Below are 72,089 nucleotides of genomic sequence, written 5' to 3' on the forward strand. Positions count from 1 at the left end.
TGTCTTTATTCACTCATAATTTGTTTTCATTATTTACTGATGGATTTTATAACAACATTTTAAAGATACTCAAAAGAGGAGATATCTAACACATTTCTACACTCATCTATGGAAGCTTTAGTCCAAAGAAACCAGACATTGTGCTGGATGATTTTATAAACAAGTAATGTGGCACATCATTTCAGTTCCTCAAGGATCAAGCCATTAGACACTAGTTGCTTACCAGCAGTGCACCTTGAAGGAAATTCAGCATGGAGGAAAACAAAGTATTCTGTGTTTTGGATGCTGGCTCTAATCATTTAAGATGTGTATCTAAGATATAATTTCAATGAATTTAGTCTCCTTCATCATCCTATAGAAAGAAAAGCACTAAAATCATTATGATATCTGTTCTTAATCCCCAGCTAATGTTCATTTACATCCTCTCTCCTCCCTTACTTTCTCAGAGTTTTTCAGAGCTATTTTAGAGGCTATTTACTGGGCTATAGTTCTCAGCTTACTAAAATCTCACCCCCTAAAAACAAGTTAATCTCATAACTTGTACATTCCATATTTTTCTGTCAGTTGACAACTCCTAGCTATAGAGTATTCCAGGAATGGAAGAAAAAGAACTTGAAAGAGTTCATGACAAAAAGAAATTCCAAAGACATATCAACAGTTAAAAATCTTCAACAACCCTGATTATTAGAGAAATGCAAATCAAAACTACTATGAGGTACCACCTCACACCCATCAGAATGGCCATTATTAAGAAGTCAACAAATAACAAAAGCTGGAGAGGGTGTGGAGAAAAGGCAACCCTCTTACACAGTTGGTGGGAATCCAAATTGGTACAACAGCTATGGAAAACATTATGGAGGTACCTTAGAAAACTATACATAGAACTACCATATAATCCAGCTATCCTACTCTCGGGCATATATCTGGACAAAACTTTCCTTGAAAAAGACACATGCAACTGCATCTTCATTGCAGTACTATTCACAATAGTCAAGACATGGAAACAACATAAATGTCCCTCAACAGATGAATGTATTAAGAAGATGTGGGAGGGAGGAGACAAGATGGCAGAAGAGTAGGCACACTCGCCCTCTCCCACAAACACAACAAAAAAAAAACACATCTACAGGATAAATGACTCACACAGAACAGCAACCAATCGCTGGCAGAAGAACCTAAACTCCAATAACGGCAAGAAGTTCGTGACATTACTAGGTAAAACAAGAGAAAAGAGGAGAGTGAGAGAAGGTGAATCTGAGCTGGACGGGTGCTCCCAAAAGGGAACTGTGGAGGAGAAAGGGATCCCGCACCCTGGAAAGTCACCTACTCGGGGGAAAGATCAACAGAACCAGAGGAATCTCCAGATGCAGAGAAGAGTGTAGCAGTAATTTGGAGTACTGAAAAGCAGATCGAGAACTGAACAGACCGACTGAACTACGGGCACAGTCACCAAAAATTGAGATGCCTGGGTGGGGGCTGGGCACCGAGTCCTCGGCTCCGGAGGTTAGTCCCTGGGAAAGGCCTGGGGGGGGGCGGGGCGGAGCGGAGACTGCTTGGGAGGTCTAGAAACTGGTCTGTCAAGTTTGATGGGGCAGAGACTGCCTGGGAGACTAGAAAACAAAGCTGTCGTAGAGGAAGGGAGCAATACTCTAGGGGTGGGGAAGTGGAAAGCCACATCAGAGGGAACCTGGGAGAAAAGCCAGGCCTGCACCCATGCTGGGAAGGGGAGAGAAGAAGGGGTGGGTCCCCATAGAATACTCCCCACGCCACAGCAAGTTTACAGGCCTGCTAACTAGCAGAAAGCTGTGCTTCCCAGTGCATTCCCTCCCCCCACCCCCGCCACCCCCTATGCACTCGCCAGACCTAGGGCTGCCTGCCATCTGGGAGGGCTGGCCTCAACATTTGCCTGAAGCCTACCACCACAGGGGCTGTCCCTGCACAGGCCTGCTTGCCCTTTGGAGGGGCTACACTTCCGCAGAGTAGCACCAAACGCCACCAGCCCCCGAGAAAAGGCCTGCAGCCTAGAAAAGCTAGAACAAGCCTAGCCAGGCCGTGAAAAGATCTGCCTAATTCCCGGACGGTTTTTCTGAGTTGGGCTGCCCTGGGGAGGAGCCTCTTGGGTTGGCAGCGGCTCAGCTAGCCTCCAAAGCCCTCAAGGACTCTTGCAGAACAGCTGCAAAGGACTGCCAGTTCTCTGCAGGACCCCCTACAGCCCAGAAAAGCTACAACAAGCTTGGCTAGACTGTGAAAAGATCTGCCTACATTCTCAGGCCGTCCTTCTGAGTTGGGCTGCCCTAGGGAAGAGCCTCTTAGGTTCTCAGTGACCCAGATAGCTGCTCCAGCCCCCAGGGGGGGCTGCACTCCTGAGGAACAGCTGCCCAACACCGCCAACCCCCTGCAAGAACCCCACAGCCTAAAAACACCAGAGCAAACTCTGCCCAGCTGAGTGAAATCTGCTACCATTGTGGAATGGACCTACCAGTCCTGTCTGCCCTCAGGAAGTCCTCCTTTGCTTCAAAGAGACCCTGTTAGCCCCATCAACACTCCAGAAAAGCCACACTGCCTCAAAAAAAGACTGACCAACAACGCCAGCCCTCAGGAAATATGCCACGGCAGTGACAAGGCAAACACTGCCTAGCCATGGAGAGTACAACTCCCTCAGGAAAAAGAAAACAACAAGCAAGATGAAGAAGCTGAGAAACCACCCCCAGTCAAACCAACAGGAGAACTCACCTAAAACAGTCAACAATGAAACAGATCTCTGCAGTCTGACAGACCTGGAGTGCAGAAGAAAAATAGTGAAAATACTGAAGGAATTAAGAGAAGATATGAACAGTAATGCATATTACTAGTTTCCCTCAGAAAGGAACTAGAAAATATAAGGAGGAGCCAAGAGAAACTAGAACATTCATTTGCAGAGATGCAAACTGAACTAAGGGCAGTAAAAACCAGAATGAATAATGCAGAAGAACAAATTGGTGATATGGAAGATAGAATAATGGAAATCACCCAATCAGGGCAGCAGAAAGAAAACCAAACCAAAAAACAGGAAAGCAATATAAGAGGCCTATGGGATAATATAAAGTGGGCCAATCTACGCATAATAGGTATTCCAGAAGGAGTAGAAAAAGATAAGGGAATGAAAAATATATTTGAAGAAATTATCGCTGGAAACTTCCCAAATCTAAAGGATACTGGGTTCAAGATACAGGAAGCACAGAGGGCCCCAAACAAATTGAACCCAAATAGACCCACACCAAGACACATCATAATAAAAATGGCAAAAGTTAGTGATAAAGAGAGGATCCTAAAGGCAGCAAGAGAAAAACAGAATGTTACCTACAAGGGAACCCCCATAAGATTATCAGCTGATTTCTCTACAGAAACACTACAGGCCAGGAGGGAATGGCAAGAGATATTTAAAGTGCTAAAAGGAAAAAAAATATGCAACCTAGAATACTCTATCCTGCAAGAATATCATTTAAAGTAGAAGGGGAAATAAAAATTTTTTCCAACAAACAAAAACTAAAAGAATACAGCAACACAAAACCCAGACTAAAAGAAATACTGAAAGGGCTTCTCTAAACCAAAAAAGAAAGGAAGGAAAGGGAAGAAAAAAGAAAAAAAAATAAAGAAGGAGAGGAAGATCTAGGACTGAGGAAACTGCAATAAGAGAGCAGTTACTCAAATAAGCCAGCATACAGATTTAATCAAGAACATGCTTCAAACAAAATAAAATTAAAAAGAAAAAAATAAAAAAGAGTCTTCAAAACCATAAAATGTGGGCAAGGGATGTTAGAAAGTAAATAACCCTTTTTGTTTGTTTGTATGTTTCTCTTCTTAATTTTAGTATAGTAATGAAGTGTTTGAACTTACAGGACCATCAGGCTAAAACACACAATTATAGGAAGGGGTTAGCATACTTAAAAAACGGGGCAACCACAAACCAAAACCAAATATTGCATTCGCAAAAAATGAAAAAAAAAATACACTCAAGCAGATAATAACTGGAGACCATCCAACCAAAAAAAAAAAAAAAAAAGAAAAGGAAGAATCAAGAACCACAGAATCAACTGGAACATGAGGTTCAAAATGGCAATAAAAAATCATCTATCAATTATCACCTTAAATGTCAATGGACTGAATGCCCCAATCAAAAGACACAGAGTGGCTGAGTGGATAAAAAGGCAAAAACCTGCAATATGCTGCCTACAAGAAACTCACCTTAGGACAAAAGATACATATAGATTGAAAGTGAAAGGGTGGGGAAAAATATTTCACGCCAATAGACATGACAGAAAAGCAGGAGTTGCAACACTCATATCAGACAAAATAGACTTTAAAACAAAAGACATAAAGAAAGACAAAGAAGGGCATTATTTAATGAATAAGCGATCTATCCAAGGAGAGGATATTACTATAGTCAACCTATATGCCCCAAATACAGGAGCACCCAGATACATACAACAAATATTAACGGACATAAAGGGAGATATTGATGAGAATACAATCAGAGTAGGAGATTTTAATACCACACTCACACCAATGGACAGATCCTCTAGACAGAAAACCAATAAAGCAACAGAGATCCCAAAGGAAACAATAGAAAAATTAGACTTAATTGATATCTTCAGGACACTACATCCAAAGAAATCAGAATACACATTCTTCTCAAATGCTCATGGAACATTCTCAAGAATCGACCACATATTGGGACACAAAGCTAATCTCAATAAATTTAGGAGCATAGAAATTATCTCAAGTATCTTCTCTGACCACAATGCCATGAAACTAGAAATCAACCATGGGAAAAGAAATGAGAAAAAAACCTGCTACATGGATACTAAACAACATGCTACTAAAAAACCAATGGGTCAATGAGGAAATCAAGAAGGAAATTAAAAACTACCTTGAAACAAATGATAATGAAGACACAACCTCTCAAAATCTATGGGATGCTGTGAAAGCAGTGCTCAGAGGGAAATTTATAGCAATACAGGCGTTTCTCAAAAAAGAAGAAAGATCTCAAATTGACAACTTAACCCTCCACCTAAACGAATTAGAAAAAGAAGAACAAAAAAGTCCTAAAGTCAGCAGAAGGAAGGAAATCATAAAGATCAAAGAAGAAATCGATAAAATAGAGACTCAAAAAAAATAGAGAAAATTAATAAAACCAAGAGCTGGTTCTTTGAAAAGGTAAACAAAATTGACAAACCCCTGGCCAGACTCACTAAAAAGAGGAGAGAAAGAACCCAAAGAACCAAAATTAGAAATGAAAAAGGAGAAATCACAATGGATACAGCAGAAATACAAAAAAACCATAAGAGAATACTATGAACAACTATACGGCAACAAGTTGGACATTCTGGAAGAAATGGACAATTTTCTAGAATCTTACAGCCTGCCAAATCTGAATCAAAAAGAAACAGACCAATTGAACAAACCAATCCCTGGAAATGAAATTGAAGAGGTCATAAAATCACGCCCTACAAATAAAAGTCCAGGACCAGATGGCTTCACAGGTGAATTCTATCAAACATATAAAGAGGAATTGGTGCCCAACCTCCTTAAACTCTTTCAAAAATTGAAGAAGAAGGAATACTCCCAAAGACATTCTATGATGCCACCATCACCCTCATTCCAAAACCAGACAGAGATACCACAAAAAAAGAAAACTATCGCCCAATATCATTGATGAATATAGATGCAAAAATTCTCAACAAAATCTTAACCAACCGAATCCAACAACATATCACCTCACAAAATCAAATACCTCAGAATACACCTGACCAAGGAGGTAAAGGACCTATATGCCGAGAACTATAAAACTTTAACCAAAGAAATCAAAGAAGATGTAAAGAAATGGAAAGATATTCCATGTTCCTGGATTGGGAAAATCAATATTGTAAAAATGGCCATACTACCCAAAGCAATCTACAGATTCAATGCAATCCCTATCAAATTGCCCATGACGTTTTTCACAGAACTAGAACAAACAATCCAAACATTTATATGGAACCACAAAAGACCCAGAATCACCAAAGCAATCCTGAGAAACAAAAACCACGCAGGAGGCATAACTTTCCCAGACTTCAAGAAATACTACAAAGCCACAGTCATCAAAACAGTGTGGTACTGGTATCAAAACAGACAGACAGACCAATGGAACAGAATAGAGAACCCGGAAATAAACCCTGACACCTATGGTCAATTAATCTTTGACAAGGGAGGCAAGAACATAAAATGGGAAAAAGAAAGTCTATTCAGCAAGCATTGCTAGGAAACCTGGACAGCTGCATGCAAAGCAATGAAACTAAGACATACCCTCACACCATGCACAAAAATAAACTCAAAATGGCGGAAAGACTTAAATATATGACAGGACACCATCAAACTCCTAGAAGAGAACATAGGCAAAACACTCTCTGACATCAACCTCATGAATATTTTCTCAGGTCAGTCTCCCAAAGCAATAGAAATTAGAGCAAAAATAAACCCATGGGACCTCATCAAACTGAAAAGCTTTTGCACAGCAAAGGAAATCCAAAAGAAAGCAAAAACACAACTTTCAGAATGGGAGAAAATAGTTTCAAATGATGCAACCGACAAGGGCTTAATCTCTAGAATATATAAACAACTTATACAACCCAACAGCAAAAAAGCCAATCAGTCAATGGAAAAATGGGCAAAAGACCTGAATAGACATTTCTCCAAAGAAGATAAACAGATGGCCAGCAAACACATGAGAAAATACTGAACATCGCTGATTATAAGAGAAATGCAAATAAAAACTACCATGAGATACCACCTCACACCAGTCAGAATGGCCATCATTAGTAAATCCATAAATAAGTGCTGGAGGGGCTGTGGAGAAAAGGGAACCCTCCTACACTGCTGGTGGGAATGTAAACTGGTACAGCCACTATGGAGAACAGTTTGGAGATACCTTAGAAATCTATACATAGAACTTCCATATGACCCCGCAATCCCACTCTTGGGCATCTATCCAGACAAAACTCTCCTTAAAAGAGACACATGCACCCGCATGTTCATTGCAGCACTATTCACAATAGCCAGGACATGGAAACAACCCAAATGTCCATCGACAGAGGATTGGATTCGGAAGAGGTGGTATATATACACAATGGAATACTACTCAGCCATAAAAAATTACAAAATCATTCCATTTGCAGCAACATGGATGGGACTAGAGACTCTCATCCTGAGTGAAATGAGCCAGAAAGACAAAGACAAATACCATATGATATGACTTATAACTGGAATCTAATATCCAGCACAAATGAACATCTCCTCAGAAAAGAAAATCATGGACTTGGAGAAAAGACTTGTGGCTGCCTGATGGGAGGGGGAGGGAGTGGGAGGGATCGGGAGCTTGGGCTTATCAGACACAACTTAGAATAGATTTACAAGGAAATCCTGCTGAGTAGCATTGAGAACTTTGTTTAGATACTCATGTTGCAACAGAACAAACGGTGGGAAAAAAAAAATGTAATTGTAATGTATACATGTAAGGATAACTTGATCCCCTTGCTGTACAGTGGAAAAAAAAAAGATGTGGAAAAAAAATAAAAGAAGATGTGGTATATATATATATATACAATTAAATACTACTCAGCCATAAAAAAAGAACAAAATAATGCCATTTGCAGCAACATGGATGGAACTAGAGGCTCTCATACTAACTAAGTTAAGTAAGTCAGAAAGAGAAAGACAAATACCGTATAATATCACATATCTGGAAACTAATATATGGCACAAATGATGCTTTCCATAGAAAAGAAACTTATGAACTTGGAGAACTGACTTTTGGCTGCCAAGGGGTGGAGGAGAGTGGGATGGACTGGAAATCTGGGGTTAATAGATGCAAACTACTGCATTTGGAGTGAATAAACAATGAGACCCTGCAGTATAGCACAGGGAAGTATATCCAGTCACTTGTGATTGAATATGATGGAGGATAATCTGAGAAAAATTTGTAACTAGGTCACTATGACTGGGTAAATTTGCTGTACAGTGCTAATTTATAGAATACTGTAAATCAACTATAACAGAAAAATAAAAATCATAAAACAAACAAAAGAACGGTTAAGGAGGAATAAGTTTGACTTCTAAATTATCTGGATAAATATCTAAATTACCTGATATCTAAATTGTTTGGACTTCTAAATTATCTTAGGTTAATAAAGCTTAAGATCAGGCCTCCTCTCTTTAAAAGGTAATTTTTAAGGCTCCTGAAATAGGCCTTAGAAATGTCTTCACGTGGTTGTATATTTTTTGAAATGTTTCAAATTCTCACTTAGTTTTGCACTTTCAAACAGGACTCTAAGCAACGTTTTAAACAAGATTTACCCAGAAGTTGAGTACTTCTTTTGCGGTTTAATTTTTATAAACAGCATTGTATTATTCCAATTTCAGTATATCTGCTGCTGGAGAAACACAACAGTGTATCAGAAGTAAGAGAAAGTGATTGTCCAAAAGTAACTAAGAAATTCAAGGATTTGTGGGCAAATGTTGAGACTGAAACATAGGCGGAAACAAGAGTTTGGGGTAAGCCGAAGCAGCAGTGCTAGACAAAATTATGACATTCTTCTGAGAATGCTGCCAGTTGTACTGACAAAGGACCATAGAGACTGTGCCTCTACCAGCTCCCATCTCCCACACTGATGTTGCTACCACTGCTCCTCCGGCCTACCGCAGAAATGCATTCTCCACAGAACTTCTCTTTGCTACATCAATCTCTAGTTCCTGAGTCAAATTCAGAGATGAGTTGATCAAACTGTCAGAGAGCAGGAAGTGTATGAAAACTACTCAGGTTAAAGAAGTGAAAACCAGCTTACATGAAAAACAAAAACAAAAACCAAACAAACAAAAAACCCACAGCAACAGCACTGTTAATAAGAATAAGTTTAGATGAAGGTAAAAACAGCTGCAAAAGGAACAGAAAGCATTGTTTTCCTAAGGTCATAGAGTGGCTGTAAAATGCTTGTAAAGACAGGTAAGAATTTTAGGTGGATTTGAACTCCCAGGACAGGTACTCCCATTCTGTGATAATAATAAAACGACCAAGATGATAGTCTTGATGTTCCCTGCAGCTTGATTTAATTTAGACTGGCTTCTTCCTGACCCTAGCCTCCTGACTTTCCTTTCCTTAAAGCTTTATATGAAACAAATAATCTTGTAATTGTAAATCCTTTTTCTGCCTCTTTGAGATGTATATGAATTCTTTAAAAAAATCTTGCCAGTCTGAAAATCCAGTAATCCCTTTCTCAAGGACGTGGAGACCATCTACTTGAAGTGTAATACATCATAAAAAGTAACATCCCTATCTCTCAGTCTCAGTGGGAGGGTAGGCGTCCAACACTGGCAGGTGCCAATTAGCAAACATAGGTGGCCTAATTAATGGCAGAGGTGTTACAAATGACATTTATAAACTCATGAATAATTCAATACTTCCAATACATTTCTTGAACACCCTCCCACTAACATTCTTCAGTAGTTTCCACTAGATCACTCCAAATTTAAAAAACAAAACAAAACAAACAAACAAAAAAACAAGCAAAAAATTCTCCCACCCTTTGTTTCAACAGAACTGACTTCAGACTGAGTTCTGGTCTCTCTCTTTCCTATTACTCAATTACAATAGTCCCATTTTAAAATTTTAATTTTAATTTAAAAATTTTTTAGTTTTATTGAAATACACTTAATTTATAAGGTTGTGATAATTTCTGCTATACAAGAAAATGACCAAGTCATACGTATACATATATTCATTCTCTCTAATTCTTTTTCCACATAGATTATCACAAACTACTGGGTAGAGTTTGCTTGCTATATAGCAGATCCCCATTGGCCAATGTTCCATATACCTCAGTGTGCATATGCCAATCCCAAACCCCCAGTCCATTTCTCCCATACTCACCCACCCCATGTCTTCCTTGCCTGTGTAAGATGGTCCAGTGCAATTTTTGCTTTGACAAAGAATCTTGGAAAAGATTACTATGCTTTGTGGAAAATGTCTTGGTGGCTGAGGGAGAAGGAAATTGTCCATTTTATATGTCAAATACCCAATGCAAATCAAACAGCATTACTGGTGCTAGAGAAGGCCTCTAGTGAAGATATGAGGGAGCAAGGAGGGACCAGTACAGAGTAGGAGCATTCTCAGTCACATGGACCAGAGGGAAATGGCAATTCTTTAAACACTGCAGGAATCACATTGTCCTCTTATTTTTGAATAAAGAAGTAATTAGGATCAAAACTACATTTTGAGCATAGTAGTCCCTGGAGCTAAGCTATAATGAAATAAACTTATAATTATCTTGTGCCCTGACTTCCCCTCCAGGCTGCTATGGCTAATTATCTTTAACATGACACTGATGACTGGTGCCTATAAATAGTGCAGATAGTCATTTGTATTTTTAATTTATTTTCAAAACAAATCTCTTTGCTGTTTGCAAGTTTAAAATGTATATGATTTTGAAGTCATTATTTGAGTTCCAAATATCTGTGATATGGAATTCGGTAGTTTAAAAATTGAGATAGAATAGATATATGCTTATCCATATGAATTTACTATTTTACAAGAATTAAATTCACTATGGCAATGTTTTCAATTTAATGATTTAAATGTTAATATTATGCATTTGGAGAAAAATGCCCATTTATTGATAATTTGCAGTTACATTTCTCACAATTGATCTATTCCAGAAAGCTACTGAGCAGTTTTTTTTAATTTGCAGAATTTATTTATTCAACAAATATGTATTTCTATCTTCTCTAAGTAAGTCTCAAGAGCTATACTCGACATTAAAGAAATGGTCAAAATATACAAGTTATAAGTATGCATTTGTACTCAGGCAAAATCAGAATGGTCTTAAATAATCTCACATTTTTGAGAAATACTCAAAAAAATACTAAAATATAAATCAAGGAAAATATGAGATAAATCACATAAAATCACATAAGGGAGATTAACATGTCAATTACTATGTGTGAATTTCTTAAACTTCCCTTTAGAAAGTTAATTCAAATATTTTCAAAAACAAAAATTAAATTTAAATTATATATTTAAATAAATTTCAGCTTGTACAGTTTTCCCCTCGTTTCTTTTGTTTCTGACATCATAACTTGGAGAAATTCTTTGTCAGCATGTTGCTTAGCTATCAACCTCCTCAAAATGTTGGCTTCCTCATATTTTCAAGCTCAGATGCCTTTTTTCAATACTCTCTCCCTAAGTGAGTTCTCAATTTTATTCTATTTAAATACTATAATTATTCTGATTTAAAAGTGTATATTTTCAGATCACACCTATCCTCTGAAATGAATATCCAATTTTCTACATAATATCTCCATTTAGTTATCCAGAGATATTTTGAACTTGTTGTTAAATTAAAACCTTTTATTTTTGTTGGTCACAAAATCTGCCCCCTCCAAACTCTAAAATTTCCTATCTCTCTAAAGAAGTTTAATATCCTTCCTCTTGCTCAAACAATAAATTTAGAAAAGACATGACCCTCCCCTCTTATTTACTAACCATCTTCCAATCCATTACCACAGATTATCAATTCTTCCACCATACACAAAAATAATCTCAAAGTGGATTAAAGACCTAAATATAAGACCAGATAATATAAAACACTTAGAGGAAAACATGGGCAGAACACTCTCTGATATAAACCACAATATCTTTTCAGATTAATCTCCTAAAGTAATGAAAATAAAAACAAAAATAAACAAATGAGGCCTAATTAAACTTAAAAGTTTTTGCACAGCAAAGGAAACCATTAACAAAATGAAAAGACAACCCACAGAATGGGAAAAATATTTATAAATTAAGCAGCTGACAAGGGATTTAATCTCCAAAATATGAAAACAACTTACACAGCTCAACATATGAAAAAAAAAAAAAAAGGAGTTCCCTTTGTGGCTCAGTGGTAATGAACCTGATTTGTATCCATGAAGACACAGGATTGATTCTTGGCCTCATTCAGTGGGTTAAGGATCCAGCATTGCCATGAACTTCAGTGTAGGTCAGAGACACAGCTTGGGTATGGCATTGCTATGGTATAGGCCAGGAGTTTCAGCTCTATTCAACCCCTAGTCTGGGAACTGCCTATGCAGAGGGCATGGCCTGAAAATATTAAAAAACAAACAAACAACAAAACAATCAAGTGGGCAGAAGATTTAAGTAGACATTTCTCCAAAGAAGGCATAGAAATATTCAAAAAACATGAAAAATGCTTAATATTGCTAATTATTAGAGAAATGCAAATTAAAACTACTATGAGGTACAACCTTACACCAGTCAGAATAGGCATCATCAGGAGTTCCTGCTGTGGCACAATAGGGTGAGAAGCAGCTGGGGAGCACTGGGATGCAGGTTTGATCCCCAGCCCAGAACAGTGGGTTAAGGATTTGGCTTTGCTGCACCTGCAGCCTAGGTGGCAACTGCAGCTCAGATCTTATCCTCGGCCTGGGAACTCCAAATGCCACAAGGTGGGGAAAAAAGAGAAAAAATAGAGAATATCAAAGGCTATCATCAAAAAGTCTACAAACAATAATTGCCAGAGAGGGTGTGGAAAAAAGGGAACCCTCCTTTGCGGTTGGTGGGAATGTAAATTGGTACAACTGCTATGGAAAATACTACAGAGTTTCCTTTAAAAAATAAAAATAGATCTACCATAAGATACAGTAATACCACTCCTAGGCATCTACCCAGAGTAAACCATAATTTGAAAAGATAATGCACCCCAATAGTCACTGCAGCACTCTTTACAATCTCCAAGACATGGAAGTAACATAAATGACAATCAACAGAAAAATGGATAAAGAACATGGGCTACATATATAATGGAATATTATTCAGCCATTAAAAAGAATGAAATAATGCCATTTGCAGCAACATGGATGGAACTATCATAATAAGTAAAGTTAGTCAAATATGAAAGATATCACTTATATATACCACATATAACTTATACATTCCAGATATCAAAGGATACAAATGAACTTACTTTCAGAGCAGAAATAGACTCGCAGATTTTGAAAACAAACTAACAGCCACCAAAGGGGACAGGTTGTGGGGAAGTCTGGACTGGGAATTTGGGACTGGCATGTGCACACAGTATATAGAATGATTGGCCAACAGGGATCTGCTGTATAGCACGGGGAGCTCTACCCAATATTCTGGGATAATCTATATGGGGAAAGAATCTGAAAAAAATGGATGTGTGTATACATATAACTCAATCACTTTGTTGTACAGCAGAAAGTATTACAGCATTGTAAATCAACTAAACTTTAATAAAATTTGAAAAAAGAAAACAAAACTTATTCCTTCTAAATCAAATCTATTTCTGTTGTAGTCCTACTGGAGCCTAACTTTATGAGCCTAGTCAATATTGTCTCCATAAGCCTGTATAGGTTTTCTCTTTCATTTAGGTAAAAATCCTAACTTTGCCACAACTTAGAATTCATTTCATTACCTCTGTTGCGTACTTTTCTTACTCTCATTTCCAGTTGGTACTTGACTTTTAGATTTACTTTCTCAAACATGTCAAAATCTTTCATACAGCAAGATATTTGCAGCTTGCTATGTTCCACCTCTCTTCCTTCTGTTTGTTTGGCTGTTTTTTTCTTCCTCATGTATTAATAAGCTTAAACATCACCTTTCCTGCCCTGATCATCATCTGTTTAAATGCAACCCCACCATTTTAATTTTATTATTTTTGAATATATTTTATTAAAAATCACAATTAATTTGTCTTTTTTAAATTTCTCTTCTCTACAATATTGTAAGATCCATGAAGCTAGATAATATATATATGTGAATTATTTTAAAAATGACCATCTCTAGGGAAAGATTGTAAATATTATTTTTGTTTGGTAGAATTCTAAATTTTCTAAGTGAATAAGTGCTATTTTGAAATAAAATTATATTAACATTTTGAAGATAGATTGAAAATATTTGGTGATTATAAATGCTATTACTATAAAATTTATCAGTCACATACACTGAGTTGGGTAATGTACTAATCATAGGAGTTTCAATAGGTATATTAGAATTATACAGATATAACAATATAGTTCAGGGTACCTTGGGCTATTTTCTTTCCTGACCATTAAATTGTTTTGTACTAAGGAAAAAACAACATAGTTCTGAAAACAAATAGATATTTTCGAGTAACTAGGCGCATATATCACTGAATAGGTGATTTTACATTTCTTAAAATTGAAACCAAATGAACTCTTCTTTTATTGTGATCATTTGACTATAATTCACAGCATAAATATAACCAGAAACCAATTTGAATATTTTTTACAAACACAAAAAATACTGACCATTTTATACATTAGCATTTAACCTTACATTTCATATTGCAGATTTCTTTTTGTACAAAATCTATAAATAATCATAATTTTCATTCTTACTCCTAATGACAGAAGCCACCTGTTCTAAGTGCCCTGACATGCATCCACACAACTGGTTTCACAGCATAGTCTGAAATAGCATACAGCATTATCATCATCTGACTAAAAAAATAACTCTAGCATAAATGAAACAAGAATAAAAAAAAAAACACATCTGTGAAGTTAAGAACTGAGTGTCATTTGGGGAAAAAACGTAAAAGAGAGCCTTCTTACTGTATGAAGCTGTTATCACTAATTTTATCTGCAAATCACACTTGAAAATGTTACATATGTTCTACTATTATTTTGCACAGTATGTGTACATTGGATATTCATTGTCAAGGAGATTTATTGATTTTTTTCTGAATTTACTGAAATGAATAATTAAACCAAAAAAGTCCTTATCCTTTCCTCAGAACATGAATTGGCAATGGCAGCAAACATACAGTATTAATGTATAAATAAATCAAAGCAATGATTTTCTAATGTTTCATCTAAGGTCATATAATATTTAATGTCATTAATTATTCTAAATATTCTTTGTTTAAGTCATACATTTTACAATAAAACTACTGAAATATTAAAATGACTTTAAATGCTTTCTAGCAATGTCTTATGAAACTGTCATTTTCCTAACTTTTACTGCTTTAAATACACAGGGGAGTATGTGTTATTCTGCCCCAAATTCTCCACTTGAAAGTTATACTGGAAAGTTCAATCAACCAGAATAGCAAGCAGGGGTGGTGTTTAAGATGTGTTTGTCTAATATTTTGGAAAGAAGACAAGATGCATGGCACTTAAGAAGTCGTCCAAACACTATCTATGAGACTTTTTAAAAGTCTACATCATATTAACAATTTAAATTATGTATTCATAATCATTTTTTCAGTATCTTTCCAGACATCTGGGATTTTAGTCTTGGCTGTGACTATAAATGCCAAAGGGCTTTTCAAAATTCATAATTAATTTAATATTTATTCAAATAGCCACTAATTACAATATACTCTGTGGAACTGCTGAAATAAAAATGCCTGTGACATAGTCACTTTCATCAAGGAACACACAGATGAGTTTGGAATGTTCTTATAAATATTGACCTCTCCACACATCATCCATCACTTTGGTCTTAAGCCCTGCAGAAATTGATGGATTTGATAATTTCATAATAGAATTTAGAGAACTAAAAATAATCTTTGTGCCAAATGTGTAGCCATCTAAAATATTCATATTTTTGATGCTCTTAAAGTATGTGCAATAGCCATATGCCTATCCAAGGGAAGGGCTGAATGACTTTGAGTAGAGAGCAGGAAAACTGAGCTAAAACCTGGGTATTTGGTTTTAGAATATTCTTCCACTTTTTTTTTTTTTTTTGGTCTTTTTGCCATTTTCTTGGCCCACTCCCGCAGCATATGGATGTTCCCAGGCCAGGGGTCCAATCGGAGCTGTAGCCACCAGCCTATGCCAGAGCCACAGCAATGTGGGATCCGAGCCGCATCTGCAGCCTACACACAGCTCACAGCAATGCAGGATCCTTAACCCACTGAGCAAGGTCAGGGATCGAACCCACAACCTCATGGTTCCTAGTCGGATTTGTTAACTACTGCGCCACAAGGGGAACTCCGAGAATGTTCTTCCACTTTTTTAAACAAACTGATTTTCAGGAATGCCTGTCATCTTGCTTTTTTTTTTTCTTTTTTTTGAAGGAGTTCCTAAGAAGTAAAAATTAATAATTTATATTTAATAGAGTATCTTAATATTAACATGTATATGTATTTCTATTCTAAATTAATGTTTAGTCTTCTGGAGTTTCTTTTTTTAAATTTCAGTATCAAATCAATTTCTTTAATCATATTTTAGCCATTTAAATCATCTCTTGATTTTGCTTTGTTTCAATTTCAACAATTTTTATTTCTACTTCACTCTTTAAAGTTCAACTTATTTAAATATTTTAATATTTTAGTGAAGTTGTTTCTTTATACATTGTTTTATTTTTACATTTCTTTTTTTTTAATCACATCTGTAGTTGTATAATGATCATAAAAATCTGATTTCACAAGATGTCCATCCCACAGCCCAAGCACATCCCCCCACCCCCCAAACTGTCTCCTCTGGAGACCATAGAAATTTCAATGTCTGTGAGTCAACATCTGTTCTGCAAAGAAGTTCAGTCTAAACTTTTTTCAGATTCCACATGTCAGTGAAAGTATTTGATGTTGGTGTCTCATTTTATGGCTGACTTCACTTAGCATGATAGTTTCTAGTCCATCCATGTTGCTAAAAATGCCAGTATTTCGTTATTTTTAATGGCTGAATAATATTCCATTGTGTATATGTACCACTTCTTCTGGATCCACTCCTCTGTCGATGGACATTTAGGTTGTTTCCATGTCTTGGCTATTGTAAATAGTGCTTCAATGAACACTGGAGTACATGTGTCTTTGCGAGTTGGTGGTTTTCTCTGGATAGATGCCCAGGAGTGGAATTGCTGGATCCAATGGTAGTTCTATTTTTAGTTTTCTGAGGAATCTCCATACTGCTTTCCACAATGGTCACAGCAATTTACAATCCCACCAACAGTGTACCAGTGTTCCTTTTTCTCCACACCTTCTCTAGCACTTATTATTTGTAGACTTTTTAATGACAGCCATTCTGGCTGGTGTAAGGTGATACCTCAGAGTGGTTTTGTTTTACATTTCTCTAATTATGTTGATGTTGAACATCTTTTCATGTGTTTCTTGGCCATCTGTATGTCTTCTTTGGAGAACTGTCTTTTTAGATCTTCTGCCTATTTTTTTGATGGGTTTGTTTGTTTTTTTGGTATGGAGCTGCAGAAGGTGTTTATAAATTTTGAAGATTAATTCCTTGTCAGTTGATTCACTTGCAAAGATTTTCTCCCATTCTATGGGTTGTCTTTTCCTTTTGTCTAGGGTTTCCTTTCTAGTGAAGCATTTCCCAAATGTATTTAAGAGAAATAATTCAAACTGTGTTTGAGGAAAGGGTGTTTCAATGATCAAATTGTTAGTTTATTGTAGGACTTAGAGTTTTGCATAAAAACAGTGCAAATAGCAAAGGAGGAAATATAGTATATAGTATTGTTGATACTTATTTGATCATCAGGCTTACCAGATTCACTAGAATATCCATTAAGTTTGTAATACGCTCTGGGAAATGCATATGATGAGATCTGAATTGTCATGTTGAAGATAATTTGGCCATATATGTAAAAGTTTATTTTCTGTATTCTGTATTCTGTTCCATTTGTCTATGTCTGCCTTTATGCAAGTACCATATTGTTTTCATTATTTTAGATTTGTAATATGTTTAGAAATAAGAAAGTATTAAGACTCCAGCTATGTCTTTCTTTCTCAAAATGAATATGGCTACTGTAATTTCATAAGAATTACAGGATGAATTTTATCTATTTCTCCAAAAAAAATGCTATTGGAATTTTGATAGGTATTGTATTGAATCTGTAGTTTGCTTTGGGTGGTACAGACATCTTAACAATATTATATCATTCGATCCTTGAAAACAAAATATCTTTCTATGTGTTTGTGGCTTTCTTAATTTCTTTTTTCAGTGTTTTATATTTTCCAGTGTAAAAAACTTTCACCTCCTTGGATAATTTTAATTCTAAATATATTTTTAAATGCTTTTGTAAATGACATTTTTTTCGTAGTTTTCCTTTTGGATTGGTCATTGCTAGTGTGTAGAAAAACAACTGATTTTTTTTTCATGTTAATCTGTTTTCTGCAACTTTGCTGAATTTCTTCATCATTTGTTGAATTTGTTCTAATATTTTTTTCTGTAGAATTGGTCAGGTTTTATACATACGAGATCATGTCATCTAAGAACAGAGGTAATTTTTCTACTTCATTCCCTATTTGAACGCCTTTTATTTATCTTTTTTGCCTGTTTGATCTGGCTAGGCTTCCCATTACTGTCTTGGGTAGAAGTGGTGCGACAGAGCATTCTTGCTTGCTTTCGAGGGAAAGCTTTCAGATTTTCACCATTGAGTAGTATATTGGCTGTGGGTTTGCCACATACAGCCTTTGTGATGTTGCATTAATTTTCTTCTCTTCCTACTTTGTCCAGTATTTCAATCATGAAAAAGTGTTAAAGTATCTAAATTTTGAATCAAAGGAAATTATTGTGTCATTTCAATCCTTCATTCTGTTAATGTGGCCTACTATGATTAATATGGCATTAGTCAATTTTGTTGATCTTTTCACAAAACCAAATCCTGGCTTTAAAGATTATTTCCTATTTTTTCCCTCTATTTAATTATCTTCTATTCTAATTATTATTATTTTCTTCCTTCTGCAAAATTTGGTTCTAGTTTGTTGTTTGTCTAATTCCTTGAGTTGTAAAGTTAGGTTGTTGATTTGAGATTTTTCTTCTTTTTTGATGTAAAATTTCCACTGTATATATAAGTACCACTTTTGTTGCATCCCAGGATTTTGGTAAGTTGTGATTCCATTTTTATCTGTCTCAGTGGGGGGACAAATAAAGTGGGAGTGCAGCTTAGATGTCCTCTATGGCTATTGTTTCAATTATTTTTAATACTTATTGGCTAATAAATAGAAGTTTATTATGTCTTGGGTAGCAAAATTGCATGTTATTTTTCTGTGATTTAAGCCAATTCACTTAGGTTTTTAAATGTGTTCACATAGTTACTTATAATTCTCTTTTATGATATTTTACCCATTTTTATTATTTATTTATTTATTTTTGTCTTTTGCCATTTCTTGGGCTGCTCCCATGGCATATGGAGGTTTCCAGGCTAGGGGTCTAATTGGAGCTGTAGCTGCCGGCCTACGCCAGAGCCACAGCAATGCCAGATCTGAGCCACATCTGCAACCTTACATCACAGCTCGCAGCAACGCTGGATCCTTAACCCACTGAGCAAGGCCAGGGATCGAACCCACAACCTCATGGTTCTTAGTCGGATTGGTTAACCACTGCGCCATGACGTGAACTCCCTTTTAGCCATTTTTAAACTGTGGTTTCAAAGTGGCTGAAGATTATTTGGGTCTCACTCCTTTAAAATTGGCTGGATTTAGTGAATCAATTCAAACAAGAGATTACAGTGGAACTGAGGGTGTTACTTTGGAGACTAGGTAACGAAAGGCACAGTGGATTCCACCTTCTTTGCTCTATCTTGAATTTCTCATCTTTGGAGTGTTAAGTGCCATTTTCTGTGAATTCAAGTCACCTATGGTAAGCCTCACATGGGGGAGAGAAGAATTGAGGTCTTCTGCAAAAACCATGTGAGTCATCCTGAAAGTGGATCCTCTTGCTCCTGTAAAGCTATCAAATGAATTTAGACCCTTGACAGCTGTAATCTTTGTTGGATCCTGATCCAGAACAGACACTATGCTAATACTTCTGACCCATAGAAATTGTGAGACATCAATGCTTGTTGTTTAAAGCCCCTAATATTGGAGTGACATTGTGCAGGGATACATAACTGATGCTAATATAGTCACTTGTATGAGTTCTGAAATCTACTTTATTCTCTCTTACTCTCTCATTTTAGAAAATCTTCTCTATTTTCACTTCAAATGTTTATGATGTTGTAACTCCTTTTATCTATATATTGCACTTATAGTTCCATTATGCATATCACTTAGTTTCCTTCAGTACTTACATCTTCACTGCAGTGGCTTGGATTGCTGCTGTGGCACAGGATTGATCTCTGACCTGGGAACTTCCACATACCTTGGCCATGGCCAAGAAAATAAAATAAGATAAAATGTTGTGCTACTGTTTTCTGGCCCCATCGTTTGTTTTATTTTTCTTGAAAAAGTGGCTGACAAACTTATTGTTTCTCTTTGAGGTTAATCTCTTAAAAAGAAATCCCAATTCTAGGAGTTCCCTAGGGGCTCAGTAGGTTGAGGATTGGGCCTTGTCATTGTGTTGGCTCTGGTTATTGCTGTGATGCAGGTTCATTCCCTGTCCCAGGAACTTCCACATGATGCAGGTGTAGCAAAAAAAACAAACAAAAAACAAACAAATTAACAGCAATTCTAAATGCTTTTAATAGGGTTTCTTTCTTTAATTTTAGTAATTGTACACCTCAAGGTCTAGAAGTTTTATATATACACACATATACAGTCCATGCTTAAACAAGTCTATCTAACATAATTTTTCTCCAAATGGCACATTGCAGCCTTCTTGCACTTATGAAATATATTTTGGGACCACTTTAAATATTGAAATTAGTAATAGAAAAACAACAGTGTAAGAGATATGTTACTAAATATACCACAAAGGACACATATTGGCAATATTAGAGCTGATACAAGAAAGAGTGTTGTCTTATTTAATATTTGTTGGGAACCTGTGCACGTATTACCTAAAATCTCCACTGTCCTGCACATAAGCATGTCAATGAATAATCAGAAGATAACCACAAATATTGATTTTTGGTTTACAAATAGAGTTTATCAAGTAGATGAATTCACAACTATGGAATCTGCAAATAATGAGGATTGATGATATAAATCAGTGTAATAATACATATTCAACAGTGTCTCATCCATTGATAGATCCATATATTAGGCACTTTATTTTAGTTTATGTATGTTTCTGCCAAATTTGTCAATATTGCTTTTGAAATTTGTAGCTATATGAAGCCTAATTGTAGACTAATTTTTTAGTAACGTTAACATCACCTGACTTCTCTCTGTATCTTTCCCTTCTATCTTTTATTTCTCTTGCTTTTGATCATATAAACTTATCCTAAGATATGTTCAATAATTTTTTACATCTGCACCAGATGTTGTGAAAATGTTAGTGATAATTTGAGGCTCTGTGTGATGTTACCTTTCTCTAAAAGGGATTTCATTGAATTCTGAGAGACTACTAGGCTATGGATACCAGCAATACCAGATCATTTTAATCCATTGAGAGCTTGAACAGAGTCAAAATTACTTCTCATTCCCCATGAAGGTTGATTTATTTAAGTTCACAGTATCCCTTTATTCCCAAACCAAGACTATTTAGTTATGTTGTTTCTCATCTTTTCAGCTATGCTTTTATGAATAGACACATATCTTAAATGTTTTGCCTATGTAGCACTCTCTTTTTACAGATTTCAATCTGCAATTTCTTCCTAAGACCTATCTCCTTGATTTCTTTCAACATACTTTAAGACATTTTGTGTAGTTTTATAGTTACTTCCAGTAGGAATCTGAGGCTAAAGCGTATTGACTGCCATTGCTGGAAGAGTGCTTGGCTATTTCCCTCCTTTTTTGGTAGTAGTTAGTTTGTGAGGCCAAATTTTTATTTTTCCATTTTCATTCAAGATGAGTACTAAGAAATGTTATTAAGAGAATATTTCCATCTTTGTTGTTTTAGAGCAAAGTCAGCAGGTATATTCAGCTCACAAATAAGGAGTATTTGCATATTATGTTGTCACATAATCTCAGTAAGAGAGTAAAGAAAGTTTAAGACCTTACTGTCTTTAAAATGTATCCCTTTCTGAGAGAAAAAAAAATCAAAGGGGAAAAGAAATAGATTGATATCAATTGGTAATTGTGACCTGGAGTAAAACCTGTAGATTGTACTCTATGGATCATGTCCATCCCAAATTCGAAATGAGAGGCAGCCAATATGATCATTTCAGAAGCAAAATTCCTCAGAGCTTTGACATAAGCAGGAAAATAAACAAAAAAAAATCACTTTCCTGTTGGTTTCAGTAGTTGGGAATTGCTCAATTTTTACAAAAATGTTATTTCCAGAAAATATTTTTTGCCTCTTTACTTACAGATGAGTTGCATAAAGTATTAATTGCAAGATAAGTTAATAATAAACCATATAGCATTTGAAAATGAGAAGAAGCAAGATTTTGATGTATCACATGAACACCTTTTGTAATATTTGCAAAATATCTAGTTGGTTCACTAAGGTTTTAATTTTAGTTGACAAGGACAAAAGTACAATTTATATATGTCAGTGAGAAGGAAAAGGAAGAACACGTACTATATGCCATTAAGATTCACTTGATTCATTTGAAACATATCATAATATAACATCATTTTTTTTTTTTTACTGTATGCTTGAAACAAACAAAAACAATAAAAAGCTGAGCTAAGCTAAGGTAATATTTTGCATTTTCTAGAATCCCAAACAAAATCAGAACAATGAAGTTGATTGAAGACTAAAGCTTGACTATACAAACTGCTGAATTTACAATCATCAAATATTTCACATTTTTATGATTTACAGCTGTGTTTAAATCAATCTATCTAATTATACTGAAGCCTGCCATGTAATCATGGACTAATCCCATTTGCATGCTCAGAAAATGATAACAATGAGCTCCACTGGGCAATAAAGATTTACATAAACAAATTGGGAAGTTTCTACAGTAATCCTAGGTATTTTTTATGATTTTTATTTGGCTCCCTGCTTCCAACAGATCATGTTTTTGACCTTAAACCAAAAGTAAGAAAGACAGATAAGTCAATGCTTGACACCTCCCCACAAAGACTGGACCATCTGGACGTTTTATATTTGTAACAGGTGCTTCTGGGATTTAGAGCCTAAATCTGGCCCAGATTCTGTTCTGTATGGGTGACTCTGTTGCTATGTGCAATTGTGCATTGCATTAATTGAAGAGAATAGAAAAGGCCAAGTACAGCAATTAGTCAGTTGGTCATGCAGAAAAGAATCTAGTGGCTTTGAGCCATGGAATGTTGAATGCACAGATGCACAATACCATCAGTTTTGCTCTCTGTGGTATGCTTCTAGTCTATGACAGGTAAAATGCCTTTGTGACTTGATCCCAGTTTTCTGTCCCTTTTAAAACTAACTATATTTTATAACCATAAGAGGTAGAAAATGCTATATTTACACAATATGTTCTGAATAGCTAATAAAATGATACACAATAGGCAGAAAACTAAAAAAAAAAATTAGTTTAATATATACTTTAGACATAAAACATTTAGATGTGATGTTCATTAGATAAAGTTACTATTTTTAATGTTACTTTTCAGACTTAAAGAAGATTTTACACTCATGAGTACACATTTAATTTTGGTTAGACCTTTTAAAGTACCTAAAGCTCCAGTTTCCTCATTAGCATATATTGTCAATACACCAGTGATACAACAAGTAACAAGAATGGCATTCATTTAATTATTCTATTTAGGATCCAAAAAATATCCAAACAATAAAACAACACATAATCCTAAAGCATTGAGACTATTTTATTTTATTTTACTTATTTATTTATTTATTTTTTGTCTTTTTGCCATTTATTGGGCCGCTCCCGGGACATATGGAGGTTCCCGGGCTAGGGGTCAAATCGCAGCTGTAGCCGCTGGTCTATGCCAGAACCACAGCAATGCAGGATCCAAGCCAGGTCTGCAACCAACACCACAGCTCACGGCAACGCCGGATCCTTAACCGACTAAGAAAGGCCAGGGATCGAACCCGCAACCTCATGGTTCCTAGTCAGATTCGTTAACCACTGAGTCACAACGGGAACTCCAAGCCTATTTTAATATCTATGGCTTCTTTACTCACTTTTAGAAATTGAGTTATGATTTTTTTTTTACACTTTATAGCATTACTCTTGTGACAGTTAAGTTTATTCAGCAATTTGACTGGGTTAAGTGATGCCCAAATAGCTGGTGAAACACTATTTCTTGGTGTGTCTGTGAGAGTGTCTCCAGAAGAGATTCACATTTGAATTAGTAGAGCTAATCAAGGTTGGGCCTTGAGAATGGGCTATCATGTATATCTCAGGTTATAGGCAACTTTCTTTTACATAGGTGCAGAGCCAGCATAACTAAAAACATTCCACAGAGCACAAAGATTAGAGCTAAGGGAATAGATCCAAAATGGAATCAGATTTGTTCATTACAATATTTACATAGAAACTTAAATGAGAAAAAATTTTGAAAACCAACAGATAAAATGCATTACAGACCAAGGAATGAGCATAGGGACCAGCAGGAACTCGGGACGTGATATGGAATAGGCCTGTTGTGGGTATGGAGCATCTTCTGTGACCCAGACACTTCACTGGATGCTTGACCTATTTTTTTTTTCTGATATGCAGATAGGCTTCATGGAAGACTGATTAAACACTAATCCCTGGAGCCCGAGAAAATGATATTCAACTCCAGATTCTAGCATTTATTAGATGTTTTCCCACTTGTAAAACAGAGATAATGAGTAGTTGTAACATGGCACTATTGAAGAAAATCCTTAGAATACCTGACATAGAGCATGCATTGTATAAATGCCATAATGATCACCATCATTATCCTCACCTTCTATAAAGTATCAATTATTAGTCCTATTCTTTAAATGAGAAAATGAAAACAGATTTTTTTTTTTAATCTTGGCTGTTTCATTTGTTCTAAAAACCTTCAAATGGCTTTTGTTTTTTTAACCAGTTTTATCCAAACTTTCCAGTACCTCTTAGTGGGTTAGTATCCTACAAATTATTCCTTTACAATCAGAAGTCTCCTGTAGAAAAGATCCTAAATATTTAAAAAGGACATATTTTCCATCCATGTAAATTTTAAAATAACATTTTAACTAAAATAATCTCTATGTTTACTCTTCCTGTATATAATGCATGGAAACATTAAATAACTTATATCAATGCTTCAGAGTTTGGAATATCTTGTTTCTTGAACAGTGTGGTCCATGAAGAACTCAATCTTCAAGGTCTCTGACTCACTTTTTTAATTTTAATTTTTTTCTTTTCAGGGCCACATCTGTGGCATATGGAAGTTCCCAGACTAGGGGCAGATTCAGAGCTGCAGCTGCAGACCTACATCAGAGCCACAGTAACAGATCCAAGACCCATCTGTGACATACACCACAGCTTGCAGCAACTCCAGATCCTCAGCCCAGTGAGCGAGGCCAGGGATCAAACCCACATCCTTATAGATACAATGTTGGGTTCTTAACCTGCTAAGCCACAACAGCAACTCCAGTTTTTTTTTACCTTTCACTGCATAGTTTTTATCATCTGTGTGTAGAATAAAACAAAATATTAATGATAACAACAATTTTAAATAATAGTAATGAAAAACTTGAGGGCTATAGGAATTAAAAGAAAACCATGCGGGCCATCTTGTTCAGAAATTATTCTGTCCCTACTGGGAGAGGTGCAGAGCTTTCTGAGCAATAAAATCTCCTTATTCATACCATGAAATTTCTGATCCTAGGAGAGTCCTTATGGGCAGGACTTTTCCCCTATATGGCTCTTAATAATGACTCCTGATGTTGGCTGAGTGAAGTATCACTAAACTTTTATTCCCCACATATCATCTCCTGGTACTCAGCTCAAAGTGGCTACTCCTTGTAGCTCTCAGATTTTCTTAGTGGAAGCATATTCCAAAAGCTATTCTTACTTGCTGAATCAATTTCAAATAACAATGGCTTTTGGTGTCCATGTTAGTTAGGTCCCTACTAAGCCTTGTGTTGGCAGCTACTGTATCTTAAGAAATGTATAAAGTCATAAATGAAACATCTGAGAAATAAAATCTATTGTTTTGCATTCCTATGAAATTTCTTAAACTTCGTGTGTGTGTGTGTGTGTGTGTGTGTGTGTGTGTGTGTGTGTGTGTGTTCAGATGAAGGGGGACACAGACAATACAATTTGTTTGGATCAGAACAGGGCACTTAGTCTTAACCTACTTTCTCTCACTGAGGTTGCTACTCACCTTGTTCCATTCTTGCACGGTTCAAATTCAAAAATTAATAAAGGACCAAGTCACAAATACATTTAAATATCTAACTAATAGGATGGAAGGGCACTTAGAAAAATCAGATTCCAGAAAAATAAGACATCTTCAGAGTTGTTCAAAAAAATATTCAGATAATGAAACTGAGTTACCTGGAATTGTTTCTACATATGTCTATACACATATGTTCACACATATGTTCGCATGCTAAAGATACTCTCTTGCCACAGTTGGGTTATTTCATGTATATACTCAAGCATTTTTAATTTAAAGCAAAAAGTTTCTTCACTCAATATTATCCTCCAGTAACGTTTTCCCTCCAATCTTAAGCTCTTCAAAACAATTTTATACAATTGCTTCAACTTCTTTAAATTTCATTCACTTTTCAACCAAAGGTAATTATTACTTTCTTTTTTTTTTGTCTTTTTGCCTTTTCTAGGGCCACTCCTGTGGCATATGGAGGTTCCCAGACTAGGGGTCAAATCGGAGCTGTAGCCACTGGCCTACGCCAGAGCCACAGCAACGCCAGATCCGAGCCGCATCTGTGTCCTACACCACAGCTCACGGCAACGCCAGATCCTTAACCCACTAAGCAAGGCCAGGGATGGAATCCACACCCTCATGGTACTTATTGTTTTCAACACCATTTCATTAACATTGCACTAACAAACACACCAAAAAAAATCACAGTTTCTGTATTCTCACTGTTGAATTCTTACTTTATCTGACCGTAATTTTTCCTTTTTTTTTTTTCTTTTCTTTTTTGACTGCCTCACAGCATATGGAGTTCCCAGGCCAGGGGTCAGATCCAAACCAGACTTGTGACCTAAGCCACTGCTGCGGCAACACCAGGTCCCCAATCCACTGTGCTAGGTGGGGTATTGAACCTGCGACCCACTACTTCCAAGACACCACCATTCCCATTGGGCCACATCAGTAATTCCCATAATATTCCCTTGACCCTCTCATTCTTTCTTCTTCAGATTTCCCCTTATTTCTCCAGACTTACTTTTCAGTCCTGCTTTGAAGAATGGCCTTTCTGTATTTACCCTTGATATGGCCCTTTGAACAAAATTATTCTCTATGGCCTTGGTCTAAACTCATCCTGGACTCTTATTTACTCCAGTTCATCCAAATCTGAGTTTAATAGATACATCTTTTTTTCTCCAGAGCTCATCTTTCTCCTCAGTGTCAGCCCCATAGAGCCAAATAACTATAACAAAATTTATTCCTAGATGAGCTGTAATTACTTCAAACACAACATTTTGAACTGAATTCATGGCCTTGAGTTTTCACTGAAATCTGTAATTTTCCAGTAATTCTTCTGATCAAGAATTATTTTAATTGCTTTTTAATATCTATATTCTTCATTAGACTTTAAGTGCCATAAGAGCAAAGACTTTGGATTTATTCTCAATTTACCTCCAAATACTGGAATATAGTAAGTCCTCAAAAACATTGGTTATGGGAATATTACCTAAATTAAATAGCTGAATTTATCTTGTTCCAAGTTAAAATATGAACAATTTGATGTAAAAATTATTCAAGTAGTTCCTGCTGTGGTGCCTTGGGTTAAGACTCCACCTGCAGCTGCTTGGGTTGCTGTGGAGGTACATCTTGATTCCCAATCTGGTGCAGTGGGTTAAAGGATCCAGCATTGCTGCAGCAGTGGCATAGGTTGCAGCTGAGGCTTGGATTCAATCCCTGGCCTGGGAACCCCCATATGCCACAGGTACATCCATTAAAATAACAACAACAAAAAAGTGTTAAACTATTTCACTAAGGCATGGTTTGATCCCTTTTCCCTGTGCAGTTTATTCATCACTTGCCCCTTATTCCAAACCAGTTTTTTATATCCAAGCTATACAGTGCAATTCTTCAAATATAGGAGAGTTTGCTAATGCTGATTCTCAACATGAACTTACTTATGACTCCTTTAATCTTCTTAGTATCCAGTTCCACATTTTTTAGACTCACTGAAAACATGGATTTTTTAATTGTAAAAAAATTAATAAACTGAAAACTCAATTAAAATAAAACCAGAGGCCAGAAGGGGAACTCACATGCATTATGATAATAGAGCCCAAAAGAAAGAGAAAAGACTCTCTTGCTGGCCAAGAGCTCAACCAATGAGAGACTCTCACAACTCTGCCAACTAAAAGCCATTGATGCTTTGTTTACGTTATCCCTCTCAATTTCCTTTTCCACTCTATAAAAAAAAAGTTCTCTTCATTTCCGGGATGCTGCATATGACTCACCATTGTTGCAGACCCTTAACTGCAATTCTCTCCTGATCTGGAGTAAACATGATTTTTTTACTGGAGAAATAACTATTTGTTTTAGGACAGTGTTTTGGTAGCACATGCAGGGATCCAAGAAGGCCCCAAACAGCTGCAGTACCCACAATGAGCTCATCATTTCTCACTGAGGTGTTCCTGGAGCTGGAAGATATAATTTTCTCATGGATCCAAAATTTTGAACTCTTTGCATTTTGAAGAATTCTAGGTTTTGTTCAAGATCTGTTTTAAGGTTTTGTACTTTTTGGTGAAAATTTTGTTCTGTGCGTGAGGACTTGTTTGCCAGTTCTGCCTGATTTTGAAATCAGACTGTTCCATCTGTCTGGCTGGGTTTTAGTGCATCATTTTTGGAATAGGGGCTGTTTCTCCAGTACCCTTCAGCCTATTCATTTGGGGACAGGGGCTGTCTATTGAAACTTTGCTAAGCAGAGCTTTCAACCTGGCTTCTTCAACCAGACTGTCTCTGTAGAAGTGGCTGGTATTTGTCCTGATAGGTGTTTAAACCATTTGAGCTGGTCAACTTCTTAAGCCGTTTGAGCTATTTAGGCTGTTTAAAAATTATGCTCTTACTCTACAGAAAAATCTCTGAGAAATGGAATCCCAGTTATCTAAATATTGTGACTGCAGGCCCTACAGGATCTTGGCTGATTTTATGTTTTTTAAAAAAAGTCTTTTCTAATACACATTTCTAACTAAAAGGACCAATCTGACCAAAGGCAATTTAGAATACCAATTGCTATTATGGGGAATTTTTGAAATCTTCAAACATACAATTGGACAATCACTGTTCCAAAACTCCTCAGACTGAATGGAATATCTATTTCAATTGGTATTTTGAGGCTTCCAAGCATTATCAGGAGCATAAAATAGCTACTCCGCAAAATTAAGTTTTTTCAAATTTTCTGAGGCAAACAATCAAAGAAAGATAAAATGGCTTCTAAAGCCTCATACTTTTCTTCCCTGGCTTCTTTGTCTCAGGCTCCACTTCCAGTGCCATCTTATGTCTCTCCCTTGGTTCCTTTTGCTCAGGCCCCACCTTTGCTTTTGCCTCTGACACCATCTTCCTCCTTCCCTTTCTTTTTTTTCTTTCTTTTTTTTTTTTTTTTTTTTGATTGCAAGAGATGCATATGGTGGTTCCTGGGCCAGGGTTCAAATTCAAGCCTGAGGCATGACTTACACCACAGATGCAGCAATGCTAGACAAGGCCAGGGGTTGAACTGGTACCTCCAGAGAAACAAGCTGAATCATTAACCCACTGTAATACAGCAGGAATTTCTTCCTCCTTTCCCCTTTTTTCTTTTACTTTCTTTTTCTTCGTTTTTGGCCTCCCTGCAGTATATGGAGTTCCTAGACCAGCGATCAGGTCCCAGCCACAGTTGTGACCTAAACCACAGCTGTGGCAATGCCAGGACCTTAACCCACTGTGCCAGGCCAGGGATTGAACCAGCATCCCAGTGCTCCCAAGACACTGCAGATTCTATTGCACCACATTGGGAACTCCTTATGCTACCTACAACAATTTCCCCAGTTTCCCCATCCTAATTCTCTCTCCCCAAACTTCTATTTTTCTCTGATACATTCTACCATCCCTTTCCTTTTGAACTTATCAAAACCTGTCACTCTAATATTAGGCCTTCTGAGGATCCAGATACTAAACACTTAATTGCTTATATTTTGTGAACTAAAGCTGAACTGTTTTAATCAAAAATTTTCCCAAAGTAACCAAATATCCTTATTGCAGAAGAATGCAATGTACACATTCAGACTTATTAACCTGGTTTCTTCTAATGATATCAGCTAGTTCCTATGCTTATTGATAAAGGCCATGCTGAGGGTTGGATAAAAACAGCAAATTTGGAAAATCCCAAAAGGTCTCTACAATTACCACTGAGAGATGAGCCCCCTAAACTTATGATCACACTCAGGTATTCACCAGGCAACTCCATTGAACAATTCCTAGAGATTTTCCTTTTGATTGGATGAAAATTCAAGGTTGTACACAAAAATATGATGAACCTGTTCATGAATTTTACAATTGCCCTCAGATTATTTTTTTTTTCCATTTCTGTCTTTCTTTTAGATGTTGATTCTACAAGGGTAGTTTTTACCTCTATGTTTATCAATAACTAAACTGGAATCTTTCTGTTCTGTTAAAAAAAAAAAAAAAATCTTGATGGCATGGGAAACTGCCCACTTCTGCTATGATTAATCTGGTGTACTAGATCTTTCTCATTCTAGATGAGTCTCCTGAAAGGAAAATGGCCGAAAGTATTAATCGTTGCTCCAGTGAGTGAAGGCCCTTAAACAAAAGCAAACCTCTCCAAATTTCTGCTGCTGTTGCAGGGAGCCAGGACATTAGAAAAGAGGCTGTTACAAATGCAAGTACTTCAGATGTCTTTAGCCTTCTAGCCAGCCTTTCCAACATCCTTCCAATTATCAATGATGAGCTCTCAGGAAGTACAGGGGCTCTTCCCAGTTCTCTCTTTTAATCAGCTTGGAGAAACATTTCTCCACAGTGGGGATGGGTCCCTTTCAGTCCTAACTGGAACCAGAGCCATAAACTTGGTGCTCAATTCCACTAATATAAAAGACTCCCCTGTCTCAAAATACTAAAATAGTTCAAACAGTCATGCTCTTTAACGAACACCAAGGGGTTTCTGTCCCTGAACCTATTCATTTTTGTTTAGGTTCTTTCATATATACAGACAATGTTCTCCTTATTTCCTCTATCCCTGTTCATTTATTTGGCTGAAACTTCTTAGGGAAGTATCATGCCAAAATCTCTTTCTCCCCAAAGGTGGAAATAATTCTAGAATTTGACAGTCCTCATCAGTGTAACCAACCAGGTGAAATAAATGACCCTTGCTGTCTTTTATTTGTTCCATGTCTTATGATATTAGAGCTAATTCTGGAAACACTGATCATTTGTCCCTATTGAATCAGCTACAATATTCCTCATGGGCAAAATCTCCAGCTGATGGCAAAATTCACAGTGAAGATTCATTTATGAAGATTCAAATAGACCTCTCAAATCCTCTTCCCAGAATTATTCATAACCTATAAGTATAAAAGCCCTTCAGGATATAAAGCCCATTATAGAAGATTATAGGGCTCAAGGATGCACTAGCCTTTATATTAGCCCCTATAATACTGTCATTTTAATGTGAGAAACCTAAAGGCTGAGTGTAGATATTTGTCCAGGGCCTCAGAGAAACAGACAGCATTGTTACCTCTTGACAACCTGTTGTTCTTTTATTTATTTATTTATTTATTTTTGCCTTTTAGGGCCATACTTGTGGCGAATGGAGGTTTCCAGGCTAGGCGTTGAATGGGAGCTGTAGCTGCTGGCCTATTCCACAGCGATAGCAATGCAGGATCAGAACCACATCTGCAACCTATAGCAGCTATAGCTGCTGGCCTATGCCACAGCTCAGGGCAACGCTGGATCCTTAACCCACTGAGCAAGGCCAGGGATTGAACCTGCATCCTCACGGATGCTAGTCAGATTTGTTAACCTCTGAGACTTGATGGAACTCCCCAACGACCTGTTGTTCTTAACCCTCAAAAGTTACCAACATCCATTCCCATCCGAAGTAAATTTTTTACTACAATTGACTTATGACAAGCATTCTTTTATTTATTGTTTATTTATTTGTCTTTTTATTTATTTTTCTTTTTTAGGGCCACACCTGCAGAATATGGAAATTGCCAGCCTAGGGGTCAAATCAGAGCTGCAGTTGCCAGACTACACCACAGCCAATACAATGCCAGATCCGAGCCACAAAGGTGACCTGCACCACAGTTTGTGGCAATACTGGGTCCTTAAACCATTGAGTGAGGTCAGGGATCGAATCTGCATCCTCATGCATGTTATGTTTTGTTCTTTACCCACTGAGCCATAACAGGGACTCCCAGAGCATTTTTTTTTATGTTCCCATTGATAAAGCTACCTGGCTTAACTTGGGAAGGAGAACAGGAATGCCTTAGAGTTTTACTGAGAGTTCCTCATATTTCTCTCAAATTCTGAAGGCCTAATTGGGTGGTAGAAAGTTTCCTTGAGGTTCTACATTGTTGCAATATGGGGATGGTTTGATTTTTTGCTCTCTTCTAAGCCTCCTCACAGGAACACAGCATCCACTTGCTAAAACTTTTAGACTTAAAGGGACATAAGGTCATCAAAATTTGCCCAAACCCAATTTCAGTATTTATAGCATGTGCAGAATAAGGGCTACACACCTAGGGCTAGATAGGCTTCATGGTGTTCAAGTTTCCCAAAACCCAAAACTAAGCACCAACTGTGAGGTATTCTATGGATAGTTGGTTGTTGCCAAAACCTGAATTCCAAATTTCTCTCTATGGTCAAAGCTCTTCATTGTTTTACTCACCAATAACAACAATGGGAAGACCTAGACACCATAGCTTTTTAGGTTGTAAAGGAGAGTTTGAGGAACTCATGTGCCCTTGGGCGTCTCAATGATCAGATTACCTCTTTCCTTTTTAGATATGATAAAAGTGGATGCCTTTAGGGTACTCACACAAAAACACAGGAACTACCATCCACTAAATTGAATGTGGGGCATGGGGATAAACCCCATTGCCATAGAGCTGTTATGGCCACTGACCTTTGGGTTAAGGTCACTGAGAAAGTCATCAGGGAATCCTCTTTAATCACTTTTATATTTCATGCAGCAGGTGCCATCCTCGACATTTCTTGGTCAGCCATCTCATCTCCTATGAAGCTCTTTTGTTAACTGCTTCTCACATAATTTTTTTATATTGTAATAATCTTATCCATGCTACTCTTTTCCCCACTGTCACTGATGATGTACCTCACAACTGCTTTTCACTGATGTATCACCTTGTGACTTCCTATAATGATCTATAGGAAATTTCTTTGGGTAATGCCTAATTCTCACGGTTCACTGATGCTTCTTATTTAAAAGATAACAATAACAAATGCAGTGCTGGGTATGCTGTCACAGCTCCTTTTGATATTGTTGAGGCAGTACATTTACCCACTGCTACTTTGGTCCAAAAGGCTGAATTACATGCTCTTACTCAGACTTGCACTTTAGCCAAAGGCAAAGCTCTCAGTATTAATTCTGAGAGTAGTTATCTTTTCAGAGTAGCTCATGATTTTGAAGTGTGGAAGCAACATGGCTTCATGACTTGCAGTGGAAATAAACTTTAAAATGGCCCCTATGGTCAGAATTACTGGATGCAATACTCATACTTGTCACTTTAGCTTCTAGGGCATTCCAAATTTGGCTCTCTGGAAACTAAGGGAAATTACTTTGCTGAAATTTCTGCAAGAAACTTTGCCCTTAAAGAAACCAACAGCAGCCAAAACTTTTTCATGCTCCAAAGGGATATTTTCCCAATATAACATTAAAAAACTGGCTACAGAAGCACAAAAACTGGCCTCAGAAAAGGAAAAACAATATTGAATATTCAACAATTGTTGGTTTCATAAAAATAGCTCTGGCTTGGAACAAATAAAAACTCAGTCTGATAGGAAATTAAATTTCTACTCTTAACCACTGTACATGCATTAAACCATTGTCTATCAACATTCATGAATTAGTGTTGCTGGGAAAACACTAACGAGGCTGCAATAAAAATGTCTATGTCTGAGTTTTTCTGTGGCACAGAAGGTTAAGGATTTGGGGTTGTCAACTGTAGTGGCTTTGGTAACTTCTGTGGCTTGGGTTTGATCCCTGGCCTGGGATCTTCTAAACACTGTTGCCATGGCCAAAAAAAAAAAAAAGTACCCATTTCTTTTGGTTCATATATTCAAAGTACAACCCAATGAAACCTGTTTATACTGCTCCCAGATATTTTAAACTGCTTAATGGACCATTTGGGGTCTTACAATTGAATTACATACAACTTCCTTTGCCTAATGAATATGAATATGTTTTCATCATTGTCTCTATGTTTTCACACAGAGTAAACTGAATCCTTCCTTTGAAATCAAGTTACTGCCTCTTTCCTTTCAGAAAATATTATCCCTACTGAGGAATTCCTCTTTAACTTAATAGCAATCAAGGAACCCATTTTATTGGTTAGGAATTTTGACCTATCTATGCTGTCTGGGCAGTGTTTCAATACCATCACTATATTTGCCATTCTCAATTCTCTGGTTTAGTCAAATGTACTAATGGCATTATTAAGACTCAAAGGCAAAATCTGTAGAGACCCTTCAAATACCTTGACCAAAAACAATTCCCTTTGTCCTTATGCATCTTAGATCTACCCCTTTGGGGGTCTCTTAAACTCTCAGCTTTTAAGACAGTCATAGGACGCTTGGTCCCTGCCTCTTTGACCACAGCTGACAAAGGGAGAGACACTCCAATATTGCAAAGGCCTAATGGCTACTATTAAAAATAACCAGGTTTTGACAGAGCAATTTTTGACAGTGCATTCTCAGGGGATCAGTACCTTAGGCATCATATCTTGCAACCTGGTGACTTTGTCCACTAGAAAAGGTACTTCCTGATAGACACTCTTCAACATTTCTGGAAAGGCCCAATCAGGTGCGAGTAACCAAGCCCTGTACCACCAAACTCCAGAAATAAACTCTTGAATTCATGTGCCACAACTGAAAAAGATCATAGAACACTGATTGAACCTGTGCATTGTCTGGTGACCTAAAAGTAAAAATTTTCCAAAACTGAAGCTGATGACATCTGATAAAACAGCTGTCCCAAGATATCCTGACCAGACCTGTTGGAAGTTTGACAAATGTTTGACGATGGCATAATATTTCAGATAATCTTCCATGTCTATGTTCAGTGATCTTGGTAACACATGGATTTTAGATTAAAAGTGCCTGAGATTTCTCTTTCCTGTACTTCCTTATTACTCAAAAATGACCTCAATGAGTTTTCCATCTGTGCACTTTCCTTCTGATATGAGACACTACACCCAGAAATGTCCTTCCTGGCATTGAGTGACAAAAAGCCACTGAAACCAGAAAATTTGACTTTTGAAGAGTAATGTTTTCAGAAAAATATTTGAATTGAGAGAAATGTAAAAAATGAAGAAGTAGAAACCTCAATTAAAATAGATCCTGGAGGCCAGAAGGGGGAGCTCTCATATCCTATGCTGTAGTAGAGCCAAACAGGAAGATGAAAGTCTTTCTCTTCTTGCCTGGCAAGAGCTCAGTCAATGAAAGACTGTCAGGACTCAGCCAATGAAAAGCATGCACTTTTTGTTTACTGTTGTCCTCCCAATTTCCTTTTTCTCTATATAAAAGTGTTCTCCTCTTCTTTTATGTGGGGACTTGCACATGGTTCACCAGTTTCAGATCTAAAATTGCAATTCCTTACTGATCTGAAGTAACCTACTGGTGGAGCACTAGCTGGCAGTCTCTTTGTCTTAAGTCAACACTCTAAAGCTTAATGGAACCACATGTAAATGGATGTCCTGATTCCTGAGATTTCACTGTACATTGAACACTATGTTACACCATAGCATGGACACTCCTCAATATGCATATATACATATATATGTATGTGTGTGTATATATGTATATATATATAAAATACTTGTATTTATCTAAACATGTAGGTATGCAAAAGGATGTATTCATAGATATATATAATCAGTTGATATAAACCTATAACTTTCTTATGCCTATACCTATGTCTATATAGATGGTAATTTTACAAGTTTATAAGAGAAAGGTAGGTTTAAGTAGTGCTTGTAAAGATTTCTTTGATGAAAAGGCCATGTCAATGTCAAAAAACTCTTGAGTTTGCCCAGGTAAAACAATATAATCACTACAAAAAATTGCAATCACTTTAATTAAAGAATGGAAAAAGTCTCTTAACTTCATTGTCAAATAACAAGGTTATATATAACATTTTTAATTCAAGATGTTATTTCAACTATATTAATGATTTGGGTCAGTTTAAAAGAATTTAAATTGCACTGACAGGTTATCAATATAAACTTTGTACATAAAATTATATTCTGTTGATTAGCTTCACACTTTTTCAGAAATGGGACTTGGAGACTGAGCAATATTTGGCAGAAACAGCAACATCTGTTGTTAGATTGGGGCTTTCACTTTTTTTTTCAATTTTTCATTATTACTGTTGTTCTACTTAAAGCAATCTGTCTTTTGATAAGAAGGTGTCGATTTTCTCTGCTTATAATAAGTGTACTATCATTCAGCTGGCTGTCACAAAGCAAACATCAGAATTTACAGGTCATGTTCAGTCTCTAAAGATATAAATAATGCAAATGTTGGTGACATTCATATGATAAGCATAGAAAACATAAAAAAGAAAAGCAAGAACCATATTCATATAAAAGACCGTGATTATATAGTTAGGTCTACGTTATCAAAAAGCACAATTTTAAAATGAATGCAATTTACGGAGGAAATGAAAACAGACTAAAGAATCTGGGCCAATTAGTTGTTCATTTCAGGTAGGGATGGCATACATACATTCATTACATGAGTGTTTATGAACAAAGAACAAAGAACAAATCTTTTCTTAGTTACATTTACATATCTTAGAAAAGGGCCTACTGTTTCTTTCTCTGCTCTCTTAATCTTTCTTACTCTGCTTCCTTCATGAATTCATTCCGCCAGGTTATTAGTTAATATCCTACCTATTTATTCAAGTCCTACCAAGAATGCGTCTTTCTCATTGTGTTAGCCTACAAGCATTATTACAGTTTATCACATTCCAATTTAGTGTCTGTGAATTAGTGTTCAGCACTAATTACATGTCATGTACTCTTTAAGTGCTTTTTCAGAGCACTATCAGTTAATATTCTGCTTCCTCAACTAATTACTCATAACTTAAAGGCAAGAGTGATCACATCTGATTCACTCAAGACTTAAGAATATCCTATATGCTCTTGATCTAAGTTCGATATATATATTTATTACATAAACATAGTTCCTAATGTGGCTCAGTGGTTAACGATAGGACTAGGAACCATGAGGTTGCAGGTTTGATCCCTGGCCTTGCAGAGAGGGTTAGGGATCCAACGTTGCCTTGAGCCGTGGTATAGTTCACAGACGAGGTTCGGATCCCCTGTCGCTCTGGCTCCAGCATCTACAGCTCTGATTAAACCCCTAGCCTGGGAACCTCCATGTACCGTGGGTGCAGCCCTCGAAAAAGACAATAAATAAGTAAATAAATAAATAAGTTCCTGAAAAAAAAATAGGTTTCTAATACCATAAAGGAAAAATAAATATTTTCCATTCTTCTTTTCCCTCATCTCGAGTATTGCTGCCTTTCTCGAGTATTGGTCTGCTCAAAATTGCTACCACTGTTTCTTCTCTAATTCCCTCATAGACATACAAGAATGTATAAGTCATAGCTAAGGGTTTTTAACCAGAGTCTCACAAACACAAGCATGTGCTTTGTGACCCAAGTGCTACTACATCACATAGCAAAATGAATCTATGGATTGCCTACATAAATAATGGAATAATTTTCTTTGTTGGGCTCCTTTATACTAGGCATCAGAAAATGTGCTCTTAAATCACAAAACAAAAGCTCTTAATATTTTCACTATTTAAGAAGAAATAAAACAATTCTAACACTCAACAGAAACTCAGCCATGACATACTGAAAAGTGATCTGGTCTCTGTGTCAAATAGTTTGGATCTGGTGAAGATTCTGTTGCTAACCAGTTATATCACCTCAGGCACTAAGGTTAGTCTTTACTCCGTATCAGCATCTCCATCTAAAGTGAAGATGTTATATTCAATCATTTCTAAATTCCTTCTAGATATGGTAGATGCTATAAAAAGGCACTTTCTTATTACTATGAGTTATAAACTCTTCTATTGCTAAAATTATACCTCCATTTTTCAACCTTTAATATCTATGCTGTTTTTATAACTATGTTAGACTCAAGTACTCCTTTCTATACAATATATGTTCCAGCATATTTATCTGTAGCAATGTGTCAGTTTTATAGAGCTTTTTAGCTGTAATGAATGTTATCCTCAAAGGATATTGAAGGAAAAAAAAAAAACAAAGATGGACATTTCCCATTCTCCGCTGAAGCTCATCAAGGCTGAACGGTGAGACTAGCTGGACATTTACATAATTAATTTCATTTAGTATATAAATTGCCTCAAAATTGCTTTAGAATAACAATCATTTGGCACATCTCACTTTTAGGCTATGGCTTCATTGATATGTAAATATAAAAACTTGATTCTTTAGAAAGCACAATGCAGAACCAATTGGTGCAGTAGCCTATTATGAAACTCGAATGGAGACAGGGGACCCTGACAAGACAGTACAATGAACTTGTCCTGCTTCTTTCATCGTATGAATTTGTGGGAGGAAAATTATTTAGAATGAATGGAGAAATATTTGCAATATTTTATCTCAAAATCCTTTGTGTCTTGTTTCTTTTTTTGATTGAGACTTCTGGAGACCCATTCTACAGTCTCAGCTATTCCAGTCCTGTGCACCATACGATCTGTGATCCGTGGCTAATAAAATCATGTGGCTAATTAAATATTAATGTTGACAATTTGACTTGCTAGAAAGGACTTCAGATCTCGCTTTTATTATATATATTTATAGAAAGCTGAATAAATGATATTTCCCATAGAGGTGTTACCACTGAATATTCAGAAAAAAAATTTTTAAAGTAAATGAAGCATGAGTACTGTGCTCATTAGCGTATGTTAAGAAAAAGGAAAACATATACATTCACATGCATGCACACAGTTAAGGGCCAATGGAAGATCCTGAATCATAAATTTACAGATCAGTTTTCTCATTAATACTGCTCCAATTTTTTTTTTATGTTTCAAAGTTTTATTGAAGTATAGTTGATGTACAAAGTTCTAATAATTTCTCCTGTACAATAAAGGGGTTCATTTATACATGTACACACATCCATTCTTTTTCAGATTCTTTTCCCAAATAAATTATCCCAGAATATTGGGTAGAGTTCCCTGTGCTATACAGCAGGTCTCCCCTGGCCAATCATTGCATATACCTTAGTGTGCATATGCTGATCCCAACCTCCAATATTAATTTAATGCTTATGATGCCAGAAAGATGTTACCAGAATCTGGGTTCTTGCTCACGCAGTTGAAGAATTGAACGCACAGGCAGCAAGCAAGCAAAGTCTTTATTACAGGAAAGCAAACAGCTCCCAGGGCTGCTGGGAGGGGGGAGAAGAGCCCCCTCTCTCTATTGTCTTATAGAGATTTTTATTCCTTAAAGATGGGGGTGTACAAACGTGGGGTCCACAATTTTCCCCCATTAGCTTTGTCCAGTTACCTATATCAGTCCTTGTCCAATAGGAGTTTTAGGGGTGGAAATGTCCTGCAGGTTTCATGGTTTCTTTGCCCTTTTCTTCCCATAAACTGAGTCACAGGGGATTAGGGATTAATGTCCATCAGGGCATAAATACACTCCGTATAGTCAACAAGGCATGTGGGGATATTACTCCCTGGAACCCTTAAGCCACAAATGTTAATCAATAGCCATATCAAAGAATGCATGGAAGCCCATGCTCCTACCCTGACTACCTGAGTTAATATTCTGCCTCACTTACACTTGATACAGTCAGACTTTCCTTGGTCCCCATCTCACCACAGCAAAACTTTGGAATGGCAAATGTTTTACAAATTTATTAAAGTGAAAGTATCTTTTTAGAGAGGGAAATTAAAAAAAGAGGACCAGACTCACTCTGCAATTGTCTTTATACAGCACAATGCAGACCTGAGTGGAGACCTAATTTGGTCTTCTGATTGGTCTTGGGCAGGATACATTTCTTTTTTTTCTTTTTGCTTTGTAGGGCTGCACCCACAGCATATGGAGGGTCCCAGGCTAGGGGAGGAATTGGAGCTACAGCTGCTGTCTTACACCACAGCAATGCCAGATCTGAGCTATGTCTGCAACATACACCAAAGCTCATGCCAATCCCTGAGGCCAGGGATTGAAACTGCAACCTCATGGTTCCTAGATGCTTTTGTTTCCCCTGCACCAGGATGGGAATGCCAGGATACCTTATTTACATGGGGAACAGGTCACATGTGGCCAGATGAGCAATGGGTGCCATTCCTTCCATAGCAGAGAATGAGCAGCCTAGGCTGGTCAAGGTGAGGGAAGGGGCATTACAATGAGACATGGCCAGAGGCTTTGGGGTTTAATCTCCTTGAAGGGGACTTGAAGCCTATAACACACTCATGAGTAAAATAAAGCCTATTATTATTATCAATGTTATTATTATTCAGTGACTAAGCCACTTGATTAATAACATGTTGATGTATGTATCTTCTGATTTATTTTCAAACTCTTTTCTAGGACATACTATAAAATCAGTCCTCTTTTCTAAGAATACAATAAAATCATAACAGTACTCAAATACAGTGATAAAATATTTGTGTATGTATCAAGTAAATATTCCTAGTAGCCAAGCAGAAAAAAAATCATCCTCTCATCTGTGTAGTCTGAGAGGACTCTGAAAATATACCCCAATTCTAAGGCTCTAGAATAGTCATGATTTATAGCCTGAATCTGAAAATTCTTCCTTTTCATAGTAACAAAGTATCTGAAGGGAGGCAGAATAGGCCACCCCTAAATATGCTATTTTGGTGTATTGATTATTTTGAGTTAATTATGAAACAGCCAATTATAGAAGGAGAGTCTGAGCCTCCTTTGTCCCCTTGAAAGCAGGAGATTAATCTCCCATGAAAAAAATACCCTTCCTGCACCAGGAGGCTGGAAAGCATCAGTATCACTGGAAATAAGGAAGTTAGGGCCAGAAAAGTTATATAAACAAATCTTGTTACTTCCTCACTAATTTGCTGTCTCAAACCCAAATATCTTTGTCTTCTGAATTTGTCATAAATGTATTATTTCTTTGTCTAAAAAACCTACCTGCTTTGATCCCTTTTTTTGAGTCTCATATTTTTTATGGGACTCCTATACAAATGAAATTATATTTGTTTTTCTCCTATTAATCTGTCTTATATCAATTTAGTTATTAGACCTTTCAAAGAACCTAGAAGGGAAGAAAAGAAAATGTTTCTGCCCCTATATGACTTTGAATAATTCATAGAAGTATTTTGTTCTTAAATTTTATAAACAATTAAATAGGTATTTATACTTAAATTTATATTATTAAGCTTTTGAAGTTGTCATAAAAGTTAAATGAATTGATGTATGTGAAAACAAGTTTTCAAACCACAAAATACTCTAAATTTTAAAATGTTTTTACTGTTGTTAGTAACACCACCTTTCATTTGGAATTCAAACTATGTATGAATATAATTGCAGTTAATTTCATTAATCACTAACCAAATATACTTAAAATCTTATGTCTTTTGATTTGTTTAACCTTCAAAACCTATGAAGATTACTATTATTATTACCATTTACTGATGAGAAAAATTAATACTGAAAATATTAATCTAATTTCCCATTCAATTACTGGCATTTGAGGTTTCCATTTGCTTTGCATCTCAAATTTTATACTTATTTATCTATAAATTTATCATAAATCTATTAAAATAATTTATTGGAAAGAAAACTATCAAAGTAAAATCACATGCACATCAACAATTTTTCTGCACAGGTAAATGAATTCTTGAAGATGTGCATAGAACCACAAACCCTTCAAAATGCAGTATGTGAAGTTACATTCTACTCTCCACGTTGTAGTGTGACAACTGTAGAAAAACAGTTTAAAAAAATCTCTACCATGATAACTAGACACAGGGAGAATAACAGTTGAAAAGGTTAGGTCACAGTAAAATGTCCACATAACATCATAACTTCACATTTTCACTTCCAAATTATCTTTTCCCAGCAGGGTGGAAATAGAGATTCAAACTGCATAACCTTTTATCCAGAATCATTGCTGTGCTGAGAAAAGGCTTAAGTAACTTAATTTTTTGCACAAAACTGGATGTTGATATTTGGCAGCTTCTAATCTGGCTGGGTGCCCTGACATGAATTGCAGATCCTCTGTGCTCCTTTTGAGAGGAGTTTAAGGAGGATGAAAGCAGATGCAGACAAATGCAGATGGAGCCCAGAAGCCAAATAGCATGAGGCTCCTCACTACAACAGGAGTCAATTTGGCAGCCTCATGCTGTTTTAAAGAAGAAAGGTAATTTTCTGTAAAGTAATTAGATAGTCACTTAACTCAAACAAACCGTTGCAGTGATTGTATTTTGCTTTGATAATTTTGGAAATGTTATTTGAATGTAAGTTAAAATTAAGTGGTTGGTTTGGTTGTTATTGGTTTTGATTTGATTTGGTCTTGTTTTCTAAGGCAATACTGAAATTTTAGGATTGAAAGAGATACTTCAGTTGGAATATATCCTAATTGATCTCTACACCTGAGGTCACCGTTGACCTTTCAAACAGATGTAACAAGATAAAAGGCTGTTGTTTCCTGGTCTGGCAACTTTAAATCTTATTTCCTAGTTCCTTAATTTTCTGGCTATTGCCCTAAGCTTCTTAGGTTGCATTACTTATCCTTAGCCCCCTATTGTTACAGAACTGGAGGCTCTCATTGCTCTTCCTGAATCATGTTCTTCCATCAAAGGTTTCTCCCAATGGTAGGTTTCTCTTCACTTGATACTTTTTGAGGATTGGGAGGGACGTTTCTTCTTCACGTCTATTGGCAAATTCCCAATTCTTGTTCTTTCTGACCTATCACTTTACTCATTCTGCCTTAGGCAGGTGAGGTGATTTATCTCAAATTTGTATGGATAATCACCACTTTTCTTACCTGCTGAAAAGTATTTAATATTAATTAATTTCCTGAAAAGTTCATGTTTCCAAGGACCTGTTCCTTCCTGGGACATTTGCAGCTTTGAGCCATTAATTTCAGAGACTTTAAAGTTTGAGGTACTCTTTAGATAGCTAAAATATAAAACAAAAAAGTTATTTAAGGAAATGATTAAGGCTACACATATATAGAAGAGGTATGGTACTGGGCCCTGTACTTAAGTTTGTGGGCAAGGTACTTTAAACCACAGAGATGCTTATGTCTATCCAGATGATTTTTTTTTTACAGTTGAACATTTGGCTTTTTATTCCTGAGGCCTATGCAAGATGTTCAAGCCAGTTCTGTGGTGACTGCAGTGACTTGAGTGAAGACATCACCTTAAGGAAAAACGTCCAGGCTTCAGAAGAAGTACTGGAACTCCCTACTCTTAGTGAAGTCATTTGGATCTCAGAAAAAGTGCAAAATAACAGGGATAAATGGACAAAGTAGGTGATTAAATAGTTAATCCCAAATGGAGATTGTGCTTAAAAAAAAAAAAAGTATGGGAAACCTCTGTAAATCACTCAAAAAAGTAGTCTTGCTTAGCAACAAAATCATGCAACAGAAGCATGAGGCATGCCCCCAGACAATAAAACAAAGGTGGAGTGAGGCCCACATCCTGACCAGTGAGGTTAGTAAGTTAATGATTCCTAGAACATGATTCTCTGCACACACTAAAAACAAAAATATAGGAAATGTGAAAATATACTGAAACCTGAGATGGTTTATCATATTTTGATATATGTTGCTGCCTTTTTGCTAATTTCCATTGCACCATGTAAGTCCCAATGACCACCTAGGGACAAGAAAACTCCCTTGCCTGACATGGAGGAGGAATGGATGATAGAAGCTTGACATCTATTCAAGAATGAAGAAGGTCATCTTCTCCCTCTCCTCATTCTTCCTTTGCTTATAAAACTGTAGTCCACTAAATTCTTGGCATGGAACCTCTTTACCTGACCACTTGTATTTCTCATAATTGTCCTATATTAATAAACTCTTTGCTTGCCTTTCAATCTGCTTCTCACTGAATTCTTTCTGTACTGAGACAGAAGAACCTACACCTTACAAGGTTCTGAGACATATTCTGCACAACTTCAGTTCTGCAGTGCTCTGCAAGACAGAAATCATGGGACTTATTAATAGTCAGCAGAACATCATAATTGAGGTCTGATAAGTAAAGTAGCTTTTGGAAGGTTAGCAAGCAAAATACATAGATACCTCAAGGCTAATCTCTGAAAAGGCTAAATTACTTGCGATCCTTGCAGACTAACAATGCTACTTTCAATTAGTGCATATGGCTTCCGTGTTTTCTTTGTTTATCTCACAAGTTCAGTATTTCCTAAGTAGGAATAGATGATGCAAAGGTTCAGTTTAGGCAAACCACCACCCAAACTCTTTAACATGCTTTTAGAAACTGATTCATAGAATATTTGCTGCTTTTATATGATTTGCCAGCTGAAATTTTTGTGTACTTCACCACACTAGAGAAATTCTAGCTTTAAATTGTTAATACCTAGGGTATACGAGTAGCATTATATTAGCAGCCCTAAATATATTTTTTTAATATTCCTAATCATTAGGAAAACCACAAATGAGTTATTCCCTGAGTATTCTAGGTATTGCAAAAACCATATAAAGTCAAGTGGGTTCTGAATCTGTTAACTTCATGTAAGAAAGGAACTGAGAAGGCAGGATCAAGATGACAGAGAAAGAAGATCCTGAGCTCCCCTCCTATTACAGACACATCAAACTACAGCAACATATAAAACAATTCTCTCTGAGAACAACCTGAAGACTAGCAGAACAGTTCTTCTATAATTAAGGATATAAAGGGAAGGTGGGTGGATGGGGGGGAAGAGATACAATCTAGTCAGGATTCATTTCCCTGGTATAATGAGCCTCAAATGGGAGGAGATATCACAAAGTTAGAGGTCCCCCTTAAGAACTGAGGGGTTAAAGCCTCACACTGGGAAACCCAGCCATTGGGTTCAGTTAGTACTGAAAATTAGACTAGGAAAATTAGTCTCCATAATTTGCTTTGAAAATCATGGTGGGTTTATGTCCAGGAGAACCTGAGGGCTGCTGGAAATCAATATTCTGCTGATGAAAGTTTCACACATAAACTCATGCACTCAAATTCTAAGTGCAAAGGCAGCAGAATGAAAAGCACTTGGTGTTCTAGCTGGACTACCATGACTGCCTCTGCAGCTCCCTTGGCCCATGCTTCGATCCAGCTCCAGCCCTTGTGACAAAATCACCACCAAAACCACTAGACACAGACTGTCTGCATAGAAATGCTCCAATACAAGTTCATGCCTTCAAGACCAAGAGAGATAACTGATTTGCATAATTTACTGAAACAAATACAGAAAGTCAAATAAAATAAAAAGACAAAGGGAATTGTTTCAAATGAAAGAATTAGATAATGTCCTTCCAAAAAATTCTTAATGAAATGAAGATAAATAATTTACCTGACAAACAATTCAAAGCAACAGTCATGAAAAATCTAACAGAATTTGGTAGAAGAATGGTAGAATACAGAGAGAACTTCTACAAAAATAAATAATATATTTTTTTAAAAAAGCAATCAGAAGATGGAGTTCCCATCATGGCACAGTGGAAATGAATCCAACTAGGAACCATGAGGTTGTGGGTTTGATCCCTGGCCTTGATAAGTGGGTTAAGGATCTGGAATTGCTGTGAGCTGTGGTGTAGGTTGCAGACATGGCTTGGGTCTGGCATTCCTGTAGCTCTGGTGTAGGCCGGTGGCAACAGCTCTGATTAGACCTCTAGCCTGGGAATCTCCATATGCCACAGTGAGGCCCTAAAAAAGACAAAAGACACACACACACACACACAAAGCAATCAGAGGAAAGGACTATCATAATTAAAATTAAAAATACACCAGAGGGAATCAAAAGAATATTAGATGATACAGAAGAACACATAAGCAGATATATTAGTGGAAATTACCCAGTAAGAACAGAAACAAAAATTAAAATGAGGATAGTTTAGGGAACTCTGGAACAACATTAAACATATTAACATTCATATTACAGGGATCCCACAAGGAGGAAAGAAAAAGGGGCAGGAAATACATTTGAATAATGGCTTAAAAATTCCCTAACTGGGGAAAGAACCTGATATTCAAGTCTAGGATGCTCGGAAAATTCCAAACAAGATGAACCCAAAGAGACCCACATCAATACATAAAATTATTAAAATAGAAAAATTAGAGCTAAAGATAGAATTTTATAGGCAGCAAGAAAAAAACAAGTTGGATACAAGGGGATCCTCATATGGTCATCAGGTGAGTTTTTAGCATAAACTTTACAGGTTAAAAGGAAGCAGCATAGCATATTTTAAGTGCTAATAGAAAAAAACCCTTTAACCAAGTATACTCTACCTAGCAAAGTTCTTATTCAGAATTAAAGAAGATGTCAAGGATTTGCCTTATAAGAAAAATTTAAGAGTTCATTATGACTAAAACATTTTTATAAGAAATGTTAAAGAATTTGCATTAAGTGAAGAAAATGCCATAACTCAGGACAAATATATATACATTTCACTGGTAAAAGCAAATATATAGTAAAGGCCATGAATCAACCATTTAAAAAGCTAGTATGAATGTTAAAAGACAAAATGCACAAAATCAACTAGAACCACAATAATTAGTTAAGGAATGCACAAAATCAGAAAATGTAAAATATGACACCAAAAACATAAAACATAGAGAGAAAGTAACAATTAGAGAACTTTTAAAATGTATTTGAACTTAAGTGATGATCAGCTTAAAACAGGCATATGTGGAGATGTCCTGGTAACCACAGACCAAAACCTACTAAAAATACAAAAAACATAAAGAGAAAGGAATCCAAATATAACAATAAAGAAAATTATCAAGCCACAAGGGAAGATATTAAAAGAAGAGGAAGAATAAATGGGTAATGAAGAATTATAAAAACAACCAGAAAACATTAACAAAATGGCAATAAATATAAACCTCTTAATAATCACTTTACATGTCAAGGGAGTAAATGCTGCAATCAAAAGTCATAGAGTGGCCAAATTTAAAAAAAATATCCATCTACATGTCATATGCAAGAAACTCACTTCAGAGCTCAAAACACACACAGACTGAAAGTGAAAGGATAGAAAAAAAGACATTCTATGCAAATATAAATGCAAAGAAACCCGAGGTAGCAACACTTGTATCAGACAAAATAGACTTAAAAAAAAAAAAAATGACTATAGCGAAAGACGAAAAAGGCCATACCAATGGTAAAGAGGTCAATTCAAGAAGAGGATGTAAATTTACGAATATGAATACACCCATTAAGAACACCTAAAGACATAAAGCTAGTATTAGTAGACATAAAAAATAGATAGTAATGTATTTGCAGTAAGGGACTTCAATAATCCAATTACAGGGTTAATATCCAGTATATATAAAGAACTCATATAATTTGATATAAAAATACAATTTAAAAATGGACCAATGACCAGGATAGATATTTTTCCAAAGAATATATACAGATGGCCAAGAGGCCAGCAGATGAAAAAATGGTCAGCATCACTAATCATTAGGAAAATGCAAAGCAAAATCACAATGAGATATATGACACCAATCACAATCACTATTTTCAAAAAAAAAAAGAAATATTAAGTATTGGCAAGAATATTGGAGAAATGGGAAATCTCATGCACTATTGGTGGAAATGTAAATTGGTTCAGTCATTATGGAAAACATGAAGTTTCCTCAAAAATAAAAAATGGAACTACCATATGATTTAGCTGCATTGGATTTTATCGAAGAAAAGAACACTAAATCAAAAAGATATATGTACCCCAGTGTTCATAGCAGCATTATTTACAATAGCCAAGGAAGCAACCTAAGTGCCCATTAATAGATGAAAGGATTAAGCCGTGGGATAATTATGCAATGGAATACTACTCAGCAATAATAAAAGAATAAACTCAACATTTTGACAACATGGATGGACCTACAGGATATTATACAAAACTAAAGATGTCAGAGAAGGAAAGACAAATACCTAATGTTTTCACTTATACGTGGAATCTGAAAACAAATATAACAAAACAGAAAACCTCATAGACGCAGAAAAAACTAGTGGTTGTCAGAGTGGAGAGGAGTGGGGGATGGGCAAAATAGGTGAAGGGGATTAAGAAGCACAAATAACAAGCTGCTGGGCTGTATTGTACCTCACATGGAAAGTAGTCAACAATATTTTTATAGTGAATATCGTGAAAACCTTGTATAGTGAGTATGTTAATATATAAAATTATGGAATCACCATGTTTTCACCTGAAACTAATATAGTATTGTCAGTCAACTATACTTGAATTGAAAGAAAGAAAGAAAGAATGAATGAAAGAAAGAAAGAAAAGAAGGAAGGAAGGAAGGAAGGAAGAGAAAAGAAACTTCCTGAGGGGCACATTTTATTTATTTTTTGGCCATGTCCATGACATGTGGATGTTCCCCAGTCAAGGATTAAACCCATGCACAACGGTGGGTGACCTAAGCTTCTGCAGTGACATCACCAGATCCTAAACCCACTGAACCATAAGAGAACTCCTGAGAGGAAGATTTCTTAATTTAATAAGCAGCAACAGAAGAAAATGGTATGTGATTGAAAATATCCACTCACAAGGACTTGTAATTGCTGGAGCCACAAATTAATATAGAACCAGTTGTCAGAAGCCAGGGAATCAAAAGAGAAATAAAAATAAGGTTGTACAAAATAGTAATGTAAGAGGGTCAAGACCAACCTATTGATTGTCAATTTCTTCCTATGGCTCTAATTTCACAGGTCAATTTTTTTTCAGAACTTAAGCAGAGAAGAATGATTATTTCATTAGTTTGCTAGAGCCATATAAAATACCCCTGAGTAAGTGACATAAATAAAAGAATATTTTCTCACTGTTCTGGAGGCTAGAAGTTTGAAATTAAGGTATCAGCAGGATCAGTTTCTTCTGACATTTGGAGATGGTAGTCTTTTCCCTTTGTCCTCAGATGGTCTTCCCTCTGTGCCTATCTGTGTTCAAACTTCTTTATACAAGACACCAGTTATATTGGATTAAGGCCCACTCTAAGAACTTCCTTTTAACTTTTAGTTATCTATTTATAGACTTTATCTTCAAATGCATCCACATTCTGAATTACTGGGTGGTTAAAATTTCAACATATGAATTTGGTGGGGGTAGGGTACAACTCAGACATAAAAACACTATTGGAAATAGTACTTTTCAAAAACCCAGTAATACCATATTAGTAATATTTGATTCCTTCTTCATTTTTGCTTTCCCTGTGCTATTTTCCCAATTTCTGGAGCTCAAAGAACTTGTGGAACAAGAATAGTTTAAGATTTCATGACTTCACCATCCATTCCTCAAATTTCTCTGGACTTGTGGTCCTGACATTCTTGTGGCTGTTCATCTTCAAAAATCCTTATTTTACTTTAGATAAGAGTCATTTAGACTGGCTTAGAGCAGAAACATCTCACTCTTGAAAGAACTTTTAAGGTCACAGAACTGGTCACAGACACGAGCCAGTGCCTAACTACATTATTTTAATGTTAAGACATTAGAATTCTAGAATACTGACTTTGTGAGCACTACAATTTTTTTCCATCCATTCATAAAATTTTTTATGCAATCAATACATACTAAAATAGCACAGAAAACAAATCATGCTAACTATAAAGTGGTGCAGATGATTCCTTAATAAGCTGCAGGAAGTTTCCTGAGGAAGTAATTTCAAATCTTTACTATATTTGCTCTAACCAACAATATGCAATTATATGAGCACTAATCTTACATTACTATATAGAATATGGCAGTAGTCAACAGGTTAAAAGAAATTAAACACCTGAAACTAGGGAGTTCCCATTGTGGCTCAGTGTTAACAAACCCAATAAGTATCCATGAGGACTCAGGTTCAATACCCAGCCCAGTTCAGTGGGTTAAGGATCTGGCATTGCCATGAGATGCTGTGAAGTTTGCAGACATGGCTAGGATCCGGCATTCCTGTGGCTGTGGCATAGGCCGGCAGCTGCTGCTCTGATTTAGCCTGGGAACTTCTATATGCTGTGGGTGTGGCCTTAAAAGACAAAAAGAAAAAAAAAAGGAAAAAAGAAAAGAAAAAGAAACAAAGAAAAAAAAAGCTGAAACTAGATTTTTAGAAAATGCACAGATATTTAGAAAAAGCTTAGAAAGCTTGAAAACATTCCTATCTAAAATCATTTTCTTTAAACCTGACATTTGTTTTCCTCTTATCAAGTCTGTATTCTCTAATATTGTTAATAAATTAACAGTCAAGGAGCCACTTTCTTTGTCTCCCTTTATTTAATTTTTTCAATAATATCAAAGGCAAGAGTACCTTGACATTTATGATTTATCTGTAACGAATGAAAATAATGTGTCAATAAAAATATTAAATTTGACCATTAATTTTAGAAAATCTTCAAACAGCACATTTTGTGAAGTAAGGTACTGGAGAAACACTTCTGGTGACATTTGATACAGATGTAAATATATACTAGAAAGTTCTTTTCAATACAGGTAAAATGTTTTTAAAAATAAAAAAAAATGATGATGACGGTGGTAATGGTGGTGACTTGCACTTATGGACCAGACACACTTCCAAATTTTTTACATGTGCTTTAAGTCATTGTACCTCCATGAAAAAACTATCAGGCATTCATCATTATATAGTTGATGAAATGGAGAGAGAAAAAGTTAACCTTCACAACATAACAGTGCTTTAAGGGGTAGACCTCTATAAAAATTATCAAATACAAAGATACATCAATTTACATGTATTTTCTCCTGTTCCCTTTTTATATTAATGTTTTTCATTAAGTAAATCATACATTCATGAAAGCATAAAAATCATGTGGGTGGCTCTATAAAATATAAAAAAATGTGCAAGCTCATTGAATAATACCTAGAACTAAAAATTGAAAACTGCTAGCATGCCATTATTAGTACATCTCTAATTCTCAGAAACTTTATTTTGACTTGTAAGATCATATATTATCACATGATTTTGCACTTTATGTAAATAAAATCTTATGAAATATATCATTTTACTTGGCTTTGTGAGAATTCTCAGTTTTGTTCCACGTAGCAAGTGTCCATGAATATGTACATCTGTTTCTGAGCTTCTTATTTTGTCCCACTGGTTTACTTATCTATCCTTGAATTAACTATTTGATTTACTACAGTTTTTTTGAAAAATTGATCTCCTTTACAAGATGGTCATAGCTTTTCCTGGCATTTCAATAGAATTAGGGGAATCGACTTTTCAATTTATACACACATGCCTATACAGACTGTTGGGATTATTTTTCCAGAGAATTGATTGAATATATAAATCAATTTGAGCAAACACGACATCTTTCCAATAGTGAACCTTCCAGTCGTAAACATGGTCTACTCTTCCTGTTATTTATAGCTCAGTAATTTCTCTCAATAATGTTTATACTTTTCTGTATAGCAGTATTGTATAAATTCATTTCTAGGTGCTTTGGCTATCAATGAAAACAATATATAATTATAAAATTAATTTTCCAATCATTACTTGAATATATGTAAATTAAGCTGATTTTAGATTGAGCTTATATGCAATAAGCTTATTAATTAATATTTAGTTTATTAAGTTAGCTATTTAACTATTTCATCATCATAATTTAACATTTTATTATAAATATTTGAAAGATGAAAGCCTTAATTTTTTTCAATCCTTGCATACTTTCTTACCTTGCAGCCATAAAAACTCCAGGACAATGAAGAATGAAAGTCATGCTAGAGAACATGCTTATATATTTGTGAACCATTTGTATTTCATTATCTGGTATGTTTCTGCAGGTTTTTTTTTTTTTTTAGCATACATCATTGCATTTAAAAAGTTTTTTTCTGCTCTTAGTATGCTAAAATATTGTTGGTTATAGTATTGTTAGTTTTATTTTGGTTTAATGAAAAAAGTGTGTTGATTTTTGTTTTATAAACTGCTTTTTCTGAATCTACCACTATTAGTTTTCTCATCTTGGCAAGAGATGAAAGTTTTCTCCCTTAGTGAATCACATTACTTGATTTCCCAATGTTAACTCAAACTTGCATTCATGAATTAAATGCAGTTTGGTGATGAGACATTTATTTTAGGTATTGTTGGACTTGGTGTGCTAATTTTTAGTTTAGGATTCTTACATCTGTGTTTATGAGATACTTCAGGCTATAGTTTTTCTTTCTTGGAATACTCTTGTCAGAGATTTACATAAAGTAAAGTAGGCTCAAACTTTATGTTTTCTGTCATCTGAGCATGTTCATAGAAAGATTAATGTTCTTTCTTAAATATTTAAAATTTTCCATTGATGAAATAATCTGGGCTTGTAGTTTATTTGAGGATAAGTTTTAAATTATAAATTCAATTAATTGGATAGATCAAGAGCAACAGACATTTTCTTCTTTGTCCTAGTTTGCCCTTAAACTTCAAGTTTTACAGTATTCCAACACAGAATGTGCAGATTCTTTGTCTTTAGATCTCTTTCTGAATCTTCAGCTACCATGGTAGCAGCAGCAAAAAGCAGAAACACTGTTATAAAGAAGTTGGTACATAGTCATATAACATACTTTCTAAATTTAATTAAATATGAATATGATCAACTGAATATTTCACTCATAAACTCAAAAACAAAAAATTGGAATATTTCACATAGATATTACTAATTTTATATCAACTCTCATTTCACATCATTATAATTTATTTTACTATTTTATTAAGTTGGAGAGTTATAAATATGTAAGAAAAATATTTTTTCAATCTTGTTAAACAGATAAAATGTAAACAGCTGCTCAGAAATCTGGCACAGTAAGTAAACTGGCAAATATTTATTAAGGTGAGTGGTTTGGGCTTATACATGCTATTATATAATCAATTTTCAACTTTCTACCTTAAGTCAATTATAAATTTATAAGTATAAACAGTTAAAACATTGTGACAGCTATATAAAATATAAACATTTAGTTTACTATTTCACCAAAAGTTTACATTTAAAAAATTATAAAAATTCTGTTTCATTTTATATTCTAACAATGGACATATATTGGATAATATAAAATTTACCTGAGATAAGATTACTAGAATCGAAATGCTGCCAGTCTTATTTCAATGGTACAATTTACAAATTTACATAAATACTGATTATTCAGTATATTATTATTTCAGTGATCTTAAAATGATTTAAAGTATTTTCACCTTTAATTGTACAGTGTTTTCTAATATGTTTCCATTCCTGGGATACAATAATTAGAGGTTATTTTACTAATAACAAAATCAATCCTATAAATTAATTTTAACAATGTAGATGAAAACAAGAAATAAATATACATTCATTAATGGTATGGAAAGACATCAGATATAACCTTACCTTATAAATCATTATTTTTTCTTAAAATACATATCAAAAAAAAAAAACCTGTCAAACACTTTGTATCACACCCATTATATCATTAGAATTAACACTATATGACATCACTATAGATGACATAAAACCTTCCCTAGCTGTTTACTGGTACTAAGAGGAATCAGGCTTGCAGGGAATTCAGACACCACAGAAATGTAAGTGTGTGAATATTTGTTTAAATATGTAGTACTACTATTAAATGTCTAAGTAAATACGGCAAAAATTGTTAATGTATACCTTTAAAAATATTTCCTATTCTTACAAAGCAAGACTTTTTTTAATACATAGTATCTTCCACATCAATGCGCATGATTTAGTTCCCAATAATTAATACATTAGTGAAAGATTAATAGTTATTAGACATAGTTTAGTTCAGAGTTTAGCTCAGTTTAACACAGACATTAATTTTGATCTAACATGTAGATTCAAAATGTAATCTAGAATTCTTAATTTGTAATTTTTGTGTGCTGAGATTTAAATGTATTCAGTTTTTCTATATCAACCTAATAGTTTACTGACTTCTCCTGATAATTTCAGTGTTTTCTCCTGCAGTGGGCCTGGCTGAGCTTTGTTTAGATCCCTGCTGGGTTTACTACTGGCATAAGTCAACCAAGAGCCAAATCTATACAAACAAATTCTCAACAAATCTTGGATCTTTTTTCTTGCAAATATCATTAGTTCACCTTTAGTTGAATCCAGCATACTGGGAGTTTACATCCTCTTTTCAAATAAAACACTAAGAAGCAATGGTTGTCTCTGAATCAAACGGAGGAAAGATATTGCGTTTATTTTCCTCTTTTTTTTCCTGGGCCCAAGATCAAAACAAGCTTGAACATGGATATCACAAGGTGGGAAAACATCTTCAGAGAGACAATAAGCTGGGCAGGGATGAGAACAAGGCTCTTAGAAAAGAAAACAAGTCCCTCTAGGGAGAAAACAAAGCTCTTTGACAAGAAAACAAAGCCTTCCGAATGGACAACCAGTTGATAGGGGAGGAGAACCAGTCCCAGAGACAGCAAGTCCAGGTGTTGCAGAAGTTTAAAAGTGTGATTTTAGAAAGCCAAAAACCACCTGGAGAAGACACCAATGCCTTGAACACAGAAAGAAAGTCTTATTGACAACAGAATCAAGCCTTGGAGGCTCAGATCAAGGCTCTCAGGGAATAGGAGAAAGCCCTCCAAAATGAGACAAAAGCTCATCAAGAAGAAATAAGGTCTCTCCATGAGGAGGTCAAGGCCCTACAGCATCAGCAGAGTGTGATCAAGATGGAGGAACAGGCCTTGATGAAAGAAGGAATCACCCTGCAGATGGAAGAACTGGCCCTGTGGAAGGAGGAACAGGCCCTTCAGGAAGAGAACAAGGCTCTTAGAGAGAACAGTGCCCTAAAAGAGGAGGAAAAGACCCTTCTGCAAGAGGCAAAGGTCCTTGAGATGTGGAATAAGATTCTTCAGGGGAAAGGCAGCAAATACACTTGCTGGAAAAATGCACAATGATAAAGCAGAAGTGTGAATTGAAGATGTACCTAGTAAACCGTGAATATCAATGACACTGCAGAAAAAATCAGTTTGAACTTTTGAAAGTGAAATGCTATTGTTGGGGTTGCAGTCAGAGGCCAGGAAATGTGCAGTGTTCATTATCTGGTCCTGGAAACTAAATAAACTCCTCAACAATAAATAAATAATGGTTCTTTAGGCCTAATTAAATTATAAACTACTATTGGTGGTAAATATTATTTTTAAATGGAAAAGATGTATTGCTCAAAACATGGGACACTGACTGGACCTGCTGGGTTTACCCTTTCCTTTCAGAGACATTGAGTGACTGTTGTAAGAAATCAATAGCACAGAGGAAAATTTGTCTTAAAACTTGCTCTTAGAATTATGAACAATATAGTGAAGTATTAAGTTTTGCATACTTCATATGTATGTGGGAAATGATTGTACAGGAATATTCTGCTTTATGATTATTCCAATAGTCTAGTTGAGGAGGCCAATAAAATACTAATAAGAATTTTAAAATATGTGATATGGGATTTCCCATTGTGGCACAGCAGAAATGATTCTGACTAGTATCCATGAGGATGGGGGTTAGATCCTTGGCCTCGCTCAGTAGGTTAAGGATCCGGCATTGCCATGAGCTGTGGTGTAGTTCACAGATGTTGCTTGGATTGCACATTGCTGTGGCTGTGGCATAGGCTGGTGGCTGTAGCTCCAATTTGACCTCTATCCTGGGAGCTTCCATATGATGCAGATGCATCTCCAAAAAGCAAAAATAAAGTAAGTAAATAAACAAAATATGTGATGATATAAAAATGAGCATTCACAAATTCCCATGGTCCTCTTTATTTTTCCTCTCAGTTATTGTTCTCTTCCTTTTGCTTTCTGAGAGGGTTCCATGCTCTCTAATAAATGTATTAATGAGAGAAAAGGGACTGAAAGAACCAAGTTATCTAAACTAATAATAGGGCTTGTGGAGTTTGGAATGTGAATCTGTGGGGCAGTCCATGTTCAGCAGAAAGTGGGGAACGTAGAAATAGATTTTTCAGAATTATTAATGCTGACAACAGATCTAATTGTTTACTCTTAAAAAAAATAATTCTACCAAAATGAAGTCACATAGACATGGATTTATTTGAGTTACACAGATAGTTGCAGGACACTAGGTTACAAATTGCTAGAGGGCTGCTTTTGTTCCTTACTTTTCATCATTAGAAATTTTGAGGACTTAATACAAGATAAATATTTAATGGATTTTTAAGTCATATCTCATTCTGATTCTTGTCCAGTGTTAGGTAACAGGAATATAAGGAAAGTGTAGAAAGAAAAGTCCTTTTTCCTTTTCCTAGATACTGCCACACCTGCAAAAAAAAAAAAAAAAAAAAAGCCAACATTTATTTATTAAACACTTCCAATTAGCGCACTACATAACATATAAATATATTTAAGTATAAAAAAGTTGACATGTCTCCTGACTTTAAGTATTCAATAAACTGTAAAGGAAGATGATTATTCCTTAAGAGAGTATAGCTGCCTGATACACAATTTACTAACCACTGTTCATTGGAACTTATACAGCCACCATTTAAATAAAGTCAGCCTCGGATAACATTAAAAAGCAGTGTTTGCAGACATGTGTTCAACCGACATGTGGTCCAGTTGGGACAGGGAAGAGATGCATAGCCTTTATCATTGTTTTTACCTCAAAGGATGTGGGAGAATCTTGCAGGCAGGACAATGACCAGCTTGGTATTCTAGGGTTTATGGATATGCAGCTTTACTGTGCACACATGAATTTTGATATACTATTATTCACTGAAAAGAGTCTTTATTCTGGAAAACTCCCTGCTCTAATGTTTAGGAGAAATATTTTACTCTTATGTGGTGAAGTCAGGAAGAGCAGTGGTCACAGAGGTGGGATAGTTATCAAGTGAGGAAACTGTCATTATTGCCTCTTAGTTGGATCAGCGGCCACTCCGGTTAAACTGAAGACACAGGGCACACTGATCGGCAGCTCAATCTCTCCTCTTTGAATTCAAATTCCAAGCTGAAAATTGAAACTATTACAAAGAAATTTTGGTTAATATTTATAGCACACTCTACAAGTAAGGAATTACATAATTAAGGAATGGGTTAAAACAATTTATGTTGATGTCCTTCTTCATAATGTCTGTGATCATTCACCTTTCCAGGCTAATCAAAAGTTGAATGTATTTAAATTTACATTTAAAAGTTTTTATATTGTTGTTATATATCAATTTTATTGAGATTATGTGTTAAAAAGAGGAGATATCTTGAGTGAGAAAAATGGGGGTGTTTTGATGCTTACAATGCAGTATCTTTAATGTATATGAACTTTGTTTCTTTGTTGTTCATTTCTAGATCTTTCCTCATGGTTTCCAGATGGTCACCTAAAGGTCATTTGAATACCTAATGCTCACAGTAGGATTACTCTTTAATCAGCAACTGCAGGAAAGAATAGTTGCATGGATGCTCCAAATATCTTAGAGATGAAATTTGTCTTTAAGAGACCATCAGGACTCTATGCCACAGGTGAACTGCTAAAAAGAAAAAAACAAAATAAAAAAAAGGAGTTCTTGTTGTGGCCCAGTGGTAAGAAACCTGACTAGAAACTAGTATCCACAAGGATGTAGGTTCAATCCCTGGCCCTGTTCAATGGTTAAGGATCTGGCATTGCCTTGAGTGGCAGTGTAGGTTGCAGACATGGTTTGGATCCTATGTTGCTTTGGCTTATTGTATAGGCCAGCAGCTGCAGCTCCAATTCAACCCCTATCCTGGGAACTTCCATATGCCACAGGTGTAGTCCTAAAAAAAAGGGAATGGCGGGCCTCAAATCATGTGCTAAGCTCCATTTATTAAAGGGCACAAATCCCATGATCCTAGGTCCATCCTTCCTCACTTTGGTTTATACTCCATCATGCACTATGTTTCTTCTAATACAGCCTGATACACCACATATAACCCTCTTGAACCTTTTATCAAACCTCCTTCCTGAAAGTTCCTTTTGTCTTTGTAACTTAAACAGACCTCAGGGATATTGCCCTCAGGTGAAGGCTTTTAGGTACCAGAAAAGATTGAGCTAGTATAGTTTTCCTTATTTCTCACTGCTTTTCCAAAACTTTTATCTTGTTTCCTCCTATAAAATATTTAGTGAAAATGAAGCATAGGATACGTGATAGTGTTAGCAAACTTACATTTGTGTGCCGGACACACGGTGAGCCTGAACAAGCCTAGGAGTCTGGTGCAGAGAAATGCTTCTTAAAGGCCATGCAAGGAGATGGGTAGCCCTGCCCAATAAAACCCCCAAGTCTGAAGGGTTTCAGCCAAACACTTTTAAAGGCAAGGTGAGGAAGGCGTGTGGTTAGTTGTTGCAAACTTCTTGGTCTAGAAATCATTTGTTCTTGCAGCTGTCCATGGAGTTCAGTTTCCTATAAACCTTCAACAAGAGATATTATTCTGTTCTGCAACTTTTTGGCTTTATATGAATGGATGCTTAAAAGTTAGAGACCTAATAATAGGCTATCCTGTATATTTCAGGCTATAGGCAATATTCTTTTACAAAAGATACTGAGCCAGCATGAATAAGCACAGGCAACAAAGCATAAAGTGTAAGGCAAAGGGAACAGATATAATATGGAGTCAGATTTGTTCCTGCCTATTAAATGGCACTTTCTATCCTCTGTATCACTTCATATTCAGACTTCTTATTCACTCTGATATTAAAATCTTTGGACTCTGGCTCATAGTATTCCTTTTCCATACTCCTGCTTTTACTCTTTTGTATAATTTCAAACTTCACATATAGATGATTTGTTCAGAAATGTGCCACTCATTCCCTTGGAACTTCTTATCTCCAAAAACAATTTCCATCATATCACATTAGTCTCCATCTCCATCGTCATAGCTTGAAACTTTTCTGATTTGGAATAAATTGATTAGAAATCCGAACTGTTCCACTTTCTGAATATACACTTTCTGAATATTCCACTTTGTGAATATACACTCCAATATCTTATTTTCCTATTTAACACAACTCATGTAGACATCCAACTCCTAACTCCATCAATATTATTTAGCTACTATCACTCCTCATATATTCAATTCTTTTGTTATTCAGCATAGAGTCTGGTTCATTATATTACCCTTGAGAAAAACTCACTTTCCTGTTCACTGACCTAAAAAATTTCCAACCTTGATTTCCCATAACTGTGTGTTTTTTCCTTGTCTATGCCTTGTCTATTTTCTTATTTATTGCTTTGTGTTCTGAGCAAGTGAATATAATCAGAGATGTTGCTATCATTACATAGAAGTAACACTATATAGTTAGAGTAGTAAACACTTACAAATATCAACTCACTTCCTCTTTGCACACAAACTAAGTGCTGTCAGTATCCTCATTTTACAGATGAGGAAAATAAAGCATAAGAAAATATAACTGTTTACCAGATCACATATATGATTTTTCAGTTATAGAATTTAAACTCATGTGGTCTCATTCCAGATTCTGTAAGTTCAGCTTCTACTGGATATTAGCACTATGAAATCACTCAAATGCAAATGAAGACAAAAATGACCAGCAATCCTATCTTTTTCCAGCTTTCCAGTGTAAACATATTTTAACCTCTCCTTTCTCCTCTACCTCTAATATCTTCCTACCAAATGATAAACTTGCTTCCTAGATCCTTGAGAAAATATATATTAAGAACTCTGACACAAATACAAATACAACTGTACCTCTTCTGTGCATAAAATACCTACATTCCCTCCTAAGAAAAATAAAATAGCTTTCCTAGAGTTAAATCCTTCAATATCTGCTCAGAATTTCATCCTGTATTTTCATCTCAAGGAATTTATTCTGGTCTACATTCTCTAACATTTAATATTCTCAGAAATGGAGTTCTCATTGTGGCACAATGGAAACTGATCCATTGGGGATAAGGGTTTGATCCATGGCCTCACTCAGTGGGTTAAGGATCTGGCATTGCCATGAGCTGTGGTGTAGTTCACAGACATGGCTCAGATCCCACATTGCTCTGGCTATTGCATAGGTTGGCAGCTGTAGCTCCAATTAGACCCATAGCCTGGGAACTTCCATATGCCATGTGTAGCCCTAAAAAGAAAAAAGAAAAAAGGTAAAAAAATTCTTGAAAATAATAGCCAATCTTTTGTCTTTTAGTCATTCTATGCAAAATAAAATTGTATTTCACTGTGGCTTAATACAAACAAATAGTGTCCACAAGATTAATGATATTGAGCATATTTTCATATGCATACTGTTTATTAACATCTTTTGTCGTGAAGTACTTTTTCACTTTTATTTTTTTCTTGGTGAATTGTCTTCTTGTTGAGTTTTGAAAGTTCTTTATATATTCAAGACACAGGTCCTTTTACATTCATGGCTATTGCAAATATGTTGTCCAATTTGTGGTTTGCTCTTTGATTTTTCAACAGTGAGACATGAAGAGCAGAAGTCTTTGAATATGAAGTCCAAGTTACCTGTTTTTTCATTTAATGATGTATTGTATTTATATCTAATGTCTCTTTAGCATTATGTATTCTCGTTTTGAGCCATATATTTTTGTTCAGGAATGTGGTAAAACATTCAACGACTCTAACATAAAGTGTTTGCTTGAATACATATAAAGTGTGTAATCATGATTCTCTGGCAAGTGAAAAGTTGTATTTACCTCTAGGAAATACTAAAGTCTGTGTATATGTTATTTCATATAGGAATTATTAAAGAAAAATATTTTTAAAGGGAGAAAAATCTGAAGAAACATTATTTTACAAAAATAGAATCTAAAAAGAATAGTTCACTAGAGATAGTCCACTAGGACTGGATAATTGTTGTGCCACTTAGTTGAGATGGTAAGTCTTCCAGTCACTGTAGTTTCTGTAACATACCTACCTTAGTTCTGGCCCATGTCCACATGAATAATTTTTATTATTAATCCTTCTAGCTTTTTTGATTGCCAAAAGGGCTAAGAGAATTGCTATAAAATATATAACTATATTATTTAAATAAATAAAACAAGATATTCAAGGACTCGGGGCTGTTGGAGCCAACTAACAGAGACTTCTCACAATTGGCTCAAAGAGATGAATGATTGCATACATCTCTGTATTCATGATATCACATTGTTATCCTGAACTTTGTAAACCCCAAATTAGTGCTTTTTTTGTTTTTTGTTTGTTTGTTTGTTTGTTTGTTTTTTGTAGCATCAGTTGTTAAACATTTAACTACCTGGCACAAGTCGAAGTACTTGAAAATTAAAACAGTGAATCTAGATGTTTTATAATCATTTATATTTATGCTTTAAATAAATTAGAAAATATGGTCTAACTAATTATAAATATTTGCTGCATTGGTTATTTACCTTTCAAAGAAATTTCACAATACTTTAATGATCCACAATTTGTTTTTGGTTTTGGGTTTTTGTTTTGTCTTTTTAGGACCACAACTGCAATATATCCTAGTTCCTAAGCTAGGGGTCAAATTGGAGCTGCAGCTGCCAGCCTACACCATAGCTACAGCAATGCCAGAACTGAGCCATATCTGCAATCTATACCACAGCTAATGGCAACATTGGATACTTAACGCAGTAAGAAAGGCCAGGGATCAAACCCATGCCCTCATGGATGCTAGTCAAGTTCACTACCTCTGAGGCACAAGATCCCAATGATCTACAATTTATTGACCATGATTCACATTTTATTTAGATTGCACTTGCCACGTATTGAACCTGTGCCACAGTAATGACTAGAGCTACTTCAGTAACAATGCTGGATCCTTAACCTGCTGCACCTTAAGCTCCTGCATTTTAAGCAGAAAAAATGGAGGCATAATTGAAACAATGAAGCAAGATATTTTCCCTCTAAATAACTGTTATTATTTTATTTTTATTAATCTGTATTTTAAAACATTTGTATAACTACTTAATTATGTATTTTTTACTGTCCTCAAAAATATAGTTAGTATATGACTTTGTATACGGGTAATGAAAAGCATGAAAGTAACAGAAAATTACACAATTCAAGAACAAAATTATAATAGATAGACAGTTGTTTTATGTTCAGGATACTGTACCTTATGTTCAGGGACTATTGTAATAGACCAGATAGCATTAGGAGTCTCAAAAGGGAGATCACAGCAGAGTTAGGGATATTAAGAAGCTATTAGAACCATGTGAAATTATAGATTTTATACTGAAGGAGATGAGATAAACTAAGATATATTCAGAGTGAAAAATCAAAAAGACATAAAATTGGATCAACAAAGGGGAAAATACTTATGGTTATTTATTTGGCTGAATGAAACTGCACAAAACAATCATGATTCATATAAATTTGATATCTATACTTTTTAAAATTCTAAAGAGATGGTAGGTTTGATCAAAAATGTTAAAGTAGAATATTTGGTATTATCCTTGATTTTACTCAAACCTTTAATGTTAAACTCTGAAGTCCTTGGATATATCTTTGAGGCAGTAATATTACATCAATATAGGTGTATTTTTCACCTCCTCGAATATATCTAGAACCATTCATTTTATAGAAACTATCACTATTATCGCTGCATAGTGAGCAATGTAATATGGCTGATAAAAATTATTAAAATTTTTCTGATTTGGTCTGATTAGAATATAAAGTTAGAGGTAAACTCTGAATCTGCAACACATGATGCCATAACAAATGAGACACAGAAAAACCTCTATATATGGTTTATTTAAGCTAGGGATTAAATTTCCCAAGTGTGATAGCTCACAAAAATTTTTATTTTATAACTGCTCCTGATGTTATGCCAATTGTTTTTGTGGACTGAATCTGGGCTAAACCTTGCTTTGGCCTAGGAGGTGTGATCAGCTGATTCAAGAAGAACCTCAAGAAAAAACTTGCCTTTTTATACTTGTGTACTCTTAATTTATACCACTGCCCACAGAGCATTCCTGGGCTAGGTGCTACAAGGTAAGAGACATGTTCAGCAGTCACCCATCAAATGCCAAGAGCCATCTGACAAGAGACATGTGCATGAGCCCATCCTGGACTAGAAGAACAATTTAGAAGAGGCAGGTCTAATTACTAACCCACAATACTGTGTGTCCAATTTTTGTTTATTAATTTTAGTCACTGATGCTGGGCTTGCTACACAATATAATTGAGACAAAAAAGAGAATAAGCATCAGATAAACCAAATTTTTATCTTTCTTCTCTGTTATTTTATGATTTTTGTTTATGCCTAAAAAAATTAAAGGCATTTTTTGGAGTTCCCATCATGGTGCAGCATAAATGAATTTGACTAGGAACCATGAGCTCACAGGTTTTATCTCTGGCCTTGCTCAGTTGGTGAAAGATCTGGCATTGCCATGAGTTGTGGCCCAGATCTGATGTTGCTATGGCTGTGGCATAGACTGGCAGCTGTAACTCTGATTCAACCCCTAGCCTGGGAACCTCCATATACAGCGGGTGCGGCCCTGAAAAGCAAAAAAAAAAAAAAAAATACTAAAGGCATTTGCGTTTAAACAGAGGCATTTTATGTTTAGTTGTATAGATTTCTAATAGCAATAAATTGGACATAAATGAATTTAAATAAATACATTTTATTAAATCATTAGCAAAATATTATGGTAAACTGATAATTGCAGTGGTAATGTTGCAGGACTTAGGTACAGCGAGACAGGACACTGAGACCTTTTTGCCAGGAAGCAGCGTTTATTTGTGGGGGCACAGGCAGCTGATTTATATCCAAAGGCCAAGCCCTGAATGCAACAGGGTGCTGTCTTATATACCCTCTGTTGTTTTTTCTTTTACACTTTGGTCCCTTTGTCACCTGTATAAGGTAACATACATTCTGTAATTTCTGAGTGGACAGTTACAGATACATTTGTGCCCATGGATTCAGGTTATGTTATATAGTTACAGACCTGTGCATGCATGTGCAGGTGCTGATGCTACTTGTTGCCTTCCCTTTGTTCTGGGAGGACCCTTCCCCCTTCCCACTACAATAACAAATACTGTTTAAAACATTATTGATAGATTTCTTAATTTATAGGAAAGAATAAATGATCATGTTATTAATGGTGAAATTTCAAAAAAGTTTGTTTAATGACAAGCTTATATGTATAAATAATTGCTTATATATAAAAGAAAAAAATGCAAGTTTACTTTAAATTATAGCAAAAGTAAACTACATCTAAATAATTCTGCTCATTTCTGTTCAACCTAAGAAAAATTCTAACAAATATAATCTGAAAGATAATCTTCAAGCTCATTTAACAGAAATCTTAAGATAAAATAAGCTAGTATAATTTTAGAAAATTGGATTATTCTAGACACAGTTCATTTTTTTCTAGTAGATGTAGTGAATTTTTATCAGATTTGAGATAATCTATCCTTCTTTGGATGGCTTCATGTCCTGCCACTTTCTCCTATAGTAGCATCAAGTCACATGATCCACAACCCCTGAGTCAATTTTGATCTTGTAGGCAGTACACCATTATGAAAAATTTGGATAATTTAAACCCCACAAATATCAGATATCACATTCATTGTGTTTACAAGTCTCCTTCACTGATAACATGACAAAATACATGGTATTTTAGAACAAACTTCTATATGACCTCCTAGATAGGGCAGAATATGAGTCCAGGATCTGACCCAGATATACATAGGGATATAACATGTAATAAATGTCATTTAATCTATTGACTAAAAGATTAAATAATCACACAATCTTCACAATAAGTGATCTGAGATAAAGTTAACTATATCCTCCACTTCTTTCTACCATCACCACCAAAATACAACATATTTTTTTCTATGGCTATGTGTAATATCTACATAACTATATCTATACACATATATATTGGTTTTCTAGGGTTATCCTAACAAAGTATCACAGATTAGGAGCCTTAAGTAACCAAAATTTATTTCTTCAATGTCTTGGAGGCTAAAAGTCAAAGATCAAGGTATTGGCAGGATTGTTTTTATCTGTGGCCTCTCTTCTTAGCTTCTAGATGGCTTTCTTCTGTGTTTTTGGGTGGCTTCCCGCTGTGTGGGTCTGACATCTAATATCCTCTTCTAATAAGGACCCTAATATTGGTCTAGGACTCACCCAAATGACTTCATTTTATATTGATTACCTTGTTCAAGGCCTTACTTCCAAATACTGGATGTTAAGACCTACGTTAACCAATGAATTTTGGAGGATATAGTTCAGTCCACAGTATCATACATAAAACATATCTATACTTCAATATACATTTTATTATAATATAATAAAACTTGTGTCATCATAAAGAAGAAAGAAAATACACAATATGTATAGAAATAGGCTTATATATTTGTTAGAATAAAAAATGCACCAAAGAAAAAGAAAAACTCTCCATGGCAATGTTTACTATTAGCAAAATCCATAAGCATAAAAATATTCAGAGAAAAAATTGTAATACTTATACGATATAGTGGGTTATTAGTTATCCCTCCCAAAAGCCCAAATATTAGTATGAAGAAAATAATCCTTGCAGAAGGAACCCAATCAGGATGGAACAGAAAAAGAAAACAAAAGGACAATAAACACATTTGAAGATTTCTATTCCTGACAAGTCATGCCTTTCTGGGCTTGGTGTACCCCCTGAACTTTGCATCTAATAGCACAAAGAGTCTCTAAGTCAAGATCAGTTTCTCTGGTCAGGTTAAATTTTCTCAACTATTACACATCATTCTGTAGAGAGAACTAACATACTGACTTCTTCCACTTTCCATCTGGTCTGAAGGGTTTTTTCTGTAGACTCTGTCTTGACATCCTCAAGGTGGCTGATAGCCCCTTCAGAGGCAGAAAACCCCAATTGGCAGGGAATGGGTTACTTTTGCTTACTTCTGAGAAATCAAAACTTGATTCTTGTTGCCATTTTTCCTGTTGTCTCAGATGGTATCACAGTAATGTCAGTCAATGGTCCATATGACTATCTAAAAGGACATAGCAAAGTGGGGGTTCAAGCTCGCAACCTACTTCAGGATACCTGAACAAATTCTCTGAATAAATTACTGAGATATCAGTAATACTGCCAAGAGCATTTCTGAACCCCCTGTGAGCTCTCATGCTTTTAACTATTTAGAGCAATTAGATTGCAATTTTGGTGAGGCCCACCCTTAAACATATTCCATGGCCACAAGGTTGAATTAAGGAAGTGAGTTACTTTGCTGGTGAGTGAGTCTTATGGATCCTTTACATTCATTTCTCTTCACCACTTTTCTCCTAATAAATGTGAGATCTTTTTAATTCTCACAAAACATGAGAAGTGAAGATATTATGTTCTAGTTTGGGCATATGTAGCATATGTAAAACTCAGGTTCTACCCCTTCACATTAATAAGAACTGAGTTTCTATTCTGCAACATGGAATTGTGTCCCTGTACGGATGTTATCCAAATTGTTGCTTGCCCTACTTGTACTAATAGATCATATTAATCCAAGGAGTATAGATAAGCCTTTTAGGACTTGATTTTAGAGAATTTTTCACCTTACCCAGAATGAATGAATTTACATATTAATGCCCAAAATTATTCCTAAGGTTTTGATTATTTTTCAATTTTATAGTATCTGAAGGACATTTTTCATAATTCATCAAGAATTCTAGACAGTTTTCTTCATAAAGACTATTATTTTTGTCTTTACCACTATATTATTATTTAATATGATTTACCATATATAGTACCAATACAACCTTAACACATATAAAGCTTTACAAAGACAGCATACCTAGGATTTTATTTTCTATTATGAAAGACCCATTTGTTTCTCAGTAAGAGAAGTAGGATCAAATATGAAAGAATTAAATGAATTTTGTTTAAAGAGCATTTAGATATTGAAGAAATATGTGAAGTAGAAAATATATTTTTTGAATGTCATTGAAGGGTTACAACAGAAATACTGGAAGTAGAAGTCTATTGATAGAATCCCAGTAAGCATGGTTTAATTCTAAATCAGTCACAGTTCTGACTCAGACAGAGAAAGCTTTTTTTTTTTTTCTTTTCAATCCACTTTGTGCAAGTTGTTAGTGAACATATTAGTTAATGACCTGAAGGCAAATCCCTGACAATGTGATTTTGTGCTAATTGTGTGGAAAAAATGTTTCTAGCTTTTAAAGATGCTACATTCTGAGATGCTATAGGGAATTCATCTTCCCTATTTGAGCTGTTCTATTCAACCTTCCTCAAGGGCAGTGAATCATATTGAATGAGTCATCCAGCATTCACATCATATCTGAAATCAAGGAAAACTCTCAAAAGGCAATATTAGGGATTAAACATTCTCATTCTGTTTACATTCAGTTGGCATTAAAATGAAAAATAAGTTATAAAATCAACAGTATTAATACTATAGATATTTTAATATTTCATTTTCATAGTGCCTTAAATTAAAATTCTAAACATTTAGACAAATTAAAATTAACGTGTTTTTATCTTCGCTTTTGGAAAAGCATCTTATTTTAAATTTTGTTTATTTTTTCTTTATTATTATTCAAATTAACATACACTAGACACATATTAAAATAAATGTATGCTTTATGAATATGCTTATTAAGGAAAACCAGTACTTTAGCAGCCTCATGTTGAAAAATATCAAGTTAGGATATGTTAAAAATGACTCAGAAAAATACATAAATGAAACATTTAAATTGTGAGACCTTCTGCTATTGACTCTAATATGATTATAAAAGCTTAGTTGAAAATACTGAATCTTTCAATTCATAATAGGAAATAGTCTTGAGGATATTTATATATTAAAGATATATATGATTTCATTTTATATAATATTTTATTCACATCAACCAAATATAAATGTGAACACTTTAAGCAACCCAGAAAAAGTCCACCAGTTAAGATTTCTTGCGTTTTAAACTGCTGTCTTATTTTAACTGAATTCACATAAAACTAATTAATTCCCACACTCTTTAACAATATACACCCATGGCACCTTCCTAGTTATTTAATGCATAGATTTCCAATCCATCTAAATTATGCTGAATTGGGTACAAATGTGTGTTAAATATTACATAGATTTAGAAATTAAAACTATAATACTGTGACAAATGTATTTATTAATACCTTCTTGAGGACTTGTGGGAAAGGTTTTTGGGGGTATATAATTTGCTGTGAGACTAACTACTATATGTGGGATATCTGCATATAAGTTTTTGCCAGATATTACTAATTAGTTCCAGAATGCTTGCACAAGTTCCTGAACATGTAACATCAGCAATGCTTAATGTTTCCCATTTCCACAAATTATTACATTCCATAGTTTTCATGTTTTGCCAGTCTACTACTTGAAGGAAGATACAAAATTTTCCTTTTAATATACCATTCCACATTTATTGGTAAGACTGATCATGCAGATGTTAGCTATGTGAATATTTCTTCAAAGGCAAGATAACAAATTAATAATTAGCACAGATTTTGCACCAAGACAGCCTGGGGACAAATTCTTTCTCCATCACTTACCTAGACAAACATAAAAATATACACATTATTTAACTCTCTGTACCTCAGTCTATTTATCTGCAATGAGAACAATATCTACTTTGTAACTCTATGAGTGTGAAATAAATATCTATACAATACTTAACACAGTGTCTAGTACAGAGTAATTGCTAACAGTTAACTATTATTTTATTCATATCCTCAGTCTATTTTAAGTAAATTTGTTTCCTTTGCTTGCTAAGTTGAATAAATTCCTTTATAAATAGACATTTATCATTTCTTTTGTTTAATGTATTTATCATCTTCAGTCTGTCATATAATAGGTAACTTTGCCTATGATGAGGTTTTTTAATTAAAGCTCTTTCATTTTTACCTAACCTAATTTAACATGTTCTGCTCATGGTTTATACTGAAAGATTATGTTTAAAAAAAAAATCTTCCTAACTCTCTGGTCCCAAAAATAATTACATTTTTTTCCTGTTCTTAATGGTAATTTTACTTTTGGCATTTGATTATTTAATCTATGTGAAGAACTTTTTTATCCAACTAGTAATCCAACTTTTAAAGTCCATATACTGAGCCAAATTTCAACAGATAATCTACTAAAAATGTATTTCCCTTATCCCCAATATACTACCTTTTATCAAATTTGAGGAAACCATATGTTCATGAATCTGTTTCTGGGCTCTCTCTGGTCTATTTTTGTTAATTCTTGTAGAGATACTGTACTTTTTCCTACTAAATCTTCATTAACATATACATATTCCCTAATCCATATATATATGTATATGGGGATATATATATATATCCTCCCCATTTGGATAGATAGCTTTAAATTGATACTGATATGTAGATCATCATATAGGCTTAACTTCTCAAAAATTTCCTCTGTTGAAATCTGCTGAAATTCCATTGAGTACATAGATATATTTTAGTAGAACTGACATATTTAAAATTGTTTGCTCATCCATGAACATGTTTAGCCTTTTATTGAGGTCCTCTTCATAAGGTTTTTTATGTACAACAATGAGTCAAATGTTCAAATCAGATGCACAATAATTATAGATTTTCTCAGCAAAAATCTTACTGATAATTTGGAAGGCTCCAGCACATATGTGTCTTAGAATTCTCCAGGTCCCTTTGTCCTTTCCTCATACATTAGAATACATCATCATTTACACTTCACATGTGCAGTTAGAAATGAATTAAGCTGGACGTAACTTGCAAAATGTGAGATATTCAATCACGAGATATATTCCTTTTATAATCACGGAATTTTTGTGTTATATTTCAGGGAACCAAGTCTCATAATTCATACATTCTGGATTTATTTACAATAAACATATTGAGAAACAAGATGCATCCTGCTAACGTATGTATAGTTTAGGATTCTCCAATATCTTCCACTAAGAAATAGCAATAGCAGGTATGGTTAGTATGTTTAATAAGGAAAAGTAATGGGGTCTTTTTGCTGTACAAGAAAAATTGAAGAAACACTATAAATCAATTATACTTTAATTTTAAAAAAAGATAAAGAGTAGTTTATTTCTCTCCCTATTTCTCATTTATCATTTCCACTTATTAAAAAGGTCCAATTGACCCTTGAAATGCAGCATGGGTTTGAATTATGTGGGTCCACCCATACGTAGATCTTTTTCAACAAATCCTATAGTGTTATACCATCTGTATTGGTTAAATCCACAGATGCGGAATTGTGGCTAGGGAAAGACAACTATAAAGTTAAACAGAGATTCTTAACTGTGCAGAAGGTTGGTGACCCTATATCCCACATTGTTCAAAGATCAACTGCATCAATATTTTGAACAATAAGGTCCAACAAGATCTTAAGATCTTATGCATTCACTGTTATGGTTTTCCCAGACAAGTTTTGTTTATTATTATAAGCCTAATATTTATCATTAGACTGTGCCTAGCATATGGAATTCCCCAGGGCAAGGATCAAACCTATACCTTAACAAAGGCCTGAGCCACAGACGTGACAAGGCCAGATCCTTAACCTGCTGGTAATATTTTTTAACATGTATAATTTTGTTATTGCTAGTGTAAACACTACTGATTTCCAACCTGTTTTACATTCACTACTGATAGTTATTTCATATTTGGCAACCTAACTAAATTTTTCTATCAGTCCTAATTATTGTATGTTACTTCTATGTCAATTATCATACTATCTCTACATTACACTTTTAATACTTCTGATTTTCTTATCTTATGCTATTGGCCCATAAAACAACAACATTACTGATAAGAGAATATTTTGTCTCATCCATAACCATAGTAAGAAATTATCTAAAATTTATTCATTAACTATTACGTTAAAGTAGATTTTGTAAGTATCACATTAAATTGTAAGAAAATTACCTTATAGTCCTAGTTTTCTGGGTTTTAAAAATAATAAAGTTTTCAATACTTAATTAGGCTAACTAAGCTAATAAAAGAGGATATACAAAATTACTAATATTGGTAATGAAAGAGAAGACATCTCTATAGATCACATGCTATCTAAAGGATAATAAAAATATTATCAATGTATAAATATATGGCCATACATTTGCTAACATAGATGAAATGGATCCATTTCTTAATACAATTTATCAAGACTCATATAAGAAAAAACAGAAAATTTGAATGGCCCTATATAGAATAAAAAAGTTGAATCAATAATAAATAAATTTTTAATAAAAGAAAGCACCAGGCAATAGACTGTTTCGCTGGTGAATTATACCAAATATTTGGAGAGGAAAATATACCAATTCCCTACAATCATTTTTGGAAGATAAGAGCAGAGGGAATAATTCCTAATTTTTTCTATGAGGCAAATATTGCCCTAATAGCAAAAGCAGGGAAAGGTATTACAAGAAAAGAAAAATACAGGCCAACATAGCTTGTGAATATACATGTAAAAAATCTTCAGTGAAATATTAGAAAATTGAATTCAACAATGCTTAAAAAGTATTATACATCATTACCCCAGGTATGCAAGACAAGTTGAATATTCAAAAATGAATTAATGTAATCTATCACATTTATAGGCTAAAGAAGAAAAATCACTTGATCATATCAATAGATGTAGCAAAAAACAGTTAACAAAACCTGCTATCCATTTAAGATAAGATCTTTGCAAACTAGGAATGGAGAAGGATGTTATTAACATGATAAAGACTGTTGACAAAAAGCCAATCATTCTTAATAGTAAGAAATTAGAAGCTGTCATACTAAGAAGAGGAGGAAAGGAGGTACCCTCTCATGATTTATTTTTAAGATTTTTCCTGGAAGTGCTAGCTAATGCTATTTATTTAAGGAAATAAATTGTATACAGATTGAGAAGAATAAAATAAAACTAACTTTGTTCCCAGAGATC

The 72,089-nt window shown here is 35.1% G+C and overlaps 1 pseudogene; it reads left to right on the top strand.

Moving 5' to 3' along the window:
- The first annotated feature begins 54,455 nt into the window (after window positions 1-54,455).
- Window positions 54,456-55,202, top strand: LOC125113250 (coiled-coil domain-containing protein 70-like; annotated as a pseudogene).
- The last annotated feature ends 16,887 nt before the right edge of the window (window positions 55,203-72,089 follow it).

The sequence above is a fragment of the Phacochoerus africanus genome, chromosome 13 (genome assembly GCF_016906955.1).
Source record: "Phacochoerus africanus isolate WHEZ1 chromosome 13, ROS_Pafr_v1, whole genome shotgun sequence".
Lineage (NCBI taxonomy): Eukaryota > Metazoa > Chordata > Mammalia > Artiodactyla > Suidae > Phacochoerus > Phacochoerus africanus.